Below are 71,283 nucleotides of genomic sequence, written 5' to 3'. Positions count from 1 at the left end.
ATCTCATTTGTATGTATGTGGATGTTGAAACTACACCTGTTGGATACGTGATGGAGCAGGGCTCATCCACTGATGCACGCACGTAAGAACACATCCTCCCTTTAGCATAGGTCACATTGAAGCAGGTTGATGTGACAGAATCTGGATAAAAGTACATGTGAGACTTTATTTTGGCTAATGTACAAAGTCACAGTGCTTAAACAGGTTTATGATTTAAGGCTCCAGAGCATGAACAAGAAAGGTATTTTATCATGATAAGGAGTTACTGGTTGTCACTCACCCACTGAGACTTGAGGGGCTCTGAGATCCTCGTAGCCTTTGATAGCACAGGAGTATGTGACTGCTTCCTCACTGCTGACCAGCTGTTGGTACCAGGGAGACCAGTCCTCATAGAGAAACTCTCTGTTCTTGTACCAGATGTAGGCTGCAGGGTTTTCAGTCAGAGGACAGCTGCTGCTGCACATCAGTGTTACTGTGTGTCCCTCTGTGGAGGGAATCACCTTCACCTGCAGGTCTGAGATGGTGAGGAGGAAAAGTAAGAATTCATACAGATGAAATTCTGACGTTAATAAATGACAGCGGCGTTAAAAACTGACCGTACCTGTAACCTGGAGCTGAGTTCTATGGCTCCAGCAGTGTACTGCAGTGTCGTCTGTATTTCCACAGCAGTAAAAATTTGTTTCATTCTCTTGTAGATCATTTATCGTTAGAGTGAAGTTACCCTCTCCAAATGTGTTGTATGTGGTGCGATTTCCATCTGCAGAGAAGTTATTCCGGTAATACTTGGAGTCGGCACCATCCCACCGTACAGTGTACCAGTTGATGCTTGACGTGGGGAGTTCAGGTGAGCAGGGCAGGTCCACTGATGAACCTTTCAGAGCACAGACTCTGTTTGCGTGGCCCCCGACCCCTGCGAGAGGAAACTTAGATTAGCGAACATCTGGACGGGTTCATCCCTTTTCAAATCATAATGTTCGTGATTGTAGAAAACATCAGAATCAGTTCACAGATTACAGTTAAATGGATTCTACAGAGATTTTAGCGTTGCACTGTGACATCACCTGGTCGGCCCGCCCCCTGGAAATGACGCATGTATATTACTCAGTTGTTTTCATGACTATGTTGTGCTGAACAGAGTGATTGCTGCCTGGTTTATGTCCATGGACGTGTCAGTCCAGGGTCTCTAGTTATATTCAGGCCCTTTGGTAGTGGTTTAGTTATTTGTGTTTCCTATTAGTTTAGTGTGTTGCCCATTTTGTTCACCCCTTGGTGGTTTACTTGGTTTGCCCGAGCCAGTATTTAACTTCCCTTTGTGTCTCATTTGGGGAGGTCTGTTGATTCAGTTGCACCTTATTGTTTGCCAGTTTATTTGTAGTTATATTAAGTTGACCTCTTTTAGGGGCCCACATCTTGAGTTAAGTTGTTTGATTTTGCTGTTTTTTTGGGTAAAATAAAAACCCACTTTTTAAAAAAAAAATTGCTCCTGTATTCTGTTCCTTACTGCTTGGTCACTGACAGTTAATACAAAAAAAAAAAAAAAATCCAATGTTAAGTGGCTGCTGACTTTAAGTACTTTAGTCATGTGTGAATTTTCCATCTAATTCTATTACATAATTTTAATGTAAATGTGCTAGCTGTCTGATTTATTATTTATGGAGACAGAAAGTTTAATTGCATTACTTTTATGTATAACACAAAATAAACCCAGAAATAAAAAAACACACTATGTTTATTTTAAAGGTGCTATTTGTCATGACTGTAGATTCTTGTTCGTTGTGTTCTTGTGTCTGGTTTTGTCTTGTGGTTTCTTGTATTTGATTTCCGTGTCTTTGTATCTTGTCTTGTTTTTTTCCATGCCCTCATGTGTCCTTTAAGTTCTATGTTTTCTCCTATGTTCCCTCTGGCTCCCTCTGTCTATTGCTTTGTTCCCTTCATGTTCTCATGTGCTCCTCCCCTTCGTTATCTCACCTGTTGGTCCACCTCACCTGTTCCTCGTCTTGTCATCAGTGTCTGTGTATTTAGTCTCTGTGTTCCTCTCACTCCTTGTCTGGTCATTGTTCTTGTCAGCCCCTGTCTACGTCCATGTTCTTCAAGTCCCGTTTTGGTTTTGGTTTTGGTTTTGGTTTTGAGCTTTCCATGTTTGATTTGAACTTTGCCTTTTTCTTTGTACTTTGTCTTGCTTTTTAGTTGTTACTTTGCCTCTTTCCCCCGTTTTGTCTGCTTCTGTTTTTTTGTCTTCAGCTTTAAAATAAAGCTCGCTTTTTGTTTCCCCATATCCTTGCCTCTCGTGTAACTGCATTTGGGTCCACCTTCCCCTTTCCATAGTCTTCCCTTTAACCCCCCGCCTGACACTATTTGTAAGAAAAGTAGATTTTAGAGTCTCATTCCCAGATTGTCAAATACTGACGCATCCGGATTGTAGGTCAACATCTCGAAGCATCTACTTTTCTTACAAATAGGAACTTTAATTTGTGTAGTAATATAATATAAACACAAGGTTTGCTGAAGTTATCCAATTTATTCATATTGAGAAAACATTCTTGAAAAACTTTGCATGAAATGTTCCACTTTATATTCAATTTCCGGAATAAAGACCATTCAGTATCACTGTATCGACATATTTGCATAATTAACATTTCCTCATTATATTAAATGAAAATGTGAAATAAAATTGGGCGGAGACGTCACTTCGTTCCTTTTAGTTTCAAAATGAGTGCTTTTATAATCATTGAACGTTTCATCTGAACCAGGATGTGTTCAAAACTTCTATTATTCCAGTAATTTGCTTTATGACTAAATACTAAAGACATTCATGGTAAACATTAGCATGAGTCGTACACCACGAGATGAGTGAGGCGAGCTTCATGTATGAAATCAACAGAATGGAATTCAGCGACAATATCACGCCTACAGACCACAGAGTGTCCTGTCAACAATGTGTCGGTGTATAAAAAAGAAGAAACAATCATTCGTACCTGATACGAACAAGATGAAACCCAGAAACAAACATTCTGCCTCTGCCAACAACATGGCCGGTGCAGTCTCTGAACTTAAAACCAGAAAAAAAAACAATCAATGTATCGATCTTAAAAAATAAGATATGAATTATGTCTTCACAATGACTACATTCATGCAAATCCCAAAACATTTAGATATAACTCACCAGTCAAAGCAGTGTAAAGGTCCGGAGGGAACAGATCTGTGATCAGTGTGCACACTGCTCGTTAAGGTGTGTCCTACTGAGAAACCAGATATCGCGCATATCTAATTTATTAAATTTCCTGGAAACTGTTGCTACAGTTTGAAAAAAAAAAAAAATCCGTCCGCAATCAACATGCATCTTCATCAAGTTTGCCTTATCAGCCTCTAACAGCTGACCACCAGTGTTGAAGTGTCACATAGATCAACGTGTTACGCAAGACGTATTAGCCTTCAGCGAGATCTCTGAAGCACAACATCTGATTGTGACATTATAGACTGTAAAACAAGGGACAGAAAATGCAGAGACGGAGGCCAGCAGGTCTGTTGATGAGGGGTGACGGTCAGGAACAGATTCACAGGAAGACAACAGTCAAACACTTGGGCTGGGCATCACCAGGTACCTCGCGATACGATAGTATCACGATATTTTGCCCACGATAACGATAATATCACGATACAGCGATTCTGTGATAATTGATATATTGCAAGAAATTTCATCCATGATACATCACGATATCTGTGTCACTGAAGAAATGCAGAATTTATTGACTGCACTGAATCCATTTCACAGGAATTACAAAACATTGTCAATCAGTTCCACATGAATGACAGCCAAGTAAAACAAAGTGTATCCTGCACAGTGTCTCTTCTTAACACACACACTGACCGCAACTTAAATATTATTGAATATCGATATTTGGCCCCAGTGAATCGATAACGTACCTCAAGACGAAATATCGCGATATATTGTAGTATCGATATTTTGGTACACCCCTATCAAACACAAACACGAGTTATCATCAGGGGCGGTTCTAGGGGGGGGCCAACAGGGGCCAGTGCCCCCGTAACTCTGAGTCTGGACCCCCCTGTGGCCCCCCCGACAGGGAGTCTGCATCAATAATACAATGACAGATTTCTTGCAATGATTTTGTTTTGAAGGGAAAGGCAGAAATAAAGTGTCTCAGCAGTTAGCTACCCAATCAAAATTGCTGAAATTATAAACACTGTTTTGTCTGAATGAGGGATTTATATTTTTTTCCAGGTTGTATGTGCCCCCTAACAAAAAAGCCGGCCCCAGCCTGGCCCCCCTATTAAAACTGGTCTAGAACCACCACTGGTTATCATTACAGCAGGAGTGGTGCTGGAGGCTGGATGCAGGAGCTACAAGCAACACAGCAACACTGACGATCAGGCTGGTCGCAGATGAAGACGAGCTGGTATGAATAATGTACCGCAAAACACACGAGCCTTTTCATTTCAAATATGTACAGTGTACAGGAACAGAAACACACTGAGGCGGTGTTTTCTCACGGGGTGTGGTGCTTTCTTTATGTAGTGTTGTGTAAGGTTGTGTTAAGTTGAGTAATGTTGTCGCGTTTCCTGAAATATCATTGTGTTTTGACCTTCAGGGCCACCGTAGATGGCTTCCTCTCTTCAAATCTAACAGAACTCGATGGCAGATTGTTGTCATTAAAACCACCAAAGAAAAAAACATTCAGAAACAGAGAATCTTCCAAGAAATTCTGACCCGGTCACTCCTGACATGCTGTGGACCTGTGAGGCATTAAGACTAATGTATTAACAAACTGTTGCCACACATCCGTCAGACACAGAGCAGCAGTAGGAATCATGAGGAGTTGTGTTTCTGGACACCTGACTAATTCCAACCAGGCTTATCTGCAGACTCACAGCAGACACAAGACACACCTGCCACAGGATACACTGTTGAAATGTTGGACAACTTGTCCAGGCCGGGAAAAGATCTCAGAGGGTCTCGTCGTGTAGTAACGTGACGTGTCTCAAAGTGAAGACTGGTCTGCAGGACTGAAGATGGATCCGACCTACAAACTCTCACTCCTAATCTTCCTCGTACTGAGTGGATTCCAAACTGTGAGTTCCCACGTTAGATCACCAGAGGGAGACATTATACACTCTCCCTCTATTGACATGATGATCTGCAATGGGCCTGTATTAAAAACACAGCAGAGCAAAACAGGACTGTAAAATGTTTTTTAATTAAAGGCACATTTTGTGCAATTGTGCAAATATTTGTATCCTACTTAAATGGGACGACTGTCATGTGATACATTTTTTTTCCTACATGACCACTTCCCTCTTGACCTTGCATGCGGAATTGCACAACTGTGTGAATGAGTAAGCAGATGTTACAGCCGACACACTGACGCTCAGGCAATTCTTCACTTTCATTAGAATTTAAAAAGATATAATTTAATCTTTGTGCTAATCAGGAAGTTTGCTAATGACGTCAAACATTGGAAAAAAAAAGCCCCAGTCGCGTGATGAGAGCAACTTCCTGGATGGACCTCAGACTTAATGTGAAGTTAAATAATCTTCTTTAAATGCACACTGTGTATTTGACATTAATTAATGGATTGTGTGATGATGGTTCGAGTAGTTTGAAGGGAACATCATGTCGAAATTTAAGAGATCCGTCACAAAAATTCAATGAGTTATAGGTGCTGAGAAACAAAAGTGTTAAACCTGATATTTTGTTAAAATAATAATTTTCTTCATTGGAACAGGAAGTGTTGAATGATTAGTTCACAAAAAAAGAAAGAAAATTCAGTCACGATGAGAAAAAAAGGTAATTAAAATGTTTCCACACGGCAGGAGTGGTGTAATCCGTGACTATGGAAGCCAAAAGATGCCAAATTCAATAGAAAAAGTGTATTTGTTGTTCCAGTTTCTGCTCTGCCTTCTTCTTTTAACTCACCTTAGATGACGCTTCCTTGTGTTTGACTTGATGCGTGAGCATGACGGCGCCTCGTGTGATGTGAATAACATCTTTTTAAATCAGTTTCTGTTTGGTTAGTTATTCTGGAGACTTTTTAGCCATTTGTGTTTTGTTTTTTTATTCACGTTTAAAACATCCAAGTTGTCCATAAGACGTTATTTACACCAAAAACTCAATTGAAGCTGCTTTGCTAAAAGCGTTAGCACGTCTGAAGTGGGCGCAGAAGCTCCACCGAGTGTCAAGGATGTAAATAAAGACTTTTTCGAATCAGTTTGTGCTCTCTGGGCTTCCGTAGACTTGAATAACGCCAGATAAACTGTCTGAACCCATTTTTTATTCCTTTCTCAGTTGTTTATTTAATAAAAAAAACTTTTAAAACAAGTCTCCATGTACTGCAGCTGTTGAGGAGATCGCTGCGGTGCTGTTTCGCCTCGAAGCTCCAGAAAATGTTTTGCAGACTATAAAAAAAACCTCGACTTTCCATCAGCGTGGAGGTGAAGAGATGATGATGATGACTGAATGTTTTATTCTTGGGTGAACTTATCCTTTAATTTCACACAGACACACACACACACACTTCAGACTGTCGTGAGAGTCAACAGCTGGTGGAGGAAGTTGGATCTCCACTCTGGCATTTATTTCCCTCTCTGTTACTCCCCTCCACCTCTCTCTCTCTCTCTCTCTCCCCTCTCTCCTCCTCCTCCTCCTCCCTCTCTCCTCCCTCCCAGCCTCTTCCCCTCCTCTCCGCCGCTGGAAGCTTCAGTTGACCAGCGTCGCAACTGGGCGATGCGCCTCCAGGAGAACCTCTCATAACCTTCCAGCGGCGGATTTGACGTTCACGCGTTATATTTTTAGTGATTCCCTTCAGCTCACGTCTTTCTAACTCGGAGAGAAAAACTACTCACTAAGACAAGAGACACGGTTTTCGGCTTTTTGTGCTTTTATCTGAGAACTGACCCCTCGCAGCAGGCGCTCCTTCCTCCTCCTGAACGATCCCCTGTGGGAGGATTTCGCTTTTTTCCCCCCTGAAATATCACATCCACACAGAGACAACTGATAACTTAATCGGAGATGTTACTGGAGACTGGAGATTTTTAGTCACTCGCGTCCTCAGTTTGTGTGTTGGAAGCATCTTGAGACAGACAGCAGGGAGCAGAGGAGGCTGTGTGACCATCTACAGGCTGTTTGAAAGGTAAATCCTCTTTATTCTCACATTGAAATAATAAAACCTTCACGATCCTCCTCTACATGTGTCTGTGCTGCTCAGCCACAAGTTGGGCTTTTTTTATCTGGTGTGACATCATCAGAGGAAGAAGTTTGTGATACCTGTGCGATGTATCGATATCGTATCATCATCGTGCTGTGTTATCTTTAATTTTCAGTGTCTTTAAAACATATCAGACATCTTACAGGATCATTTTCTGAACTTTACCCGGCTGCTCCACTTGCTCTGAATCTTAAAGAGGCACTGTGTGGTGTTGGAGAAGACATTAAAGGATGTATCTGTAAGGAAAAGTTGATTTTTGTGTCTCATTCCCAACAATTTAACTCAAAATCTTATGCTTTGGGACAAGTTGGACTGGTCGACTGCCAACCAGCGAAGTTAGGGATGTCTTTGTAAAATCAACTTCTCTTACGAACAGGTCCTTTAAACTCAAGACTTTAAATATTTGTTAGATTAATGAGGTAATAAAACAAACTCAGAAATATGTATTTTGTCCATAACTGAATAAATCAAGAAAATAAGGTCCCCAGAACACTGTTTGGAGCTAGAGAGGTGGCAGGGTCAGCCACATATAAACAAAGTAAATCAGTATTAAAACAAAGACAGTTTGTTTATTCAGTCATGAAAACAAAGACAGTTTGTTTATTTAGTGATAGAGTCAGTGAAGATCTTTCTCTCCTTATTAAAATGTCTTCCCCAAAACTGCGTAGTGCACCTTTAACTTCCTCCAGTTAGTAATTATATCCACATTACTGCTGACTATTTATCAGAAAGTCAGTGTCAATAAAAGATTTATAGTTATGTTTGATTTCGCCATCCAGTCGTCACATCTCTGAAGTGTTTTTGGGAGCATTTCATAATATTGAGATCAATTCTGCCACAATATCTTAATATTAGCAATAACTGTGATGCTAACAAATTAAATATTAACGTCTGTTTAATAACACAGATATGAAAAGGGTTAGGGGTTAGGGGAAAATATGGTTCTGAATAATCCAAAACATGTTGGGTGTGTTGTGTTCATGAGTTCATCTCGTTGTCTTTTCACTCTTAATAGTGTAGTTTTATTAGGACACATTACATTTTTATTTAAACACAGTTAAAGATGTCTTGTAGTGGAAATCTGATGTTGTTACAGCCTTAATTGGGATATATGTTGCATATCCTGATATATCCTGAACGTACAGCAGTGTTATTTAAAGGCTACGTATGAATTTAGTTTAAAATTTAACATTGTGCAAGTGTTGCAGTCCGCGAAGAGTTAATGAACATAAAACTTGTAGTTTTGAACATCTGGTCGTGCCAGTGACTGTTACGTGAGCTTGGCACGAGTCAACCGGAGAGATTTTTCTTTTTTCCACTCTCAGTTGTTTTGATTGGCCTCCAGTGACATTCTCCTCGTCCACAGCTCTTAACTGACCGGAGCGCCTCAGGGATCTATCCTGTTCCCACAGACGTTCTTAAAAAACTGGTAAAAGTATAAAAAGTGGATCACTAGTCAATAGTTTTACAATCACAGTTGTTGTACTGACTTATACTGGTCACAGACTGGTTGTGCTGACTGTGATTAAGCTGTTTGACCATTGTAGTGTGTGACTGTGCTCGTTCATTGATGTGGTTTGTTTTTTGGTGTCGTGCTCTGGGCTGCAAAACCAAATTGCCTTTGTGGACAAAAAAAGAATTTGAAGTTGAAAAGATTTAAAAATCTGATTGGCATGTTTGGAAGACGAAGGCTGAATTCCATAAATCTCATCTAAATCATTCATTCATTTGTCAGTCTTAAGAGAAGTAATCAGCAATAATGTCAAGAGCTTTTAGACATTTAGTTGTTCCAGCTTTTAAACGTGAAGATTTGCTGCTTTTATTTATTACTGCATTATGTCTAAAACAACCCATACGTTCAGTGTGACAGAAGTTATTTTCTTGCCTAAACTCTCAGTGGACAGCGTGTCGACGTATATGTGACCCCGTGTTGATCCACAGCGAGACGACGCTCTGACCTCAAGGCTATTAAAGGTCCATTGCGTAGGATTTAGTGGCACCTAGTGTTGAAGTTGCAGATTGCGACCGACTGAGCAGCTTTCGTTTCACCCTCCCCAGGGCCGTCGGTAGAGTCACGGTGTAGATTGTCCATTCTGGGCTCCTGTAGACACATGGCAGCATAATGTGACAGTCACAAAGCTCCTTCTGTAGATACAGAGGGCTCAACAGTCCCCCTGAATCCTACAGACTGGACCTTTAAAATGCTACAGACTGGTGTACCTATAAAAGAAACCCAGTGTATACTCCCACGTACACTGTAGCAACTCCCGAGTGAAACAGGGTGGAGACAGGACCTTTTACTTCCCCTTTTTTTCCTACCAGCAGTTTGGTTAATCAAATCCCACAAGTCCTCCACCCCCATGACACCACTGCACATCAGCGATCACGACTCCCCATCCTCCCTAAAGGATGAGTCCACCTCCCGACTGGAAAAAACCTCCTAACTCCAGCTGAGCTGATGTTAAGCCTCTACTTAAACCTAAAAGCTCTGCAGGGTCCCCAGAGGCAGGGCAAGGTTTAGGGAGTGACCCACTTGAGCCCCCTTTTTCTTGAGTTTGATGCATCAGGGTGGTCAGGGTGAAACGTTTGCTGAGGGGGTTTTCCGCGTGACGGCAGCGCTCTGCAGGTTGCAGGCCCGTTGCATCATGCTGTTCTCTAAAGGTTTGGACGGACGCTCATGGATGGATTATTTTTTTTTTTTTTTAAAGAAAGGCCCGGAGCCAAGCAAACTCTTTTCCTGTTGTTGTTGGGTGCGTCTGCCTTACAGCCCACTTCCACCCACACTGTCTGCTGCGGGGTGGGAGTGTCGCTCAAACATATGGCATACGTGAGTGTGTGAGTGCGTGTGTGTGTGTGTTCATGTATGAGTTTTAAAATAGGTGTATTTACAAACGAAGGAAGGAAACTAGAGAGAGGAGGGAAATAAGAGTTTATCAAATGGAATAAGAAGAAAGGGGAGGTAGTGAGAAAGGAACCAAAAAAAGAAGCCAAAGAAACAAAGAAAGCAAAAATAAAAATAAAGTTGAGAGAGGAAGAGAGGAAGAAAGTGACGAAGGAAGCCAAAAAAAAAAAGAAAAGAAGAAAAAAGGGGCCACATGGGTTCATAACACCAACCAAATGTAATATCCCCGGTCTGAGTCTGGCCAGAAACTGTCATATTATACCCGAAAAAGTACATTAAGAAGACGAAAGGATGCAAGGAATGGCCGGAGGAATGGAGGCATGGAGGAGAATGTGGCACGAGAAGGAATGAAATAAGTAACCTAGAAAAAAAGAAAGAAAAAAGTTGAGAAAGTGGAGTCTGTAAAGTGAAAAGCAAAGGAAGCAAACAATAGAAAGAAAGAAGGAATGGTGGAAAGTGAGGAAAGAAAGAAAGAATGCAAGAGGGAAAGAAAATTTGAGAAGGAAAGGTAGAAAAAGGAGAGGGAAGCAACGAGATGGAGCCAAGAAAAGGAAAACAGTGAATGTGGCAGGGCAAAAGTGAAAAATGAAAGTGAAGGAAGAAAGAAAATCGAGGCAAAAGGAGGGAGGGAAGTGAAGAACTGAAGGAATAATTAAATAAGAACGTAATAAGTTATGAAGGAAAAGGGAAAAAGAAGTGAGTAAGCAGAGAAAAAGTGAAAGGAAAGTCGAGGCAAACAATCCAGAAAGAAAGAAAGAAAGAAAGAAAGAAAGAAAGAAAGAAAGTACTGTCTGAATAACAGCAGACAGGAAGAAAAGAAAAAAGGAACGAAGGAAAGAAACAAAGTGAGGTCGCCAGAGAAAGAAATTGAAGAAAGGAGGGAGGGAGAAAGAAGGTGGAGCGAGTGAAGAACGGCAAACAAAATAAGTGAAGGAAAGAAAGACCAGAACCCGAGCTGATGGTGTGCAGTTGAACATATGAGGATACCTGCAGCCTCCTCCTCCTCCTCCTCCTCCTCCTCCTCCATCACTCTCCTCCTCCATCCCCCCTGTACTCCCCAAACCTGAGACCCCCCTCCTGCAGCCCCCCTCGGTGTGGCTGCTGGCCCTCTCTTGTCTCCATACTCTGCCTGCTGTTTGCACATGATGGGTTCATCGGGTTCAGCTCAGCTATAAAAGCACTTTTCTCCCCTGCGGCAGAGGCAGGAGTTAGCAGGCCTCATATGGGAGGAGGGCGAGAGGAGCAGGCCTCTCCCCCCCCCCCCCCCCCCCCCCCCTCCTGGTTCTCCTCTTTTTACTCTTTTCATATTTATTTCTCTCCTCTCCTCCTCCTCCTCTCCTCCTGCTCTCCTCCTGCTCTCCTCCTCCTCTCCCTTTGGCTCGCTGGCTCGTTGGCTGGTTGCGGTATCGTTTTCGGGCCCGGCCCTGGACCAGACATTCATTTTTCTCCTCTTAGTTTCTAACCGCTAACTAACCACTGGCTCCCTGCGTCTCCCCCCCCTCCCCCCTTTCTCCCCCTCCTCCTCCGCCTCCTCCTCCTCGTCCTCCAGCGTAGGAATGTCTTATTCACCTCCTCTCTTTCTCTCTCTTTCTCTCTGTCTTCCTCCTCTGATTCCTACATGCTAAAAGCTTACGTGCATCTGTGCCAACATCTGCAAATAAACAGACGAGTGCACACGCATGCTCGAAGCTTCGCCAACGTGCACACACACACACTTACACACACACTTACACACACACACACTCGGACTCACAAAAGGCCCCCCCATCAGTATGTGGCGACCACCTGTGAGGGTACACACACATCCATAAACCTCCCTTTCTTCTCCCTCTCTTTTCCATTATCCTCCTGAGAGCCCAGCGCCGGGGCCTTCACTTCCAAACCAAACATAGACCAAATTCCGCAAACCCCACCCCGACACCACCAACCCCCCCTCCCCTCCTCCTCCTCCATCACTCTCTCCCCCCCCCCCCCCTTCTTATTCTCCTCTCCCCTGCCTCCCTCCCTCCCACTCGCTGCCTCTCGCTTCGCTTTCTTTTTGGTCTGTGTTTGAGGACGAAATTCTGGCCTCCACGCACCAAAAAAAAAAAGAAGGCCTGACAAAGAGAGGGAGTGAGCCGTGAGCTGAGAAGGAGAGGAAAAAATGGATAAAGAAAAAAAGATGTCTTGGCAGCTTGGAGGGAGTTATGATTGTAAAGAGGGATCAAGTGCCATGGCAGATGGGCGTCGAGTCAGAAGTCGACTTTCTCCGCGTCCCAGTGGCTCAGAGAATGGAGACTACAATGGATGGACTGTTAGCTTCTTCTTCTTCTTTCATAACTCCCTTTTCTTACGGCTTCTTTGATGATGTCAACCCGTTTTGGTGTCGGCCTCCGCAAGTTTTTAGATCCATCAGAGCTGCAACACCGAATACTTAGTATTCCCGTGTCGTTTTGTGATCTGATGATTATATCTCCCAAAAAAATCAGCTATCTAAAATGTATGGAAATACTGTTAATGCGCCATATACCAGCTCCAAATGTGATATTTTTTAATATGTTTGAAGTGTCCAGAACCTTGACCATCAACTAAAACAGACATGCCATCAGTCATTCTTGTAAATCAAGTGATAGGTTACACATATGCATTTTTGGCTTTGGTAAAATATTGACACTCCCCTCACAAAATAAAGGAAATACTGGTTTTAACCATTTGATCAGTTAGTTGCAACCCGACCGCCAGACGAGAAGGTCATTATTGGATTATTCTCACAATATTTGATTGGTTCTGGAAAGGTAGTTTTTATGGTAAATAAACTACGGTTAAGGCAACAACAGTAAAACGACAAACACCAATTCCCGGTCAGTGATGTAGGGTTGGGCCAATGCAAACATTTTCAAATTTGGTGTGATATGAAGCCAAACGCTGGGCCGGACCGGTAATACTGAAATGTGACAGTCCATCAGGACGACTGTGCCACAGTGTCGACTTTTCTTCTTCAAAAATGTCACATCAGAATAATAAATAGAGACTTCGACTCAGTACAGCGTGAGAAAAGATGGCAGTAGCTACATGCAGGTCGATGAGTTTCCTACAACACCTTCATGCTACTGTTTCACAGAGCTTTTAATTTGAAATGGACACAGGAAGTGGATCAAATCTAGGCTTCTTACTAATGTATCGTAGCGTGTAACATAGACAGCATAATGTACACCAATTCCTGACTGAAAGTGCTCTCTTGTGGACGAAATGGATCAAATCAAAACACAGGGGAGTTAGCATCTTGTTGCGCTGAGCTAATTAGCCATCCTGTGGCTCCTGCTAGCTGGCTGCATGCTAATGGCTATTTGTAACTCCACCTGACATATTGATTGGTTTGCATACTCGAATACTGAACCGGAAACCTACTCAATGATGGTACGGGAACCCGACTCTCCTGCTCTAAAGTCAGAGGACATGTAGAAGATACAGATTGTTTACCTTTCTGCTTGCTACATAAAGCACATATATGTTGTATTGGAACAGCTAGAAGGTGCTCGTGTGTGAGCTACCTTAGCTGCCGCGCTAACCTGGAACATGCTAGTAGCAATATTTATGGTCTTCTACTTTCTAACCAGCAGTCGGGACGTTAGCCAGTGAGATAACTTGGCTGCCAACAGAAAATGAGTGAACACAAGTCATGTAATTGCATCGTTTGCACTTTTGTAGCGGTGGTGTGTAACATTCCTAAGATGAACTTGACCTGGCAGTTTCACATCAGCATGCCAGTTAAAAGTTTTCTGTTTTTAATACAGGACTGGCCCGTAGAGGAAAACATCTGCAGGTCAACACAAGGATTCGAGTGTAAAATGCTGCGTTCAAGACAACTTTAAACCTGCAACAGTTTACCTTTTCTCTGCTGATTCAGTTCGTATCCATCTGTGACTGTTTCTCCGTCGATCTATATTGTTCACTTCTCATCCTCTCCTCTGTTTATCAGTTAGGTTCAGCTCCTTCGGGGTTGAAATTTCTAGGTTACGTTCTCCGACGTCAGGAAGCCAACGTAGCGAGCGATTGTTTTAAGGAAACTGTGGCGTTTACTTACCTGTGTAGCAGAACAACCCCCCCCTTAAAACAACAACAACTTTCTGGCGGGATGGAAAAGTATTAAGGTTATTTGACGCTGAAGCTCCCTGTTGACACGAGTCCAACTGGATTTCTTTCAGTTGGCACGTGACTGTTGTACGTGGAGAGCGCCGACTACCAGTTGTACAGGACTCGTAATGTCTGTTAGCATTAAAACTTTATTAATTCTTCCTGCTTAACTCTCTGCTGACTTTTTTCCAGCTCATTACTCCCTTATTTGATGGAGCCTTTTTCCTCTCTGCCCCTTCTTTGTTTCTCCACGGAGAACCAGAGGAACGGCCTACAGTACAGCTGGGATTGGTTATTATTTACTGGCTTGGCACACACACACACACACACACATGCGCGCGCACACACACACACACACGCAGTGGAAACAAATTGGGTGAATCTGCTCTGCACGTAGGAATGTGAGGCGCATGTGTTTGTGTGTTTTAGGTCTGGATGACAGAGCTGAGGGAATGAGAGAGGGATGGCGAGAAGAAAGAATTTAAAGAGAAAGAAACAACATGAGAGAAAGAGCAGGAGAACGAGGGAGAGGGAGAGAAACGGAGATTGATTTGTGGGATTCAGACGGCTCTCAAAGGTTAAAAACTCTTTTCTCTCTCCGTCTTTCTCTGTCTCTCCTTTCCTTCCCTTTCGTCCTCCCGTGTCTTCATACTTTCAACACGACCCAGGATCCCTTTCGTCCTCTTCTCCATCTTTAGTCTTTCCCCTTCCCCTCGCTCCTCGGAGGGCGGCGGGCGGTGGATGATAGGATCCGGGAGGAGGAGGAGGAGGAGGAGGAGGAGGAGGAGGGATCTGCTGGTCCGCCGATGCGAAGAATTACAGGGAGGGAAAGCAGAGAGGAGAAGTGGAGAGAGTTCTGTGTTGACCTTGTCCCGCTGCCAAAACGGTCGGATGCTGGTATTGGTGGTGGTGCAAGGGATTATGGGTAAGGGGTTATGAGCGAGGAGAAAGGGAGAGAGTGAGAAATAAATGAGGGGGGCTGGAAGAAATACCACAACACTGATTCCCAAAAAGAAAACGTTGGGACACTGTGTGAAATACAAACAGAATGCAGATTATTTGAACTGTGTTTACTGAGGACGTTTTGAAGAACTGTTACAGAGCATCATGAAGTAATATCCTTCATACAGTCACGTGTTTCACAAAGTGGTGAACTGCAACTCATGCTTACTTTTGATCGACTGAGCCTTTCAAAGACGTCCCTTTCAAACCCAGTCATGATATCATCACGTGGTACCGATGAACCCGTTCACCTGTGGAATGATCCAAACAGGTGTTTTTACAAAAAAACAACAAAGTTTAGTTCCTGGGTGGACCTTGTCTTTGACGAAGTGTTCCCAAAGTGTTCCCCTTTGGGCGGCTGTGGCTCAGGGGCAGATCCAGCGTCTTGTTAGCAGAAGGTCGCTGGTTTGAGTCCCCTGGTCTGCATGTTGATGTGTCTTTGGGCAAGAAACTGAACCCCAAACTGCTCCTGATGTGCTGGTCGGGACCTTGCGTAGCAGCCACTAGTGTTTGAATTACATACGCTTTGGACAAACACGTCTGCTCGAGGCCCTGAATGTAAATATAATGTCAAAATGTCAGAAGAAATTGCACTGCAGCTTTGATGACCTTTGAATTTTGTCAGTTTGTCGTTAAAGAAAGTAAAATGGCAAATTAGTTTTGAACGAAACCGCTTAGTGAGCTACGTCGTCTCGCTCGATACGTTGGGAATCACACATATTAAAGGGACAGTGTGTAATATATCAAGTATTTAGCGCCATCTAGCTGTGAGGTTCCACATTGCAACACTCCTTTGCTCACCCCTCCCGTTCTGAAGACGTTGGATACGTTCCGGAGGCTACGGTGGCCCTGAGGGACAAGAAACTCATTTTCAAAATATGGACTCTTTCCCAACAGCGTCGAGTATTTCTACTGATTCAAGTAATGAGGTAAAGATGTAGTTAGTTATTGTTGTTGTTAGTGACGAGCGCTTTCGCTGAGCTCCCTCTCAGTTCCGCAGTCAAGCTAGCTCTGAGCGAAAACGCGTTTAGCCTTGCTACGTAGCACCACGTGGTGCTTTGTGTCCCTCTCGGCAGTCCATAGTTTTTTTAAAACCGGAAAGACATGGCGGCCTCCATAGAGCTTGCCCGTGCTATGTATATTCAGATAGGTAATTCTTCGCTCAGGAGGATAAGTCAGATTGTTAGCAGAGGTAATTGTACACCAATGAGCACTTACTTATGAACGAAGACGTTGATTTGAGTTAATAAATTACTTAACTCGTTACACACTGTCCCTTTAACATGTTGACAGCTGCAGTCAAGCGAAAGGAGAGCAGGTCAGTTCTGTAAGCTAGCTAATAGCAGACACAACGTCACCAAATACATACTTCCACGTTCTTATTCTGATGATACGTGCATTCATTCAGTCCATTGTTGATATAAACATATTGTTTAGAAAACATGATAATGAGGACGATCTACTAAACGATTTCAATCAGTCAAAGTCGTCGTCCTCGGTCCCTCAGTGACGGAGCAGCGACCACTTCAGCAGAGTTGCTCCCTGACAGTTCACATGAGCTTCCTCCAAACTGGTATCAGCTTGGAGTTTGTATATCATGACTATACATGGATAAGTTCATCTTTGAGCTACCAGGGGATAAAACGGGATGATGTGGATTTATCCTTTATTACAGCCCTCTCCACCCCTCCCCCCCCCCCGCTGATCCCCTCATCACATGACTCCAAATACTTCTCTGCTGTCTCCTTATTGTCTCAGAATGACCTTACTGGTGTTTGTCAGATATGTATTTGTTAATTACAGGAAACATAAAGACATCTGCTTAGTTTAAACACGTTACAGCTATGGTTACATCCTCATTATCTTCTGTTTCCTGCAGGAGAAACGAAATATGACGCGATAGGAGACGATTCTGTGAGAGATCTGCTTCACTTGGTTTCATTGTGCAAGTTTCACTACACAGAATTCAATTTCCCTCTTATGGGCATTATTAGATTAACTAAAATCTCTTTGCTGACATACCTGTCGCTGCAACAGAGGACAGACTCATTTATAAAGTCATTTGGAATTTGTGCCAACTTGAGATATCGTTAAATATCTTCTGGTCTTCTGGTCAGACGTAATTTTACCTTCAAACCTGCAGTTGTGCTCAACACACAGCACGCAAACCTGGTTATATTTCTTTCTTATCATATGAATCTGAAGTTTTATGCCCTCGATATTGTCTCAGGTTTTCCCTGCGGTATCCGACGTGGCAACAAATACCGATATTTTTCAAGGCATTGTGTCGAAATTAGACATTTCCAGTTTAGTGGCAAGAGAGACGAACGAGGGGAGGGGTCGTCCATTATTGTTCAGCGGCTCTATCGAAAAAACCTGAAGGGAGGAAGGAAGTCGTGCCTCCGCCTGGTCCATTTTTCAAATTAAAACGACCTGCGCAGACTCCTGATTGTTCGTCACGTCAAGAAAGAAAACAATTTATCAACAGACTTTAAAAAGTCAACCAAATCTAGGAGGGTACGAAGCCAAAAAAACCATGTCGCAGCTGGAAGGCGTCCAGTGGAGTCGAGCCGTTTCATCAAAGACGGAAAGAAAGAGAAAATAGAAAAAGTCACCTGCCACCAAATAACAACCACAGAGCTTGTTTTAGTCTGCTTGACACTTTGAAGCACCGCTAGTTGAAGATATTTCAAACAGTGTCATGTGTGCAGCTTCCCGCTACCTCGTTGTCATTAATTCTTTGGTTCAAGTAGAGAAAGAGACTCTGGCCTCCTCTCCTGTCGCTCTGGGAGAATATTCAGTCCCTGAAGCGGCTGCTGCGGACGAGCTCTGCAGTTTTGAAGTAACGAGCAGCCAGTTGTCAAATCTCTCTGCTGCGAAAAGTTTTTCAAGTGATTCAAAGGGATGTACAGACAGTCTGGAAGGAACATTTTTTAAAGTGAGGGAGTAATAATCCCTCCCCGCCTTGAGAGGACGACTCCCCCGCTCCTCCTCCCCCTGACAGCCGCCACCACCACTCCCCTGCTAAACGGTGAAGACGCCAGTGTCAGCGCGCGAGAGACGCTGCAGGCTCTACTGGTGGCGATTGCAGACTCGCTCTGCAGAGTTGCATCACTTAGCGCTGCCGAGACACAAGCGAGGGAGGGAGGGTAATACCGAGAGGAATAATGGGAAAGAGTGCGAGGAGGAGAAAAAAAAGGGTGGGAGCCCACGTCTGACTCCCACAGTCCCTCTCCTCCCTCCTTTCTTCTCCCTCCGTTTTCATATTTGTCTGTGTCACCGCCTGCTCACTCTCCGTCACCCCCGCGCGTTTCCATTATTTTTTTTTTTTTTCGGGGAAATTCGCTCCCCTGAGCGCTGGCACCGAGAGCGGGGCCGTGAATCAGAGCTGACATAATATACAACAGTGGTTCAACACATTCACAAGCTGTGAACAGTGACAGTAAATTTCCTTTCGCTGCTGCGGCGTCAGAAACCGCCGAACTGCAGCGATGGTGGTAGTCTTTTTTTTTGTTTTTTTTCCTGTGTCTTCAGTTTTGAAACGCGATACGGGTCATTACTGTTTTTTTGGATGCTCTGCGGAGGCCCGGGCCTCTTGTAAACACTCCGAAAACATATTGTTAAAACTTAGATGTCAGTGAGAAAAGAAGAGCTCTTGTTTGTCTGCCGTCTCACGGAAAAAAAAAACAAAAAACCTTTTGCCTCCAAGAAACTTCGGTATGTTTTGCTCGCTGTCTCCATCTCACCGCAGCTTGTGTTAGAAGAGAAACCCCCCCGATGCTTTCTACGTGCTTCTCAACCCTCTCCATGTCCTCAGAATCCCTATTTCCCCCTCCCTTAACGCTGAAAAACCACCCTGTCCTTTTGTTTTTCGCCCGGTTAAACAGGTGTCCAGTTTCAGCCACTTCACATGAATGCACCTCAGCGCTTCAGAGTCGGGTCTCTCTCCTCCCTGTCTCCGTGTGCCTCCGGGTCAGGAAAAACAAAGCCTCCTGTCATCCTCGCTGTTGCGGGGGCATTGCGTAATACCTTATATGGACGTGGGATGAAGGGATCAAAGGATGTAACCCCTAAAGAAACAAGCGCCGACATCGCTTTGACGTGACAGAGCGTCTTCAGCCTCCGCCTCCCACTGAAATCCATCAGTCTTCACCGAAAAAAACCTCAAATACCAGCTTTTTAAAGGCCATTTGTTTTGATGTGAGAGACTTCAGAGTCAGTCAGAGAGACACAGAAACAGAACGAGGGGGGAAATGATTCAAGATTCTGGGGTCTGAACTTATACACGAGGAGGCCCGCACGTCTTTTCATGGAGAGCGACAGAACGGCAAGAAACTGGAGAAAAATGGAAAAAAAAGGGAGTTATAAAAACAAAAAAAATGGGAGAGAAGAGAAGGAAAAAAAAAAAAGGAGTGGGAGGTGCAGAGAGGGCAGAGGAGAGGGGAGGAGAACAGGAGAGGTATGCTCTGCTGGAGGACTGGGAGAGGAAAACCACAGGAAGGACCGAGGGAGGGAGGGAGAGTGAGAGAGGAGTAGAAAAATGGGGAGGGAGAGGCCGGATCAGGGCGCCGTGGAGGCAAAGGTTTCCTGTGAGAGGGGGGAACGACTCTGGTGTGTGTGTGTGTGTGTGTGTGTGTGTGTGTGTGTGTGTGTGTGTGTGTGTTACACCCAGGGGGGGCATCCACTCTGTTTGTGTGTCTGTACAGTTTCACATACGATTGCGTGACTTTAGTTTTTCGGTATGTTTCGTTTCGAATCCGTCGTTTGTAAGTGCGATGTGCTGTGTTTGCACGTTTACGCTGTGTGCATGCAACAGCGTATGTATGTATGTATGCGAAAGGCCTACGCGTGAGAATAACAGACAAGTCGGCACTGTACTTTTCATTTAGTTTCTCCTCGTGTCATTTTTTGCTTCATGTGATAATTCAAGTCCCCTGTTATGAAGTCGTACGAGGTCCTTATCCCTCGTCAGCTCTCCGGCTGTGTGGAGAAGCAGCACGTAGCACCGACAAGAAGCAGAGCATCTCCACCTTGAAATATATTTACGTACGATATGTTTTTAACATTTTCGGCACTATGCACAGGAAGACGGTTGAGGGAATGTACTGCCAGAGAAAAAGGCTTTCTGAGGTGGTTAAAATAACTCTCACCGCTGGTTTCGGTCGATAGGGTCCAATGTTCTTCTTCCTGTCGGTGCTACTCGCTGCTTCTCCGCACAGCGGGAGAGCTGACTGTCACCTACTGCAGGTAACACACTGACTTGGGTTAAATACCTCACACAACCCCACATCAAAACACCCAAATTATACCTTTAAGTATGAATCAATGTTTGTATGGATGGCTTATTAGCGGGTAAGTCGGCCTGTGACGACATTTTGGTCGTTCCTCAGTACTTCACAGGACTGTGTGGTGGTTAAAGGAACAGTTCATCCCAACATTCAAATTCTGTCATCATCTTTCTCACCCGCTGGTGGAAAGTAGGAAGTGGAAGTTTCGTAGCTTCGCAGCGAGAAACAGTGCTGCAGCAGTCTCCTGAACAGCTGGAGCAGATGGGGACTTGATCTAAAATGCAAAATGCTGACAGAAGCAGAGTAGCAACACAAGTTCGGCTTCACTTTAAAGCACTTGTGTGGCCCTGGGTCAACAATCTGTGTGTGAAAAGCCCTAATATGTGGAAAATAGCAGTGTTAAAGAAAGTGAGAACAGCTTCCTGGATCCATGCCTTTATTTGGATCCACAACAACAGTTAACAGGTTCTATTCTGGGCCGAGAACAAACCTCCATCCAAGCTTCCCGCTAATCCTTTCAGCGATTTTTTAATGTAATCCTGCCGACAAACCAACCAACCAACTGACTGAGCATCAGATCGACATGGGTAAAAACATCCTGCTCGGAGAAGGCGAAGTCTACAGAAGCCCAGAGCACCCAAACTGATTTTAAAAAGACGTGAGCCCACTTCAGACGGTGTGCATGCTAACACTTTTAGCTTAGCGTCTTTAGCTTTTTACATTTTAAAGAACAAGCCCCCATCTACTAGGTTATTCAGGAGAATGCTGCGATGTTGTTTGGCTGTGAAACTCCAGAAATGTTTGGTCGAGTTCAAATCTCTCAAAACACGAGGGTGAGTAAGATAACGACTCGCTTCATCAGCGGTGGGCGAACTGTTCCTTTAACGCCGAGTGTTGAGACTGAGTTTAGATTTCGAGTCCGGGTGCGACGGTCGAGATCAGGGTTAGGGGGTCGGAGAACGGCTTACGTCAACGGGGGCGCTCGCGAGTACAGAGAAGACGGATGTGTGTGTGTGTGTGTGTAAGGGCGACTCCTTACATGTGTTTAGAATATACATTAAAGTACGTGTGCGTGCAAGTGTGGACAAGTACATATGTTTGTGTGCACGTGTGCGACTGGTCCAAGTATGTGTTTTTTGCGAGGCGGTAGGGGATCCATAAGAGGGTCCGGGCATGTTGCCCAAACGCAGGTCATTGAGGGAAAAGAGGGGGAGGAGGAGGAGCTGCTGGAGGTGGGAGGAGGGTGGAGGGTGGAGGGAGGGAGGAGGGCTCACGTGTGGTTGTGAGTTTTGCGCATGCCTGCTGGTGTGACTTCAGTCTGCATGCGTGCCTGGATACATATGGTCCTGTATGTGCGTGCCGTCACAATGCCTCCAAATAACAGCGTGTGTGTGTGTGTGTGTGTGTGTGTTGTGTGTGTGTGTGTGTGTGTGTGTCCGCGAGGTTGCTGAGGAATGTGAAACCAGTGTGGTGAGGTAGCTGGCAGGCCGGCAGAAGGACCTAAACACTGACTTCATTGTGGTTTAGCCTCTGCCTTATATTATGCCAGGGGGGATCCTGCCGGTGATTGTGGAGGAATCTGTGGTGACAGCAAGTTTAGGAGTTAAAGAGGTGTACGTGTAGCTGGAGGGTTGCCAGTTTGAGTCCCAGACTGTTTGGAAATCCAGCCAGTGAAAGTAAATTAAGAATGCCCTCGCTGCCAGCTGTCATTAAAGAGCCATACGGCCGGAGAGCCGGTGGAGGTTCTGCAGTTGTGTCACATCCCGACGTCTGGCGCCGTTTAGGAGGTCCACAGGAGGTAAATACTGCAGCAAGTGGCTGGAAAAACAAGTATCTGGAAGAGTTTCTTCAGCCGCTGGTGTAAAGCACCTTAACTAAGTTAAAAGAGCAGTTGGGCAATTTGGGAAAGTACGTTTATTTGGTTTATTTCATGTCCGTGTTTGTGCAACGGAGCCAGAGTCAGGAGGTGATTAGCGTAGCTTAGCTTTAAAGACTGGAAACAGAAGGAAATAGCTTGTCCAAAGTTAAAAAGCCACTAAAGCTTGCAAATAAACACAATATACCCGGTTACAAGTTGTGATTAACGGGGAGGTACAGCAATCTCTCAGTGAACAACAGCCGCGTGCAGTGACGTCCTGGAGTCTTTGCTGCTTCTCCTCCAAATTAAGTTTTTGACAGTTCTGGATCTGAGGAGATCTGTAGATATTAGTCGTCAAGCTGCACTTACAGTAATCAACAAGAAGGTCGATCCAGCAACAGTTTCCATAACGACCCAAATAACTCAATCTACTTGTTAAATGCGAGGGAAATATTTTTATCTTAGGTCTTCTTCTTCTTAGAGTCTTCAGCTGAATAAGCCTGATAGCTGGAAATGTATTTCATTTATTCAGCACGACAAACACGTTCCACGAGGGTTCAGAGAGGCTACAAGCACAAAAAAGTCTTAGAAGAGCTGTGGAATATAAAATCATCCGTCTTCGTCACTCTGTTAAATCACTCCTTAAATCTTGTTGTCTTGGGGGAAGTGCTTGGCAAAAACAAAAATAAAAGCCCATATATGTATATAATTTTGGTAATAATAATGGTTTATAATATCTATATTCTGTCACTTTCAAGCCCAGTTTGCGGCGAGGTAAAGCGAAGCGACGTTTCCACATATTGGTATTTAATGGGGTCCGAATAATTAAACAGGAAGGAAGCGAAGCCAGAATTTGGTTATTAGATGATTAAAACCACGATCAGGTTTGTCCCCTCGTTTCCAGTCCTGTCCAATCAACTCTTTTTTGACACGTGTGTTCTTTTAGTGCCATGTATCTCATCAATCAAGCGACCTTATAAGATTATGATGTGATAAGAATAACACTAAGATAAAATGGTTAATAAATGCTAACATCGGTCATTCCCGTGTGTCAGTCAGGCCTCATTTTCGGCTCTCATTTACCGAAAGATGGTGAGTGATGTCACACCAGAGCCGATTCTGGACTTGAGGTTATTCTGAGAAGAACCGCTGAGTTCGGCCCGGCAGCTCTCAGGTGTGAATGTTGTGTAACCGTCTAAAAAACAGAGCGCAGCCTGTGTCAGGTTTTCACAGCAGCTGTCGAGCATTTGTTCGCACGTTCGGTCCACTTCACTGCAGATTCTTTCCCCCCTCTGGTTTCCTCCTGTGAGTGGTTTTTTTTCTCTCCTTTGAAGGCAGATATCTGGGTCTTGAGTCATTCGCACTAACAAGAACTCCTGAGTTGAGTCACGGACCAGGGTAGCTTTTTGTCTCATGCCTCATCCAGAGTATCATTCCACTACGGGTGGAAAACTACTGCAAAATCTGGTTAAGCCCCTCGGTGAAGGCCGACCACAGAAATGTGGAGGATCGCAGTAACAAACCCACATCATAATGCATCTCAGAGTTGTTTTTTTTTTTTTTTTCTCCCTCAAGAACCGAGCAACAGCTAAAACTCGCAGCACAGGACTGAACCGCGCTGCTCTCAGATTGACTCACGACGACCGGACGAGGACAGGACGGCAGCTAAATCCAGTCATTTTAATGTGAAAGCTTAGATTTCTTTCTGGATTCAACAGACTGATTGAGTTGTGCTTGAGAACGCGGACCCTCCTCGTCGTTATTGACTCATCATTTGATCATCCGATGCATCACGGTTGGCCTTTTCACAGTGGTTGTTTAGACACGGACAGTACACGATCAAACACACATGAGCAGGACAATAAAACTACGCGCCTGTCTAAACAGTTTTTACACAGATCGAGTGAAGTGAGTAGTGAAGTCTTGCAGCTCGAGCACCTCGGCTGAGTTTGATAACCGGGCTGTCTTTGTTTCTTCCTCCTTTTCCTCGGGAACATAATTAGTTCCTACCGAGCTCTGTTGACGTTGAAGCAAAGCTACCAAGTTAGTTTTTTTTAAGTCATCTGTTTAGCATCGGCTCTTTACACATATCAATTACATTTACGCTTCAAGAAGTAATGAAAACACTTGTTTAGACTGTAACAAATAACACAGATCTTATTTTAAAGCTGCTGTTATCATATTATTTTTATATCACAGTAAAGTAAAGGTCCATTCCACAGTGATTTGTCACTCCACGCTGCAGTTCCCAACATGAGGTTAAGTCATAACTCATTGTGGCTCGATGGTACTTTACTGTCATGATTCACTCTCCCTGCTGCAGCAGGCGTTTTCTGATAAACCGACGGCGCCGCGAGCACTCCATGTCAGCATTTAGCAGCTATAGGAGCAGATATTTCCCTCGTGTGCTGGTGAAGACTCGCAACGAACCTTTAATGAATTGCTCGTGTCAGTTTGTGTCTGGTTGGACGTTGAAACAGCGGTTTGCCGACAAATTCATCATACCGACTTTATGAGGCGACGACATGTAAGCGGTGTGTTTGCAGCTCGTCGCAGATCCAAGTGGCCCCAAAAATGATCATAAAGATGATTCTAGCTGGTTTCAGCATGGATCCAAAAACACGATGTGGTGACAGAACTGCTCAAAACGAAGAAAACAAATTGCTAATTAAGTCATTTGTATTGACAGTTGTTTGTGTGGTCTCTCTCCCCTCAGGTGGGCAGAAACAACCAGCAGCCATGCTGTCAGTGGACGAGCCGCTGGACCTGAAGCTTCCCTCCGGACGGACGGATGGCCCCGTGAGATTAGGAAAGAGGGCCTGTCCTTCGTCTATCTGCGCCCCTCTCGGCGCCACGCGACCACGCCTGCTGTGCACGACCTTTCCTTCGCCGCCCTCCTCCCCAGGTGACCGGGAGCGCCGCAGCACGACGTACACATTCCCCTCTCTCCCCTAACACACCCATGACATGCCTCCGCCGCTGCTGCTGCTGCCGTGTCGCCGTGATTAAGACTAGCACCGTGATAATGCAATAGTGTAATAAGTGGATTTTATGTTCTCACTTGCCCAGTAACTCAATATTGTAAATCCAATGAACGGTAGCTCTCCCCTGTCCTCCAATAGACGGGCATTGTCTCCAGATTTGTCAGCGCCGCTCGTCACGAGGAGAGCGTGACGCTGACATTAAGCTGTCCAGAAGAAGACGACAACACGGCCTCTGTGGCGGTCTGAATGGACTCTGTAACCTCGTACTTTACAGCCCAGGGGCTCAGTTATGTGCAGAGTGTTTAATGTAGCCCGTCTGCCACCTGTGATCCTCATTTGTTCAGTGAAGCTAAATGTGCTAATGATCCTAAATGGAGGCACAAGGGGCACCATGGGTTGGCGAGAATTTAAGGGAAGATTCACAGCTGAACGATGAGCTTCACTAGGAAACTGTGCACGCAAGCAATGTTATTCAATACGTTTGTAATGTCGAATCAAATTGCTGCTGTGTGTCGTATCTGTAGTGGTTCCTCCAGGATTTGCAGCCTCGTGATCGTTTCGTCTTTCGAGAAACTCCGCAGACGTGGTTGGCAACTATTCAAACACCTTCCGGCCTGAGACGCAGGTTTTTTTTATTAGGCCGTATAAGAATAGAGCATTTTTATGGAGCGTCTCGAATCAATTTGAAAAAAGAAAAAAAAAGAGAAACATTTTTACACCCTCGACTAGAGAACGCAGTTCACACTTTTAGCTCAGCAGCTGCAGTGAAGATTTCAGCATTAAAAAGGGGGTGTAAATAGAAACTTCACATGTCTAAGAAAAGCTCTTAAGGGCCGAGTATTTATAGAATACGGTCATGAAGAAGAAGAAGAAGAAGAGAAGAAGAAGTTGTTCTCCTGGTTCAACACAAGGAGATGTTGATGGTTGTAACAGCAAAGCCACAGTGTTACACCCACAGACCAGTATAAATAGTGGTCTAAAAAGTGAAGTGCGAGCTCTTTCTAATTGCCTTGACTGGTTTCATAAAGTCTGATTGTCCAGTATATAAGCTTATGAGAAAGTGAGCCTACTTCCCGCTTGGTTTATTACCTCAGCCACGAGTTTCCTGATGAGTTTATGGTCTCGTTCTAGTTTTCATGTCCTCGTTTCTCCAAGTTTTGTAAGTTAATCCAAACTGTGACAAGGTTCTCGGAGACACATAAGGCTCGTTAAATATCCAAATGTGAACTAACTTTCGCTAACTTTCGTTTGACAAATGTAACATCATTCTTCTTTAATCTTCACTCTCCACTCCAGATTCCCGGTCTCCCTCTCATGAACGACACAGGTCCTGCTTCAGCCCTCCAGCCATGGACCTCAGCCTGTCACCCTCGTCCCGCCACGCCTCCTCCCTCTCCCCGTCTCCCTCCTCCCCCTCCTCCCTCTCCCCCTCCTCCCCCATGGAGTCCCCTCACAGCAGCAGGAGCCCTCAGCCACACCTCTTCTCGCGGGTGAGTCCAGGTGGTTCACGCACGGGGGGCGACGTCACATCCGGCAGTCACCACCACAGTTCCGTGTTTCATTTTGAAAGTGGACTTTCAGATTTGATTTCACATATTGAATTTGATGCACAGCGTGGCTTCGTGGAGGATGTGGAGCACTCAGAGAGCCTCGCAATCTCCATATCTGGTTTGGAGATGTGATTAGAAAGAAACCTTATCCGTTCCACTTCTGCGATTTGCAAGCGCTGTTACACTCTGATAGCAAACGGCGGCGAGGTCAAGCCTCATAAATGATTGGCGCTCACGGATAAAGAGTCCTGCGGGGCTCTGGCATCGCTCACGTAAGTCGAGTGTTTGTTTTGATTAGTGCAACAATTCGTGGGAGAGGAAATGATCTCATGTTGCAAATCGCAGCGCGCATGATGCAAATTTGGTGCAACAGGAGCCACGTTTTATGATTTCAGCCGGTTAACGTTTCCACTGAAAAGCACTGAAACATCAGATACGGATGTGTTGCAAAATGAGCACCGTGCAGAGAAAAGACCAAAACAAAGAAAAGACAATAATTCTCACAACACAGCCAGTGTCGATATCCAGAAATGAAAATGTGTAAAATCATAATCAAGCCCCGTATAACTAAAAGATTTTGACAGCTTTTTATTAAACAAAAGTGCAAGAATAACAGATACAAAGCAAAATATATACTTTTATTTATAAGAATAATAAGCAAAAACATGTCTATGTGTAAAAAACTGTTGAATAAATACAAAGTCAAATTAAATCAGAATTATCAAATAATATCACATTTTAGAATTAATTCATGTCCATTGTTTTTGAACGAACCACTAATTTATTTGTGTTTGATTGTTTAATTTTTCTTATTTTGGCAGTTTGAGTCCTCCATACATGACAGGCGTCGCTGCAGGTTAAAGGAATAGTTTGACATTTTCCTGAAATATGCTTCTCTGCTACAAGATCTGCACCACTTTCATTCTTGTGCTGTCAATGTGACGCTACAGCCAGCAGCCCGTTAGCGTAGCTTAGCATCAAGACTGGAAACACTGAGGAAACACATCCGTCTGAGGCTTTTTCTTTAAAATAAGGTTATAAATCAAATCAATAATCAACTTGGAATATGCCATCGTTCTGTTCTTTGTAGCTTCATGACGAGCGATACTTTTCATATCGTCAAACTGTTTACACATCGTCATTTTATGAGATTACGGGTGCTTTAAATTTGATCGGAATGAAACCTTTCTGTCACATAGAGGTAATCTTGAAGGCAGACCGCTCTGTGCGTCTTCATGTCAGCAGTTCATCTCGTCTGTAACCACAGTTCGTCTCTCCAGCCGGCCACTTGATTGTGTCTGAATGCGCTCCGCTCTCCTTCAACAGGACTGAATTGAATTGGGATCCAGGGAGTCAATCTAATTTGTCGGTGCAGTGTCTGCACACAGCACACAGCCGTCCAGTGACTCTGTCTAAATCAAATTCTAGCCGTTGCTCGAGTGGTAAAACATGAAACACACGGCCTCTTTGTTAGAGCATCAAATCCCCTCTTTTGGCCCGGGTCCATCTTTCAGCTCAGAAAGTACCAATTTTAAACTGTCAAACACATTAAAGTGGGCCGTGGGAAGCGCTCATTATATCCCCCAGACATGCCTCAAAGATGTCTTTGAAAGTGTTAGCAGCAGCTTTTTTTATACGTTATAACTCACTTAGCTGAGCAGTGTGAGTTTCCCCTCCGATTGTCAACATGCAGAAGCGCAAACCATCTGTAAAAAAAACAACTTGAATTCATCCTCCGGTTTATGTTTTTAAATATAAGGCAGTGGCATTTAGCCAAGCAGTGAATCTAAACAACAAATCTGACAATATTAAAAGGATCTTAAAGATCTAACAAGCGTGATCATCTCCTAAACAAGGCAAACAAGACTATAACCGCCTCCTATTAGATCATTTTTCTTTTCAGTAAGGTCAAAGTCGAGGCACCACAGGGTCCAACACTAGGCCCACTCCTTCTGGAGGCTTGCAGTTATGTGTTAAAAAAAATACCCGACGTCTCCGCCTCTGACTCACGAGTTTGAGGTGGTTCTCCTCGGGTGACGTGCCTCTCTTCCTCTTCAACCTTTCTCAGGAGCCAGCTCGTCATCGAGGTGTGGAAGGCAGAGCTTCACCACAGGGCTTTCCGTTTTACCTGCCGATCGGAAGTCCGCCGAGGGCGTACAGCTTCCCCTCGTCCATGTTCATCAGCCAGAACAGAGAGAAGCAGGCTTCACCGGAGCCCTCATTGGATGGTCAGCTGGCCTGCCGTTGGATGAAGGTAAATGTACACAGAGGGGCTCATGTCAGCACAGATTTCAGCTGCAGTTCAGCAAATGATGCAAACGGCTGCTGGCTCCATCGCATTCGCTTCACGGTCATCTCACACAACACACAAGAAACAGTCTGAGATGAGCATAAACAAGTCAAGATGCACTGATTTTATACTGCAGGACAATACTGCAAAATAGATCATCCTGAGATTTTAAAGACTTAAAGCGAAACTCTCGCCAAAATGCAACCAAGGCTTTTTTGTGAATGTATCTGAACCTTCGTATAAAAGCATAATCACGACGAAAGAGGCACTTTGAAGATTTACCGTATTTTTGTTTTCGGGTCAAACTCATTTTCAATGGGAGTGCTACGGGCACTTTAGCGACAGCATCAAAATCTCCATTTTTAAAACACTAAGAAGTCTCGACACAACATGAAGTTTTACTCGTAGTATCACCAGGGTCTCTACACATGAGCAAGAGCATTGAGTTTGTGTACACAGAGTTTACTAAAGTTCCCGTAGCACTCCCATTATACGAAGGTTTGACTCGGGTACATTCACAAAAAAAGCCTAAGTTGCATTTTGGTGAGAGTTTCGCTTTAACTTTGAATTGTTCCAAGGTGCTTCACAATACAAAAACTCAAGCAGCAGATGATCAGGCAGTAAGAAAAACTGCAATAAGTGGTGAACATAAAAGTAATTGTAACACCGATAAAGGCCGTCAGTTAAAGATAATGCGTAAACGTTTTTATGTCTCTGTGCATTCATTCAGGTCAAGACACTTGTGTTTTAAATTAAAGTCATTATTATTATAAGTCCAAAACAAAGCAAACACTCCATGTGAAGCCACATAAAACAACATAATGACTGCGGCAGGCATGCAGTCGGTAAAGTCCAACACAAGTTCAACCAGCTGAGCTCAGTCCTGCATCACTTCTCGGTCTTCTGTCCTCTAGTGCCACCTGCTGTTCGACTCGCTGCAGGACTTGGTGGATCACATCAACGACTTCCACGTGAAGCCCGACAAGGACTCCGGGTACTGCTGCCAGTGGGAGGGCTGCGCTCGCAACGGGAGAGGCTTCAACGCCAGGTGTGTTCGCGCTGTTTGGACCGAGCCAAGTCACTCTGAACATGCAGACTGACCCGTCTTAATACGAACATGTGGTAATCTGTCCCGCTGTGCACATGAATCTTAAACCTGGTGACTGAACACAAGCAAATTAACAACATGGAGTTAAAATCCACAACTTTCTTTTATATTTTTTTATTTTATTAAGCTTTATTTTGCAGTATTGGTAAAAAAAAAAAAAAGTCCAGTAAAACATTTATAGATCACAACAACAAAAGCAGCTCATGATAATTATCACTTAGTTATTGTTGATTTGTTGTTTGATTAACTGTTTTATGTTTTAATAAAAAAAAAAATGTCATAAACAGGAAGATGTCGACCATCAGCACCCAAAATGATGTCTGGAAATTACTCATATTAATAATAATAATAACACTAATAATACCAGTAAAATAATACAATACAGTATAATATATGATAATATATATAATATTATGTAATAGTGTTATTTACATAACGGATAAATGACATGTACACATTTAAATATCGACACAATGTGAGATAAGTTAACTCATACAAACACACGTGAAGATAAACACAATTACCTCAATAAATTACATTATTTTTTTTTTAAAAAAGGGCTTTTAGATAATTATTGATGGAGAAGATGCAGATTTTTGTTGATGTTCTGTAAACAGCTGAAGCCAGTTTTCCCAGGCAGGTCCACTAGAGTCAGGAGTTGGACCACCAGGTGTTGTTTTCAGGCAAATAGTCAAAAACACACAAAGGATGAGCAAAGCAAAGTAAATACAGCCTCATATTTGAGAGGCTCAAACCAGAATATGTTATAACTGTATACACAATACAGAGAGTTCTGAATAGTAACATTCTCATTCATTGATGTTTTGTCAGTCAACTTCTAATGATTAGTTTCAGCACCACTGACATCTGCTTTGCACCGTATATTAAGTAACATTTAGGTTTATATATTCTGTATCTGCTTTTTCTCGATGTTTGTTTCAAGTATCGTAAATATCGTCGTTATCCTCCAATAATCTGCTCATCTGCTTTTGAAACTTTTGGATCTTCGCTCAAAGCTTGTTGGTGCTGAGCAGTGATTGGCTGCACAGCACGAGCTTATACCCACCAACCCATCAGTCAGGTTTAAAGGTGCAGTGTGTAAAATATGGTAAGAATTTTAATTAAAAGATTAAACGTGTAGGAAGGCTGTATCTTTGAGTCCCAACTCTCAAAACACTGGCGCTCTGGGGATGTAGATCGCGTTGGCTGCCCGCCCACAGCATCAGAATTTGACTGTTGTTGGGAATGAGACTCAAAAATCAACTGTTCTTACAAGTAGTACCTTTAAAACATTCAGTAAATAACATTAAAAACTTCATGCTAAATGCCCTAAATGTAAATATAATGTAAGAAACAGATGTAAAAGTGTGTAGATTGCTTGAAGCTTTTGTCAGGTGAAGGACACTTGCCAAACGCAGAACAGGAAGTACTGTTGTATCAGCAAAGAGGAACATCGGCTGAAAACAAAGATGAACGATACTGCAGAGTGTACAAACAAAAAAGAGATGAAGCCGCACTTTACGCAATCAGCATTCCTGCTGTATCATGTTTGGTGCAGCTCAGATATCAGCCGCCACGTCCTCAGAAAAAAAAGACCTCAAAAGCAAAGTATTGTGTGTTTGCGTGCGTCCTGTAAACACATTTTTCTTTTCCACGTTTCACGTTTCACAGGTATAAAATGCTGATCCACATCCGCACACACACCAATGAGAAGCCGCATCATTGTCCCACCTGTAACAAGAGCTTCTCGCGTCTGGAGAACCTGAAGATACACACCCGCTCGCACACAGGTGAGTTAAAGAGAGCTCAACCGCTACAGCTCGTGACTCTGTTCTCAGGGGCGAGGGGGACATTCGAAAGATTAGCGGTAGGTTTAGAATCGGTAATGGGATTGAGCTAAAATCTGCATTTAAGTTAAAGAAGCAGAGACATCCTGACTTTTAGTCCCTGGAAGATAGATGGTGTGTCTTCACTTCGTCCCCCCCGTGTACAGAAATGTTACAGAAACAGAGACAGGAGAGTCAATCAGACATCACACAACCTTTTTAAGGCATCAAATAACTAATTAAAACCAACACTTCAGCATACATCAGACTAGAGATGCTACGACAATCAGACGAGAAATCTGGGCGGAGAGATACTCAGTCGATCCCGAAGGTCGGCCCAGATTATCTGTCACCGTGAGGGTTTTACAGGTCCAGTCTTAAACCTCCGGAACTGATCCAGACCCATCAGCCGTGATTTGCTATCACGTCAGTTCTTTCACAACAACCACTGAGAGCGGATGACATCTGTGTGTGATACAGCCCGATCTCACAGTTGGTTAGGACACTAAAAGTCCTGCAGTGTGAGCCCAGTTCTACGTGGAGAGGGCAGGATGTGTGGCCTGCACTGCATCCCGCCACCAGGGAGCGATCAACACTTTATACTGTCACTGGATTAAACCATCCATCTCTGGTGATGGGATGCTGTTTCGTACCTGTAGTGGTTCTTGTATCTGTTGCGACTGCAGACTAGTTGCTGCTTCTTTCAGCCTTGCTCGGGATGTCTGTCGTTCCGTCGATCCAGACCGAACTATCTCAACGACTGCTGGATAGATATTCAATACAGGCATTCACGGTGCCCAGATGATGAATCTCACAGACTTTAGTTAATCCACTGAAGTTTACTCTATCACCACGATAAGGTTGAGCTTTTTGTCCTCTCACTGAACTTTCTCAGTAATTGTTGGATGGAGTGTAATGAAAATCTGGACGTTCAGGGTCCCGCCAGAAGATGAATCGTTATGACCGTGACCCTCTGATATTTCAGCCAGTGTCATCATCAGGTCAGAAATGTTTTCTTGGCCAATTCCTTAACTTTGTGACAGCGAAACGACACTTAATGGTCTTTCAAATAGCATTAAATACAATTCATACCAAAATAAAAGATTGCTGCAACCAACTGACATCAACTTAAAATCTTTCAGTATTCTGTCAGAGCCCCGACATGAAGTTATAAACACGAGAGTTGCATTTTTTCTTACAGATTTGATAAGTTATACATATACATATATATATACACCATGAAAACAGACTTATTTATTCTACATTAGTTTGTTTCTGTGTGTGTCTGTCAGCAAATACAGCTGCAGTGACAAATAAATTAGTCGCCAGCTGTTTTGATAATCAATCAATCAATCTGGTCGAGTCAAATTTCTCTGACTCCAGCTTCATAAATGTGAATATATTTGGGTTGTGGACAAAACAAGACACCTGCTGACGCCTCTTTTGGGAAAACACCGATTTTCTGACATTTGTACTTTTTCTATCTCTTCTCTCACTGTCGAATAAAGGCAAACGCCCAAAAATTCCCTCCATAAAAAACTGTTTTAAATCACTTTTATCTGCGTTTCAGTTAGGGCTGTCTCATAAACAGATTGTCACCATGGTTATCGTGGACCAAACACATTCACAGTAACACTATCATCATGATGTCAGTAAACGAAACAGCTCTAAAAAAAAAAAAGCTGATTCTTCTTTAACTTTGTGTTCTGTGTTTTTTGTCTTCTCAGCCAATAAGTGAGACTCAAAATACGAGTGTGAGGAGTTGAAGGCGAGTCTGTAAACACGACTGTGAATAAGTAATAAATGAATAAATGAATAAATGAAAAAGTTCAACCAGATGAACCGATAAAGTAACAAAAATAAAAAATTAGATCCACAACATCTGTGCTGATTACTCATGTGGTACTATCACATGTGTGTGATTACCAGGATATCAACATTTCATTTTTTAATAATCAAGATTATTGTCGGTGCCGTCATAGCGTGACCGCTCTACTTTCAGTCCGTCAGCGGACACACCAGAGTTTCACACTGAAACAGAGAGGCGGTGAGTGGATCGAGGAACAGGTTTTTAAGAACAGGTTTTTGAGACGTGAGCAATATTTACGCCACACAACGCCTGAGCGGGAGTGTGTTTGAAACCTGATCCTTGACGATGCACTTCCTGATGGGTGGCTCTCCGCCCAAACCTTCCCACAGTTCAAATAGCTTATTTAAATACAAATGGTGCCTTTTCCTTTTGCATACGAGATCTCGGTTTGAGATCCTTGTTCTATTACTTGAAATGAAGGAACTGCCAGATAAGATCGTATACAAAGGGAGTGAAACTGCAGGTTGTTGTAAAAACAGAGCTTTGCCTTTCAAGGCAGTATTTTCTTCTGTTTTCCAGTAAAGTGTGAGCTCACACATCGAGCTTTTACACAACTCATCCATAAGAGAACCACTTTGCCTCTGACAGCAGTTGCGTCATGTCGCCTGTGTGTGCTTAGACAAACAAAACACACAAAGCGAGGAACAGCTTTATCTTCCTTTCACTTCATGGGAAATGCAATACCTTTGAGTACTTACAAAGCAGTGATGCAGGATACAATTTCAGGGAAACGATAATTTCCTAATTTCAGAAGTTTACCCGGAATTTGACAAGGTAGACTAGTAGAGGCCGTGTTGTGTTGGGATCACAGCCGCAGACATGCTGACCTAACAATCCACGACTACTTAGCGGTGATCGCTACATGATCACATGTCATGAGTCTCTGCTCAGAATAAACCTTCTTAACTTCTGTTGCAGATCCAGATAAAGGGACAGATCACTTTTATTTCACATCTTTTCTCAGAGAATAATGTATAGATGGCTGGTATCTGAGTACAAAAGTAGACTTGGCGGGCCTTGGCGGAGGTATGCGCTCTACTGACAGCCATTCTGGTTCAAAAGGTAAAATATTGGCCTCCAAAAAGTAGCTGAGTGGAGGCATGAGGCTGAGAGCAGGAAATGGAAAAACTCGTGTAAAATACAAGTACCTCTAACTCGTAGTAATAAGTGTAGAGCTTGTACTTAGTCACATTCCATCGCTGGCCACAATGGCAACAGATATAAATAATAAAATCAGATAGCAGGGCAGCTTTCTCTGGCTTTCTTTGTATTTATTTTCCAGTAATCGAGTATTGTATTCATTCTGCTGTCCCTCTGACTCTTTGTTTCTTTGCTCTTATCTCTCCTCCTCCACCTTCTCCAGGAGAGAAACCCTACATCTGCCCTTATGAAGGCTGCAGCAAACGTTACTCCAACTCCAGCGACCGCTTCAAGCACACGCGCACCCACTACGTCGACAAGCCTTACTACTGCAAGATGGCAGGCTGCCTGAAGCGCTACACGGACCCCAGCTCGCTGCGCAAGCACATCAAGGCGCACGGGCACTTTGTCGCCCAGGAGCAAGGCGCTCCGAGCAGGCTGGGGACGGGTCTGGGCCTCCCCGGGCACCAGAGCACCGCCGACCTGCCGTCTGTAGGCGGAACCCACATCATCATCCCCGGGGCTGCTGCGGCTCTTCTCGGAGGCCTTGGGACCTCTTTGCCGCTCTCCGCTTTTTGCCACGCCAGAGCGCTGGGCCACCACGGGGCGCCACTCTTCTCCGTGGGTGGAGGCGGCAGGATGGGGCCGCTCGGCCTCGCAGACTCTCCTCTGTTGCACTTTGGACTTTCAGCGGCGTCGATGTTAGGCCTGGGAGCTCTGAGAGGTCTGGGACAGATGGCGAGCAAGGAGATGGAGGGCGAGGAGGAGGAGGATGAGGGAGAGGAGGGGGAAGTGCTGAACCTGTCTGCAGGGGTGGGGTCCAGGCGAGGCGACCCTCTGTCCTGGGTGGTTGTTCCGCCGAGGGCCCTCCTCCTCAAACCAGCTGTTGTCAGCTAGAATGTGCACTCGGCATCGAATAGAACTAGGGAGCGTGCGTGTTTTCTCCATGTTTGCATGAATGTATGTCCGTGTGTGTGTGTGCTCACAGTCATACATGCAGGATTATGATGAGTGTGTGTGTGCGTGTGTGTGTACATGTGAGGGATCAACGGTCGCCTGCAGAGCCATGAAACAAACACTTCAGTCATTCCAGAAGCACCTGAAGACCGACTGAAAGACTAAGGCATCTTTGTGTCGACTGAACAAAGCCTAAACTACCCTTTTGGGTGTTGGGTTGCTAAATAGTGTTAAAGGGCCAACTCACACAAATTTCAAAGAAAAACTCAAGAGGTGTCTCGCCATGCAGATCAGTTTTTATCAGATGGCGTTTTGACTCATCCTGAAAGTCGCGCTAAAACGGCTCGTAATGAGGTGCTCGCTTTGGGCTCCAAGTCCTGTCGCAGTGTTATGAGACTTATAAATCAAATTCCGGAGGTGGAGGACATTTTTCAAGGTGGATATCTCAAATCCATGGACACAAACAACAAAGAAACATCCTCATACTTCATATAACAACTGAATAGGTCAATAGCCAGGCGCAGGATGTTCATAGTATTCTCGCACTTTGGTGGTTAGATCTAGACACTAAAACTACTTGGTTAGGTTTAGGGAAACATCGTGATTTGGATTACGAATCGTACCCAACCAACCATCCTCCCTGTTCCCTCTGCAGACTTTTATACGACTTCACCTGACTTACTCCACTGCTGCCTTAATAATGACCACATCCACTAGAGGTCGCCACCTAATGAGAAACATACATACGGCTCGTTTTAAGCTGTTTTTGAACTATGTGGTCGTTTTTCCCGACGAGGACAGGCCGGACTCAAAACCACATCTATCTGCATGGCCTGATGGGATTTGAGTGAGCTGACCCTTTGACATCCCTCGATTCTCCTCCTGTTTATGGTCAAGAAAACGTTTCACGGCAGACAATCACCTGTGTTAGATTTAAACTAAACCAGGTCACGAAAAGAGCAGGTACACTAACCACTTTGTAGTTCTTATGTCCGACAACCCCCATCGACTGCTTCTACAGACCCACTCATGAATGGATACGGGGAGAGGCAGGAATATGGGGAGCAATAACAGATATAATCCGTACACACAACAAAAAAAAAAAACGTAACGTAACATTTAGGAATATGCAGTGTGGTAATTAAGATCCATCTTCAGTGTTTTTCCTGAAGAGTTTGAGCAGGTGAGGGGTTCAATTTTCATTTAGACACCAACTACCAAAAAAAAAGACAGTTGGTGTTATTTTAAAACAACTTAAAACAAGATACTTGTGTGTTTGAGGAAATTCTACACAGTCGTCTGGTCAGAAAATGGATTTTAGGTGATTTGGACTCACAGTCGTACATCAGTTGCCATGTGCACCGTGCAAAAAACCCCTTACCTGCCTCACGGCACGCTTAAAGTTCCCATATTTTATGTTCAGGCTCGTCAATGAATTTTAAGGTGTCTGCTACAAAATGTTCACATGCTGCCCATCGCTGCAGCACCTCTATTCATCCTCTGTTTGAGCAGTAGCAGGCACCACCCAACACGCGTCTACATCGGCTTGTTTCTGAATTCAGGCTGTGTGCATTTCTTTGCAGATCGAGCGTTTTGACGTACTTATAAAACATCTGGACCTGCTCGACAATATGGGATCTTTAATAAGCAGCCCCCTTCAAGGAAAACTGAACCCCAGGAGGTTAAATGCCGCACATCATCATCATCATCATGCTGTAGTAAAGTGATCTCAGTGTTGCTCTCAGCTGATCTCGTTAACACGGAGCGACCTCGAACGTAGTCCGGGACATTAACGACACTACGATGTGTGACAAGAGATTACGATTCACACAGAGCTATCCCCCCCCGGTTCGACCATGTGATTTCTTTCAAGTCGCAAGGAGAAAAAGAAAAGAAACTCTGTTGACGCAACTGAATGTAGGTTTAACGCAACTCCCTCGCTCGCATTTTATCCCAGCCTGTTTGCTCTCCCATTCAATCATTCCCCCGACAATGATCTGGACAGGATCGGCGCTGCCTCTCGACGTGGCATTGGATTGATAAGGACAACGTTCGTCCCGGAACAAGGTCGACAAAGGTGTGTATTAGGCAACAATGAGTACACATTGGCTTCAGGTGAATGTTAGAACACGAAAAGGTACATAAGAAGAAGCCAAACAAACAAAGGTTGCAAGTATTTTGTTAAGGGTGAATGTTTGACAATGGCCACCTGCGGCCAGTATCTGTGTTGATTTATCTCGTATTCTCGTTTGCACATCGATTTATCCTCGTCAGTATTTCAAACGTGTCCAAGTGCCTTGTGTTTTCCGCTGAAATATATCACACAATATATGAGCAAATATCTACACAAATGTAAAGTGTATAAATGTAGCCGACTTTTCATTGCATTTTAAGGAAAACTGAAATTGAATAACTTGACAACAGATGTGATTTGTACATCGGGGCCACCGCAACACTTTCCAAGGTCGTCACCGGTGTCGACGACCATGACAATGACTCCGTGTCAATAAACACAAACAACTGAAAAAAAAAAGCTCAGAATGTCTTTCTCCTGTTGTGTTCCAGAGTCTCATTTATACAATTTCAAAGTAAGTCTGAAGGTCCCTTTTCAGACGGTGTGCTTTTGTTTCATAAAAAAGAAGGTGAGCATGAAAAGCCTTTTGTAATCTCAGGTTCAGATAAAACCCTCACATCTCAAATCAGCCTAAGCCGATTGTCGCCCGCCTCCTGACTTCTCCTCGTGGTGTTTGTGCAGGAGAGGTCATGGTCTTTGAGGAGGATGCGACCGCAGCCAGGATGTAGGAGATCGGAAGGTTTGTCGCCTACGTGTCGACAGGAAAGTGATCGAGGCGGAGCAGAGAGACAGAACTGCGGCTGATATAAAAAAAAAAATCACAAAACCACTCTTTTGGTTATTACGTCTGTTTGCACTGAACTTATTAATTGATGCAAAGTGTATAGAAAATAATCCCTCAAACCTTAAATCAATAAATCCTTTCACAGAGTTTATAAAGCTAATGCGAGGCGCACCACAGGACCGGACATGTGAGAAACCTAAAATCACTTCTGTTAAGTCCAGTCTTCATTTCTACATCGGAGTAAAGTTTCATGATTAACTACTTACATGTGGTCATAATTAAGATCAAAATGAATCGTACTGTAACTTTTTATTTAATCGAAAATGGAAATGTAAAAAGAAATTCTTCTGAAAACATGACTGATTAAAACAAAGATGGTTTCCAGATGGGTTTACGACTCGGTACAGACAAAGTCACCATTGTTTTCCTTCGTTTGATGGCTCGTCACAGGAGATAATTGTGCCACATCTGTCTTGACACTTGATGAGTATAATGAGACGGACTGAACAAATCGTCAGTAAGTGAGGAACACTCCCACAGGAGAAGAACTGAACCACACTGTGCACATATAAAAGGCAGAGCACAGTCTGTTTATGACCGCTGATGTAAAGATTGTTTGACATCCTCTGGATGAAGGAAACACGAGTGTTAACAAGTTACGATGCTGTACAGGAGAAGAATACGAAGTGACAAGTGCGTACCTTTTATTTTCTTCTATCACTTTTTATGAAGCTTCGTGTCTGCTGACTCTCAGGTGTGAATCACCGAGTCTGGATCAGATTTCTTTCGGTTTCAGGTAGTTTTTTAAAAGTGTTTATTAGCTTGATATTTTTTGGGAAATATACTCATCGTGGGGGGTCAAAGGCCACAGATGACGTCGGCTGAAATATCGGTCCTGACTCACTAGATGGCGAGAGGTTTTATTTGTCGCCTGCAATGAAAGGGCAGTTTGTCACACAAACTTTGGAATTGTTCAATGGCTGATCTGTCAGGTTTAATGTTTTGTTATTATGTAATATTCATTTGTGGTAAGATGAAGCAAAAGAGAGCTAATCACTTGAAGGATTTTTTTGCTGACCTTTACTTGGTGGACATAAATGAAGGAGCAAAGGTATGAAATGAGGTAACTCAGCTTAACTAACTACAAAAGTGTGTTTTAAATTCTTAAAGGTCAAAGAATAAGGTACATGTAATATTGGGACGAGTTAAAAAGGCACACTGTTGACTTCTCAGTGTATAAAACGTTTTTTTTCCCTAAATTCCCAAATGAAATGGGGACCGTCTCTTTAAAAAGTCTCCATGTGGTACCTATAAAAACTCCCATCACCAGATTGAACTCAATTAACTGGATGCATATTTGCTCCTTTGTCATTAGCCGACCTTTGTTCTCTTCATGTCAAGTTCAAGCAGATGAAACACTGACATGGGACATCGTGAAGCTCTTCAACGTATGACTATATGATAAGTAAAGTCAAGGCCGACCTGACCTACAATACCAAGAGCTTCTGTATTATCAAAGCTGGAAATGAGACTCATAAGTCTACTTTTTTACAGAGTGGACCTTTAAATAACTATATAATAGGAGGAAAGATCAACACCAGGAGACTGGGATTAATAAACGGATGCAACTATTTCGTGCGCAAAAATAAAGGTGTTAGCACGCGTGGCTAACAGAGAACACTTTTACTCTCCATACTTGAAAGGAGGGGGTAGATAGTGAAGGTTTATCTGAGCTACTGTGCTGAAACAAATGGGGCAGATGAAAGTGATGACGCTGACAGTAAATGTGCACTAAAGCCAAAATCCCAGAGGAGAAACTTGAAACATTACACAATGTACAGCAGGGCATGTGAGCGGAGCACGGAGCACGGAGCGAGCGGGGAGCGGAGTGCGGAGCGCGGAGCGAGCGGGGAGCGGAGCGCGGAGCGTGGAGCGAGCGGGGAGCGGAGCGCGGAGTGAGCGCGGAGCGGAGCACGGAGCACGGAGCGAGCGGGAAGCGGAGCACGGAGCGTGGAGCGAGCGGGGAGCGGAGCGTGCGAAATATAGTCGGAGCGCAGAGCGGGTTTTAATCCAAAGGCCAGAGCGATGGTTTCGTTCCGATACCGCTCTCCACGAGTCTAGGGCAAGCTCAAGTCCACACAGACTCACGTCCACACAGACTCACGTGTACATCAGAGGTCATTCGTTGAGAGATGGAGTTTGTAAAATCTATCTATAGGTCATATAGGTGCAACGTCAGGAATTGCTCCCTCTTTTAAATTTGAGCGAGCGTGGAGCGATTTCACCGGAGCTGAATGTAATTTTAGGTGAGCGGAGAGCGGTCTTTGAGCGGAGCTGTCTGGTATAACTTTGAGCAATGGAGCGAAGGAGCAAAGGAGCGAACACCCACGTAAGCGGGGAGCGGAAATACTCGGCGCTCAGCTCCGCTCACATGCTCTGATGTACAGTAGCTTTAAAGGTTTTCAGTTCTCAGTCATGATCCTGCAACCCGGCGCCTCCCACAGTTTCTGAGTGCGACTCCGCTGGTGTGAATGCAAATCAGACGTAACTTCAAACAAAACCCATCATGTCATGACAATGTTATGTGTTGAAAATCCGTGACCCGACCCTCTCACTGAAGTTACATCAACGTGACTTTCAAACTGTGATTTCAAGGTCATAAAGTGACATAATGTCGCTACAAAGCTCAGTTCTGTAGCCTCCGATGTCCAGAAACTGACAACATGATCGTAGTTCTTGTCGAAACAAAGTGATTTTCTAAATTTCCATTTGTCAGCGAATCAGGTCCGAACCCCTCATCAGTCGTTTGGTCAAACACGACCCCTCGCAGTAAGTGAATAAGTGCACCGGCCGCAGAGATTTCGCAGACGTCACAGTTTGACAGTCTGGATCGGCGGTTGTCAGACTTCTCCGAGTCGAGAACCCCCTCATTACAAGCCTCTGTAATAAGCCGAGGCGGTTCAAGGACACCTGGAGACATTTCCAGACATTTTACCGCCGACAGAACTGGTAATTTTTGTTTAACAGACACCTCTAAAAGTTTTTGTGCATTCAAAGGAGCGCTGCGGATATCTCCAGCCAAAAGCCGCCATATTTCACAGGCAGTCGGAACCATCTCCATCCATACCGTGGCGACCAAAACAGGCACTTTTTTAAAAACCAAACCGTGTCTTCCTGACTCTCACCAAGCGGTTCTGTGCTGCAACTCAGAGGATAATTAGAGAAGTCAACCTAAACAACAGGAGAGTTGCGACATAAAGCAACAGTTTTAACATGACTGTGGTTTTTTTGCAGAAATGCACTTGGCTGACATTGGTTCTGGTGACTGGGTTGAAAATAATTAATCAACATTTTTGCTGGGAGCCCGCTGGAGACTCCTCGAGGACCACACTTTGAGAGCCGCTGGTCTCAACCACAGCCCTCCAAGTCAGGAGACGTCACGCAGCCCCCTTTTCCTTAATAAACAACTCGTCAGCCAAGTGTTTTCATTACACTGATCCTGGAAGACAAACATGAGCATCAATCTGCAGCACAACAATCGGGGCCTGTTGTGTGACTCTCACGCTGCAGAGAGGGCGGCCACGCGCTTTTGAAACAGCGGTTTAGCACTAATCATCCTCCTCAAGGGACACAAGTAAATAACAGTGTGGTGTTTCCAGCCTGAACATCAACAGGAATGTGTCTCCTCCCTTGTGCTCTGTCACTGCGGTGAAGCCCCTTCCTCCTCCTCCTCCTCCTCCTCATCCTCCTCCTCACACACACACACACACACTTGGTGAAAAGCGACCACATGAGGACTCCATGCAGTAAATTTTCAGATTACAGCTAAGTGGTGGTAGAAGGGATGAGCTGCTTTTAATTTGGGGGGAAAACTCCGAACCAGGACCAAGACTGTGTGTGTGTGTGTGTGTGTGTGCGTGTGTGGCATGTAAAACCAGGTGAAAACACTCCCACACAAGACAAACCTGCAAAGTTGACCCAAGATGTGAAAACTTTGAAACACTCCCCCCTCCTCTATCTGTCTCTCTCTCCTCTCTCTCTCCCCCCTTTATCTGTCTCTCTCCTCCCCCTCTCTCTTCTCTCTCTCTCCTCTCCCCCCCCCCCCCTCTCTCTCCTCTCTCTCCCCTCTCCCTCTCTCTCCTCCCCCCTCTCTCCCCCTCTCTCTCTCCTCTCTCTCTCTCTCCTCTCCCTCTCTCTCTCTCTCTCCTCCCCTCTCTCTCCTCTCTCTCTCCCCCCTCTCCCTCTCTCTCTCCGTCCTCCTCCCCTCTCTCTCTCTGTCTCCGTCTGTCTCTCTCTCTCTCTCTCCTCCCTCTCCCTCTCTCTCTCATTAGTGACTCACATCTTATTAGTGAAGTCAGTGTGTGAAAGTTTGTCAGAACCAGCTCGTCCTCACAGCTGAACCCGGTCAGCACCGGTGTTGGGGCGGAACTGGTAAAGAAGCAGGAAGGGAAGGCTTGTCATGGAGGAGAGCGACTCAGGTGGGACTGCGCCGACAGGGTAAGCGCTCAAAAATGTTTTTCTTTCAAAGTCAAACTTGTGGTCTGAGAGCAGCACACCGGACAGATAACTCGCTCTGTAGTTTAACCATCGAGGCGGACTGAGAGGAGATCTGCTCATCAGGTGCGGATCGGTGCGCACAGAGGCGCGCGTCGGAGAACAGAAACTCAATGAATGAACCAAAAACTTAATTTATCTGTCGCTATGAACCCCCCGCGTCTCTGTCTGCCCGGGAGAAGTTGTCCGGCTGTCAGGCTCCGCTTCCCCTCCAGCTCCGGGTCGTTCCAGCCGCTGGCTGAATTCTGTTTTTTGACAAACCTTCTCACACTTCCTCCTTTTTCCTGCCTTAATTTTATTACAGTATAGTCACTCAAAGATACTTATTATTATTAGTAGTAGTAGGACAACAGGATAAGATGAGCCACTTGTTGACAACTGTTGATTTTACTATAATAAGGTGTATTTGTTTAAATAACAGTTATATATAGCCTACACTTTAGGTTGTTGTGTGCCCATGGAAACTAAAAAAAAATTTGTCATATGGCACAACGTGCCCAAAGGTCAGGGTACACTGAGCTCTCCAGCTATTGTTTTTACTTCCTTACACGCAAATCAAACAGTTTTGAGATCAATGTGAACATCCTGTCAGCTGTGTTGGGGAGACTTACACTACTAATAATAAACTTTATTTCTATAGCACTTTTAAAAACACGGTTTACAAAGTGCTCTGACAGACAAAGCAAGGATACAATTTACTATTACAAAGGACGAAATGGTTGAAATAACAGAGGTAATGATACAAAACTGGTAAAGTGGGTGAGATAAAAGAGGTGAAATAGATAAAGTAGGCGAAATAAAGGAAATGTAATAAATAAAATAACAAAAAAAAATAATAAGTAGACCAGAACTCAAAGACAGTTGGAGTAGAAATAAACATACAAGGACCACATCACATAAAGGCAAGTCTATAAAAGTGGGTTTTAAGAAGTGATTTAAAAGAATTTACCAATAGTTGAACTACACAGCTTAACTACAATTTGCTGTAACTTGCTGGTAGTTAAACTACATTCATATTTTGTGCTGTTTCAAGTATTTAAACTACTTTTTGAGTCATTTTTTTTATAGTTTAACTGCTCAATTTACCAACTTTACAATTTTGGCCAATAACATGAAATATTAATACAAATCTTATTTTATTTTTCTTTGAAAAAAGGCATGAAACATGTCATGACATGCTAAGCCATCGCTGCCTCTGATTGGCTCACCCTGGCAGCACTCAAATGCTTCACAGAGTGGGCGGGTCTTTGTGCCAAGGAAGGCAGTGCTCATATGGCACAAGCACGTCATGGACAACCCTCCCGCCGCCCCCGATGTGCCCCCGAACACGCCAGCTCAACCACGGCCATATTTGATTATGCACATGTTGGATATAGATGCATCTACAGACACGACCTACGTGTTCACATGTGAGCTCTACAAGCCGAAAACAACAAACGTTTCTACTTCAAAGAAGTCACCAGATGAGTCCCCACAAAATGCTTTCAAATCTCGACCCAAATCTCTAAGTGTTTGTGGAGTTCAACACTGGTGTCCCAGCCAGTGCAGCATGTGGGCGGCTTTTTAGTGTTGGTAGAGATGTTTTTAGTGCCAAACGGAACCGGCTGTCTGATAAAAACTTTGAGAGACTGCTCATGTGTCGTGTCAACAAGCGATTCTGCCCTGGCATCTAGTTCTAGTGCCTAAGTGTTAGTGCCTCTGAAGCTCCTGTGATGTTGACCAAACATGTCAGCTTTTGTTCTTTAAGAAATGAAACTTGAGTTGAGAGGTTTATTTATGCTGGCATGTGAATTTTTTGTAGGCTATTATATTTTGTTTCACATACACCATATGTTGATTTATTTAACGCCAAGTTAAATGAGTATAATGAGTATAAGTAGTTGCTAAAGCTACTTTTTTTAGCAGTAGTTTTACAAACTACATTTCTCCAGGGGTAGAAATGCAGTTTGTTCAAACTACTGCCAGGCTGAACTACATGTAGGTTTACAAGCTACGTGTGTGTGTGTGGCGTGTGTAACCCCATTTTGACAAATTTGTTTCGCTCGGTGGCTCAAACCCACACTTATAAAACTTTATGACCTTGTTTTGTGGCTTAAACTGACTTAAATTAACATGTAATGAAGTCCAAAACACGTCTATTGTATTTAAGATGCAAGATTAAAAACTTAAGAGACATTGTGAATTTACTCGGCATGACTTTTCCTTTTTTCGCTCTGGTGTGGTTACCACTCACACTCATGTGCCTCAGTCCAACATGGATTGAGTACTGTGAGTATATACGTCCGGTTACTTCATAGTTACCTAGATACAGGGAATGGCTCATTTAACCCACCATGTCGATTTTCACCGTTGTCCCCCACCATGTGTTGGTTTGCTTTCCTTTTGTTTTTCCCTCTGAACTTTGCTCAGTTTGGTCATGGATGTGTTGAGTTGTTGGCACCACTTAAGCACCATGTCAGCCGGTGGTTCAAACATTATCAGCTAAAAGTTAAGACTAAGACATGTAAAAGAGAGACGGGCCATCCAAAGGTGAATCTGGTGAATCATGTGAAAGAAATAGATTAAAAAAACTACCTAAACTGAAGACACAGACACTTCTGAAAGCTGCAGGCGGCTGTGTGTCTCTATGGTCCTCTTGGCTCCTCCGTGACTACACATTGCTAATTATTACTCAATCCCACTGGAACGTGCGTCTTTTCGCCCAATCAAAAGCTAAGACGAAAATGTGTCAATGTGTCCAGCCGATAGGAGAATATCACACAACACAGCACTGTTATTTACAACTTTGGATTGTGTGGGCTCTTATTTTGAAAACACAAAGCCATGTCCCAGATGACTCTTGAGATACAGTTACTGTGTTGGGCTTTTATTTTGGAAAGCAAGGATAATCCCTAGCCTCCTACACTCTATGGTGCTTTTACTTTGAAAGGAAAGGTTCTAAGGACACATCTGGGGCTTTTATCTTGACAAGCCTGGCTCATGTTGACTTTTCTATTATGATAAGGTTTTTATTCTGAAAATAGGAATAGGCAGTGTGTCAGTGTGTTGTTTCAGTTAACACTTCAGTATGATTTGAATGTATGTAAATCATGTCCCGTACGTACAGTCTGTATTCATCTGGATACAGCGTCAGTGGCAGAGCCCTGTTAATTAAAATGGAGGCTGATTAGTGGCACGTGAAGCCCAGAAAAGTTTGACTTCCTGGTTGTTAAGTTACAGGTATAACTTCCTGGGTAGCCCACCCCTAACCTAAAGTTCTTCTTCTATACTTTCAGAATGTTATCGGAACAAACTGATCAAAATCACGATGATAACGTGAGACATGTCACAGCTGCGCCTCTCGTCACGATGTAAACTTAAAGGCGAGTGTGCGACACACCGCGCTGTAATTACACGCTTCGGCCACTATGTCAAATCGACCTCAAAGCTTGGCGCTATTCCCGGGGTCTTGGTATGTACAGTATTTACAGCGTTTATGCATGCGTGTGTGTGACTGAGTGTGTGTCGTTTGCCTCCATTTACTTACAGTGTAGAAATGAGCAATAGTTATAACACAGTTAGACTTTATTGATCCCCGTGGGGATTGAATCATCTGCATTTAACCCCATTCAAACACATAATTACACAGACACACAGAATTTAACTTGAGCAGCCTGAGGGAGAAACCGCGGCATCTGTCGTCTGAGCTTGATTGTAATATCGCTCCCCACCAGCTGTCATTGGTCAACTAGCCCGGGAGGCGGAACCTGCCTACCTTTTGTGTTTGGCCCATTTTATAGCAAACTAAAACCGGCCCTGTCAGAATCGGCCTCTACGCCCATCAGCATGTCATGCTCCCACCTACGAGCACCAAGTCATTTGACTATTGTTTCACCGATGGGTCGGATCAGACTCATCTTAAAACATTTTGATCTCACCGACACAAATGTAACGTCTTGTTGCATCTGAGCGAACGCGGGACTCGTTGCTTGGACCTCGCTATCTTTGGCCTCGGCCTTCATTTTCAGCAGCTTCGAGATTTCTTGACTGATTCTCGCATAGCTGTGACGCGATCGTGCTGGTAAAACCTGTCCATGGACAGACAGACAGACGGACAAAATCCTTAAAACTAAGCTTTGGTGTCGCTGAAGATGTCTCAGGGAACACATTTTTCTTCTTCAAATTTTTCCAAATGCACGAAGCGCCCTTTTTAATGGAGGAAGTTGTTGCACCTCTGTTTTGCCTATGAATGGGTGATGACAAGATGGCCGTGCGGTGTTTAATCAAAGGGTGAGTGTTGATAATGTTTGTGTGAATTGTGCTACTGACAAACGGTCGAGGGGAGAGAGGGATAGCTGCCAGGTGGTCTAAATACTCGGCGAACGGAACCAAGAAATGTGTAGTCAGTCGGTGATGGAGTCGGTGTCACAACGACACACAATGCCGTAGTCGGTTCTTACAGCAAATTGCATTTAGTCTGTCGAAACTACTTGTAATGAAGCAACAATTGAGAAATGTGAGTAAAGCAATAGTGTTTTAAGCTTTTTAGAGACCGTACACGATGATTTAAACTGAGAACTCCTCATGATTCTGACCTAAATTGGCTGAGAGAAATGTTCCATGTCTTCTGAAACCAAAAACAATTGCAGCCCTCGCTCAGCAGACACCACACTGTATTCACCACAACCACCAGCCTTCCTCTGTTTGAAATAAAAACACCATGCATCAGGAGCTTCTCATGAGCTGTTTGGTGGCATTTCAGCTGTTGATTCACACGCCGGGGTACGAAATGATCAGAGCAAAGATTTCTCCCTCATGTCTGAAGCTTTGTTGAACATGTTTTACATCCCTACTTGAGTGATCACACATTGGTTTCTGTGAGACCAGTTCTTGTTGACTGCACTTACTGAGGTGGCAACAACATTTCTCAGGGCCACTTGTTCACATGGCAGACAGGTTAGGTGAGACGCCAGGAACCCAAACTGGCAGAGCAAACCAAAAATTGCAAAGGGGGGGTGGAGCCTTGTTTTGGTAATGCTACTGATTTGTTGATACTGGTGAACATTTCCCTCTTTATATTCAGTGACAAATACCATTCATCGTCCTTTAACATCAATTACAGTTTTTCCTCAATTGTTTACACACAAAAACTGGTACTTGAGACACAATGACCACAACATGTAACTCATGCACCAACCCCCCTGAACCAATTCTGCTAAACTACAAGCACAATTCCTGCTTTACACTCAAATTGCAGTTCTAAAACACACTTTTTTCAAAACACTACACACACTTCTCTGCATTTGGCACAATTTTCATAAAGAAAATCTCTTGTTTTCACAAGATACACTTTTCTAAAGTGAATTGCCCTACTATGCGTGCTGACTCATCACACGGGCAAACACCTGGACACCCTACACAACACGCTCATTCCACCAGAGCAGCTCAGGTGCGTTGTCATTCGGATCAACGTAAGTTTCCACCGGGCTGCTCTGGCTCGTAACTGGTTCACTGCCCACCCACGCTTTATAGTTATTTATTTCCCTCCATATTCTCCATTTCTCAATCCTATTGAGAATTTTTTTTCCGCCTGGAGATGGAAAGTGTATGACCAAAATCCACAAATGCGTCTACCCCTTCTCCACGCTATGGAAGACGCATGTGGATATGTAGCAGTTGGTGCTTTTCATGGCTGGATTCGCCATGCTAGGTGATGTTTCTCTTGCTTCTTGGTCGGGGGAAAACATTGCTTGTGATGTGGATGAGGTGCTGTGGCCAGACCGAAACAGAGGAGAGCATGCTGCACAGTTCTTTTGTTTGTTTGTTTGTTTGTTTTTTTACTGTAACTGTGTACAGTAATTTCTTCTGTTGTTTTCTATGTAGACCGTATATTGTTGTATATGCACTTTGTGTTGGTTTGGATGTACACTGTGTACATTGTTTTTGTGGGAAAAATAAAATATATCTGTTACCGTGTGTTTGTGTGTTGAGTATAAAAACAATATTCTCAAATATTTTACAGCACACTTGTGTATGCACTGACTGTGGTAAGTGTAACTGAACAAAAAAGGCCTAAGTCATTATGGTGGAGGAAGAAGAAGTGTTTTCCATTCATCATAGTGTTTTACATTGAGCACATCAGTGTTCAGCTGGTTCTTAGAAATGTCTATTCATATGAGGGTTTGTGTGTGTCATTTGAAAACAAAATACCATTTTGAGAAGAAATAACATTGTTTTGAATGTAAAGTTTCATTTTGCAGGAGAATTGAGGGGTTTTGCCCATTGTTTTTTGATTTGTGTGTAGAGTTCAGAGAGCATGAGTCATGCTTTCAGAAAATGTGTGTGAACAATCGAGAAAAACTGTAACATCAGCCAAGAAGCCTGCTCTATCTGTGCATGTCGGTGTTTGTAAGTCGATTGATCGCAACTTTGTTTGAGAATATGCACGCAGGAAGCACAGTAGTAGCCAGGATGGTTAACCAAACTCCACTTCTGTTAAGTAAATTCAGTTAATTGAGTTCACTGCAGAAGTTACGCAAAATCCCCAACTGCGATGCCTTACATCACAGTATGAAAATCAATTGACATGCGTTGAATTTGTGAATTTGACGGAATTCGGGTTCCCATTAGCCATCGCTGCAGCTCATTAATCCAGAGCTGGATGCTTTCATGAGGGTTTAGGGGAGCAGCAGTGTGCACTGTCTGTCTGTATGAGTAAATATTAAATCTATATATTGTTTTAAGCTCAATATCAAAGGAACAAAAGCAAAACATAAGATTGGGTTATTGCTGAGCTCTCACAGAAATACTTCTAACAGAGGCTCTGGCTTTGGGACCCTGGACTTGTGCCCACTGGTTCCTATTTAATAATTTGCCTATGTTTGTGTAAAGGGTTTGGGTATTAGATATTTGCTTTGAGTTTGCTTACACGTCATAAGCTATTGTAACTACGAGCTACATCAACTGTCGACTCATCCTGTTGGGTGAGATTGTTTCTTCTAACAGCAGTTGTAATGAAAACTGTCCTGGGTGTGTCCTGTGAATCATCCAATTTTTAATTAAGTCCTTATGATTAAAAAAAAAAACCAAAGAAACATTTGAGACAAAAATCTCCAAACCTCAGCCGATAAAACCAGTAAAAACCTGAATAAAACCCCAAAACTATCGACATAGGCAGTGTTTTTTGAGTTTTTTGCTCGGTTTTTGAGGGTGAATACTGATAATAAAGATAAAGATAAAAATGCTCCTTTATTGATCCCCCTTGGGAGAAATTTGCAGGTAACACAGTAGTACAGAGGGAAATAAGTAGCAGCACAAGACTCAGTCTACAAAAATAGAGACAATAATAAAGAGATATTGGAAAAAATAAGATAACAGTTTGAATAAAAAAAATCCCCAAAAAACCTATTAGAATAAAGAAACACATGCTATATACAGTATCTGTCCTTGTGTGTACATCCTATCAATATATCAGTCAATATTAATTCTTACACAGTTACATAAACACACTTTTTTTGCAATGATTCCTCAAATGTGGTTTTTGCACAACACTTCATCAAAGATGCGTCAAACAGAGGCGGGAAATTTTACACTTATAACAATAAAGTTATTGTCCAAAATGACACAATGGGACTCAAACACATGTTTTTGCATTATAATCTCAATTTTGCTTATCGTGCTTACCTGACAAATGTTATGACTATATATAAATATGGGCTGTCGAGATTTAGATTTGTTTTCATGCAACAATAACTTCCTGTTTACATCCCCCAATATGTTTTCATCCGTTCTAACTTTACTTTCTTGTCCCTGCAGACAAGTCGTCTCCAGCCTGTTGTGTTGTCAGAAGAAGACTTCCTTTCAGTCCTGGTTCAAGGTCCTGCTCCTGCTCGGCCTAGTGTTTGTCGCGTGTTACACTCTGTCCGACAGCTCTCCATCATGGACTCAATTGTATGAGCACTACCAGAGCTTTATGAAAAGGACCAATGAGGTTAATTCACATCCTGGTTATCCTGTCCATCCAAAACACAGAGAAAGCCTAAGGCATATCCTTAATCGCAAAACAGGCCCTACTCTACCGCCTGCAGGGACTCAGTACCACCAAGCCTATGCACCCAACTACCACTTTATTATGGATAACAAAGACGTGTGCAAGATCTGGACCCCTTTCCTGGCCCTGTTGGTTCCAGTGGCACCTCATAACGTGGCGGCTCGAGACGCCATCCGGCAGACATGGGCCAACAGAAGCGTGGTTCAGGGCGAGGTGGTGAGGACTCTGTTCATGCTGGGCCTCCCTGGAGGTGATGATGCTGAGCAGGTGCAGGAGACGCTCAAACAGGAGAATCTGAAGCACCAAGACCTGATCCAGAGCAACTTCATGGACACTTACCTCAATCTGACCATCAAAACCATGGTGATCATGGACTGGCTGGCCACGCGCTGCCCTTCAGCAGCATACGCCATGAAGATTGACTCGGACATGTTCCTGAACATCGACAACCTGGTGATCATGCTGCAGAAGCCGGGCATCCCCACGGAGAAATACCTGACGGGGATGTTAATGTGGGACAGGCCGGTCGTGCGTTCGAAGGACTCCAAGTGGTACGTCCCTGAGGAGATGTACCCAGACCCCACCTACCCCACCTACTGTCTGGGCATGGGATATCTCTTCTCCAACGACCTTCCGGCGCAGTTTGTGGAGATCTCAAAAAAAATCAAACCCTTCAACATTGAGGACGCTTACATTGGGATGTGCATGAAAAAGCTAGGACTTCAACCCACATCACCACCAGATGCCTCCCAGTTCAAGGCCTACAACTGGAAATACGATCGCTGTGAATACTCCAAGATCATCACCTACATTCTTGCGTCTTCAGAACAGTTGGTGGAGTACTGGACAGACTTGAAGAAGCCAGGAGCTCCTTGTAAGGGAAGCGAGTGAAGACAGAAGTTTAATCAGTGTGCACGTAAACGTGCTCAGTGATGACTGCAGATGTTTTGAGAAAGGACTTGAGTGGCACAGAATTGAGGAGGGTAACTTATTTATAGATTTCATCTGTTCGGGTATATAATTCCCATATCCTCATTTAAGAAATGAGAATGGGCACTTTGGTAAGGTTTATTTGTGGGTTTTTAAAACTCCTTGTGGCTGTCTGAACTATTGTGAATATTGCTTTTTTTTATCTCGACATGTGAAGTGGAAATGTTAACGCCTGGAATGAAAAGGTACCCTGGGGGAGCTTTTGACCACTATTGGAGCTGTAGAGAAATGCTTTTGACAAGCAGGTTATTTATTGTTTGCAACTTGGTCGTACATGTACGTTTACAAAGGCAGACATTAATGCCTCGAGCACTGGGATGCATGGACTCGCATTTCTGCCAAAGTAACTGCAGGACGCTTGCGTGATGGTAACAATGAGTCATATTCTGTGCAGGAAGAGCACTTGAATCTAATGACAACAAATCCAGGGTTGAAAAGGAAATAAGCCATATGTGTTACTTTCTGTTTTTAAAGTTAAATGTACATATCAAAAACTGTGCTATTAAAGGGAGCCAAACTATTGACACTGTTTTGAGCAACACAAGTGTTTCTTGTCAAAGTAAGTATTAAATAGCTCTGTATTCCTGCAGTAATCACCAAGAGTGTTTGGTCATTTATTGATGTTTTCTGGTATCCGGGCCTTGAAGTTCATAAAGAGGCGGTCCTGTCCTTGAAAGGGACAGTGTGTTACGATTTAAGTAATTTATTAACTCGGATCAACGTCTTCGTTAATAAGTAAGTCCTCATTGGTGTACAGTTACCTCTGCCAACAGTCTGACCTATCCTCCTGAGCGAAGAATTACCTTGGCTCTAAGGTCAAGCCTTCACGGTTTGGTCATACTTTGGGTTAAAATGACTACATAAGTTACGTAAGGTACATGACATGAGTGACATCCTTTACGTACATGCACGTACTTGCGTTGTGTATTTTAAAAAACAATTTACTCGGGATCACAGATGGGATGTGAACCCTGGTCCTGCCATAGAGTTTTCCATCCATGTCAGGGAGTCAAATAATTCAGATGGAGACAGATTCAGATAGCTGTGATATATCCCCAACTAGGATGCCTTTAAATCACAGTATGAGAATCAACTGACGTGCGTTGGATTTGTGAATCGTTGAGCACTCAGAGAGCCGTTTCCTCCTGTTTGCTGCTGTGTCGGACAGGAAGTTTAAACTTAACCCTCGTATTGTCCTCCCATTTGCTACGCACCTTTTATACTCTCGGGTCAAATTAAATTGACCCGGTCTATTTTGACTGCTAATAATGCATGAGGTATAAAATGACGACCACATTTTTTTGTTTTCCCTTTTTGGTGAACATATATCTTACATATCTAACATATATTTTACACTTATTTTTGTAACTTATGGTATGATAGACCTCATTTACATAAAGTTACACCTAATTTTGGGGTAAAGATAAGCAGAAATTCAGATGGAGACAGATTCAGACAGCTGTGATATATCAGTCAATATTCACATGAACACACATTTTTGCAATGATCACTCAACTACGGTTATCAAAGATACGTACTCCAACTTTGGAATCCGTTCTCTCACCACTACAGCGAGTGACACACTCACACACAACTATCCTTGTTATGACCAGGTTTTTCCAGTACCCCTGCTCAGAAAACCAGAGGCCTGTGCCAGGAAGCAGGTTTTGCTCACGAAAAGAGCTCAACACTTTTAAAAAAAAAAGTCCAGTCGTCTCTCTGGGAAGCGGCCTTATCATTCATTGGAGTTCCCGTGAAAGTCAGCGCTCGAGGTCAGATGAGGTGTTGAGCTGTGCGCCCACACCCGTCTGTGTCGCTTCACTTTCCCCTGTTGCCTGTGTCGAATGCAATATCAAAGCCGTTTCGTTCATACTGATCGTGTATCATTTTACAACAGAGGCAGATTGAAACACTCAAGCGTTGTGCTTGTTTGGAGATATGACACTGCCGGGGTCAGTCGCACGCCATGAAAACACATCTGACACGTTCATTTAATGGAAGGGACAAATATAACTGGTCAGATATAAACTTGTGCCTGAATGAGGAGGAGACAGTGGTACAATATCATGTATCTGTGTTTTTAGGGTGTCTTTTGCATTTTAACTTCTTCTTTTTACTTCAGTTTGCCCTTGTCCACGTTTGCGATCGGTCACATGCTCCTCTAACGCCTCCTCTTTAATGTGAACACAATCGCGGCTGGTTATGGAAAACCTCGGTTGACTTATCGAGTTGATGACCATCTTCGCGTGACCACTTGAAACATATCCTGAGAGTGCTGAACTCGCTCGAAAGGGATATTTGGCACCTTTTCCAGCTTTCTGAGCATTTTCTGCTGGTAGAGAAACGACTGTTGTTACGAATTGAGACACAAATGCAGACCGGCTGTGTACAGGGCTGCAGGGATGTGAATAACAAGCTTTCACATGTTCAACGTACAAAACACCAATACGACAATAACTGGAAAAACTGGAATTTTTTTGCATGCAAACGACCCGGAGGAACCTGTCGTCTCAGCTTGCTTTCATGTTGATAGTGTGTTATCTGTACTGTCTTGTACAAATGGGCTTATCAGTGGAGTATTGACATAAACTGCAATAGAAATCTGAACCTTAGCGTAGCAGCAGTAAAAATCAAATTAAAGGCGGTCCTGATTTCAGCCCACATGCTGACTGACCGGGTCAAATCTACAGCTCAGTATGTTTTGAAAACTAAGGCTTCAAGGCTGCGTGAATAAGAGGAAGTGCTGTATAACTTCCTCTCAGATAAACTCATCTGAAGGAAGAAGAAGCGCTTGGATGTGATTCGTATGAGCCTCTTCCAAAAGGAAATGAAAATACCAACATCTAACAACACGGGAAGCTCGGGAACCTCCACGGAGCTCTGCTCTGTTCTGGTGTCTGTGATAACCCTTAATCACTGGAGTCTCCGATCATCCTTTAAATTTACACCCTCACACTGGAGAAGTTCAGCCTGATAGTTATCGTCTTAGTACCGTTTATTTGTGGTATTGAGTCAGAGTGGGAGGTTGGGTGATTTTTAAGGAATTCAAAGGAAGAACTGCATCTTGCGGTGACTCATTCAGACTCAGAGCACACACAGCACAGAGGTATGAGGAAGTTTACTTTCACCTTCATTTGTCACCGTCAAAATACTGGAACTTGACCCGCATTTACACTCCTAAAAGCCCGGTGGGTTCATTTGAGCTGTTAGAGAACTTTTCGGGAGCATCACTGCTGATCTGATGAGGGCTGAGGACGAAGGCAGCCGTCGTGTCTGAACAGAGATAGTCTGTGACACACTGTTTTATCTACAGCAACATTATGTGCAGATCACAGTGTCGGGAACATGTGATAAAACGTGTTCTGCTTGCTCGACTGATAGTAACGATGATAATAATAATTATAATAGCAGATTGTGACAGTGAAGTGTTATTTCCCTCTAATTGTAGATGTCAACCAAACAAAGACATCTCTTTCTATAACTGTTTAACCTGCATTTATGAAGTGATAATTATGTTATTTTAGTAATTACAAAGCTTCAGTAGTTTTGTTTTTTGTGGATGATAGAATGTAACTTAAGTACATTCACTTAAGTAAAGTATGAGCTGAGCAGAAAAAGGAAAATAAGCAAGGAAGGAAAAGTTTGTTTACTTGTTTATTTGCCTTTTCTGCTACTTTACTCGCAGTTACTTTACTGGTTTTTATACTCACAACATTTACTTGAGAACTTAAGTGGCTAAAGAGCCAAAGCAGTAAATTTTTAGATTATTTTAGTGGCAATTAAATGTTTAAAAGAACAAAACAAACTGAGTCTGATAGCTGGTCAGGTGGCCAATCGGCTGAATTGTACTTTAACATCATAAACTCTGAGACGAGACGGGTTTTTCCAATGTAATATTTTAACAGGTTTCTTATTTACTCTAGTGAGACGTTTGGGTAATTTTTAACACTGATCTTTTCAAAATGGTTAATGTGAGATTCGATTCAGGATGCAGGTCACGTTTCCTTAAAAATAAAACACACTCGTTCTACTTGTTCGCTCTCTGTTGGGTGAATAAAGGGGGAAGTCACAACATCTGAATACAAAAGCACACTTTAGGACTTTAACAAACCTGGTAAGGAACTTTTAAAATGTTTTTTCAGTTGCTGAATATGCAACAAGTTTACGAGCTTGGAAATATGGAATCCGACTTCAAGCGGATGATTTTGTTTTTACAGTTTTGTCATGCCTGTACGGTAGATCTATGACGTGGACAAACTTAGGCGGTAATTCTGGCCAGTCTTCACTGTAATCAAATAAAGGAGAACCAGTCGAGCCTCCGTTGTGTACAGAGTCTTGTTTAATCAGGTCTCCAGCGAGGAGAGGAAACCGCCTTTCATTCACTATTATCACGGGAGTCTGGAACATCCTCAAGGCCTCCATTTTTATCCGAAACCTCTGCACACTCAAAGCCTCCCGACGTCGACAGTGTTAACTCGAAGACTCACAAATTAAGTACGACGTCAGTGCATAAAGCAAACGTTCACTTCACCAGAATCTGCGTGTGTGTCAGATGAGTTTTAGCATTTAAAAAGGACCACTGGCAAGAGTTCCCAGATCTGATTGGCACATATAACACTGTAGGTTTTACTGCTGCTTTGTCATCAGGTGTGTTTCTTCATCAGGCACCTCTGACCTCGGATCCTGTCACCGTGATGTTTGCAGACGGCTGAGTCAGACACGGACACAAAGACACCGTGTTTGTCTTAAGCAACGCGGGTTTCATGTAATATACCGCATTCATTTAGTCAAGAATCTCTGGTCTCATCCGCAAATGTGTCTGGAACTAAGATCTGAATTGCAACACTTCTGGAGCTGATAAGATATCTGCTCGGTTTTTATGAGCAGTCAACACATAATGTGAGGCTAACGGTGTCTGAACGGATCATAAATCTAATCTGAGTCATTTAGGAGTTATGTCTTTATGACTCCAACAAAGTTATCAACTTCATTTGACTTGGATGACTGAGCCAGTGATTGGTCGGCATTGAGCGCAGTGGGACATCTAGTGGCGGACGAGGCCCATTACATCGTCCCAGAGTGAGTTACTGTTCTATTTAATCTGTTGGGGATTATTTGAAATGTTTGGAGAGGAAATGTAGACACAAGTGGAGTGTGTTTACAGTAAATTACTATGAATATGTGATTGTATGTATATTGTTATATTCTTTATAATACAAAGGTAGTCGCTTCACACACAACCACAGAAAAACAACCCCTCAGACCTTTTAGAAGCAGAGATGAACCCTTAACTGTTGAATATTATGTCTGCGTCTAATATAACGTTTTAAGACTAAAACCCTGTAAACAACAACAGTTACTGCACAATCCTTTAACCTCCACGACCACTGAAGTGCTTTTATATCCGTCCCACAATACACCCGATGTGTTTCCTACTGTAAGGCGGTATAGAATATATATATTTACATCTTATTATGATATTTTCAGAAGAACAAAACATATCATAAATACATCCTGGATTGTTTAACTTTTGCAATGTATGAATTGGGTGTGTTTAAAAACTGTCACAGGTCTTTGGGTGGTCTTCACGTGGGGGGTGCTTACAGTTCTGATCTCTGATTGGACATTAGAGAAGTTCAAACTCAGCTTCATCATACAGATGATCAATATGTGGTTCCCTTAGACCCACAGTGTGAAAGGAAAAGACAAACATATATATATAGATGAATATATAAAGTGTAAAGCAAAACAAGGCACAGGGAAGAACTGAAACATGTGTTAACCTCTAGTTTTATTGATTTAGAATTGATTGTTTGACGATCTACGACCGTTAGATCTTATTGCAGGCTGTCCCACATTAGAATAATTCACCTTAAGACAGAAAAGAAAGAAAAATCGACTGTTTTCTTACTGTAAGAGTGCTGGAACGTGAATGTTTGGAATTTTTTTTTTTGCTTGGAAATAAATGATTGAGCCCATGAGAGACATAGACTCTTACTTTTCTGTGTATGGACTTCATATCGTAAGTATCTGTCAGGATGTGGATGTTTCATGTCTCCTGCTGCGCTGCCCAGGAAGTGTCAGGTTACACTGGCACTCAACAGGGAAGTGAGGAGCTCGTGTTGGGCGGTGCTCAGTCTCTCAGCAGGTATAGGTGGGCACTGCAATGGCCGCCAGCTCTCTCCACAGGACCAGTTAACCGGCGATAATACGGCCACGGACCTCCAGGAGCGGGTCTGACTTCAGGAGAGGAGACAACAGCTCGTAAAGAGGTAAGAGAACACGTGAAAGGTAAGGAGCGGCGAGGAGACGGAGGCAGCGTTACGCGCGTCTGTGTGCGCAAAGTTGCCACGTTTCTTACGCAAAGCTGCGCAGATACAAACTTTGTGTTAATCCAGCAGAGAGAACCAGTTCTCCTCACTCACTCGTCTTCAGGCCGACAGCTTTGGGCTACAGATTCCTCCTGGAGTCGGCCGGGGACTCTCGGTTTGACACATACCTGCGCACCGAAACTTTAAAGGTGGAGCTGCTGAAATACTTCCCACTGAGAGGAGCTGAACCACAGCAGCGTTTCTGGTTAAAGGTGCACTATGTAAATTTGGGGAATAAATGTAAACAAGAGGAGAAACTGGGAGGGTGTTGAGCCGTTTGTTTCCCCACCGGCACTTTTGGCCGCGACGAGTCAAACCGAGCCGCCGCTGGTTTGCTTTTCCGTTAACTGAGTTGAGTCGAGCGGGCGATGGACCCGTTCCAGACGACTCGCAGCTGTGGCCGACCCGTGACGAGCACCCGTCTCTCCCTGAAGTCGATGCTCAACTCACGTCTGTACTGAATTAGCAGAGCCACTTTGTTAGCAGTGATTCTTAGACAGAACTACGGGGATCAAGACCAGAGCGTCATTGATTCAAGACACACCTTTAAGCAGGCAGCCCAGTTGTGGCAGAAGAGCAGATCCCTGCCGCGCCGAGTCAGACCGAGTAGACCCGGGCTGGCAGATGTAATGGAAAAACATGGAAAAGGTGTTTGCAGGAGCTTTGGACTGGTTGGGCCAACCCCACAAAAAGAAGCTAACATTGTGAAGGAAGTGTGGAACGGTGGATACACAATCCCCATGAAATGGATCTGTCTGTGTAGCCTCTCTCTATTTTTCCATGATAAAACTTTTGGCACTTAATTATGCCTCACCTTTGAGACCATCCAGACAAATTATACGTTAAAGGAGAACTTCGGTCGATTTAAACATGCAGCTTCATTGCTCAAGCTACCCTTGACTTGCCAGTACCAAAGACGCGAACAAATTTGGTCCAACCATTACAGAGCTCTGTGAACGGAGACTTAGCATTGAACGCTAACAGCATGGGGTCAGAACTTTGCACTGTGTTTTAAGCGTCTTAACATGCTCCACATGTCACACCAAAAGTTATGCAACATCAGCAGACACCTTACAACACAGCACTGTAGCGTGTATGACTCAAAATGAATAAAAAAGTAGTTAAAACAGTGTGTTTGTGCAAGGAGCTACCTACCTGTTTGTTGACATCTGTGTGTTCCAGTAGCTAGACCAAACTAGCATATCCATCGAGTGTGCACTTAACAGGCTTAACAGGCTATTGTAAGGCTCATGGCTCATGACAGGCTGTAACATGGACATGTACATTATGAACAGAAACACGAAAATACTGGAATACGTTTCCGTCCCCGCCAGTGAGGGAGTAAGTGCACGCTCGACGGATTGACTAGCTTGAGCAATGAAGCTACATGTTTAAATCGACCAAAGTTCTCCATTAAGACGTGCGCCTCGGTCACACGCTGGATGCTGTAAATGCCTGACTGTCACCATACCTAAGTTAGAGGCCATGGCTTTTCCTGTAATTTCGACAGGAGAGAACACATGAGATGAAGCTAGAACCGTCTCCCTGTCCCCGAGCCTCTACTTTAATTCTAGGCTCTTTGCCGCAGATACGCGTTTTGCAAGTGACCAGAGTTTTCTTTTCTTTGCGCAGTTTGTTAAGAGACTCACCTCGCCACAAATAGTATGTCTATACAAATGCGCAAAGGAAAGTCGAAAACCAAAGACGGACGTAGCATCAACAAAGTCATGATTGCCACAAATTTCACTCCAAAACAGTGATATTTTCCAAAGTTGTAGCCACACTTGTCTTCTTTCTCTCAATGTGTCTACTTTATCGGTAGGATTTATGTTTTTTGAATTATCTGCCTCTAACCGACGAGAGTACCTCTCAACTGCTCCATTCACTCCATTGTAAATAGGGAAGAGGATATGCGAAACTGTAGCCTTTTTTAACTCGCTCCTATTACCACGTTTCTGAAACTAGGACCACAAAACTCACTGAGAGTGTTCTTTAAGGCCTTTCCTGCTTGATTGTGAGTAAACTTTGCTGATGCCCGGTTTGCTTTATCGTCACGGGGCAAAGCGCACAGCCCACTCTCGCGATTTCCTGGCGGGGAATTGACTAATTTGAGTCATTTCGTGGGGGTTGTGTATCCATTTCGGGGAATTGACTCATCGACTCATTTCACTGTCATTACATTTGGAAGGTCCACAAGAGCCGCACGATTCAATTATTTGATCCCCATTCAAGTTACGGTGCTAAACCAGAAGTTAGCCGGCTCGGTCAGCGCAAATCTGTAGTGTGCGTGTTCTATCGGCCGCACAACATGGACGATCTGTTGCCGAAAGTGCTGGTTGGGGGGAAAAAACACACAGCCCTCTCCCAGTTTCTCTTCTTGTTTACATTTATTTCCCAAACCAGACACACTGCTGTGGTTCAGCTTCTTCCAGTGAGAAGTATTTGTTGAGCTCCAGCAGCAGATGTAGTTTCATCCACAGGAAGTCGAGCCTTTTTGGCTTCAAAACACCACCGAGCAGCTTTCAGGTTTGATTGTGGCTCCGCCTCCAACACTGTGTCCAGGTGTAATGCAGTGGCTGCGTCTCAATTCAGGGTCTGCATCCTTCGAAGGACTCGGCCTTTGCGGTCTTCGAAGGCGAGTCCTTTGGAGAGTCCTTGTTAACCATGTCAGCCGTTGTTAAATGTGACGGTCTAGTCTTTGGAGCACTTCAGACCCACGAAAGTGACAATCTACGCCACGTGATGTCGCCATTTTCTCTCTTTCTTTCTTCTTTTTCGGGTGCACAAAAAATCTTGGGATATGTGAGGCCATGAAGGATCATAGCAGTGCATCCTCCAAAAACAGGGAAAAGAAGGAGCATCTGGAGGAGCCTTCGGATTGGAGCAGCCTTCACGCGGCGTTGTGACATAATTGGCCTTTAAATGCTCCTCTGAAGGATGCAGACCCTGAATTGAGACACAGCAAATATCATTGGGCTGGCCAGTTAGCATGCAGATGTCATTACATCCGAACTGGTATTTCTTCACATTCTGTTGATCATTTTAGCCCATTTTAAAACTCCCCACACTAAAATCTTACATACCGCCTCTTTAATAATGGAAATATTACCTTTCTGTGTTTGCAGTGTACTGTTAATTCAAGCGGCCCAATTCTAACTGCTTTGTGAACAATTATCAAAATGAACAATGTACATGTGATATAAAATCATCAAAGACAGTAAAATACTAAAAAGGGGTGTGACGGTTTATTGCAAAAAGTTTCCACTAGTTCCAAAATCATATGAAAACAAGCAGACGGTTGATTCAGTTCAGTGAGACTTTGTTCATCAGACCGGTCTGACAGGACGAGCTGCTGCCGGCCTCTCACACACACTCACACACACACACACACACACACACACACACACACACACACTCTGATATTATTACATTTTCAGCCTTTAAGTTCACCTCAGGATGAAATACTGTTCGTTGACTGTATAAAAATAACAGCAAAATGATTCTGTTTTAATTGTTGATTTGCCAGCAGACAATAAAAACAAAGAAGAAGAGCAACAACTTATTAAGTGAGCTTTCATATTTATTATGCAAAATAAGGAAACGAGCGTCAAGCATTGTCACACGTGAGGAGATATTTCAGGTTTTACGTGGGCTGAGCCTGAAGACGCGCGTATTTATTAGTGTTTGCCAAGAAGTCATCTACAATCACAAAGAAGTGTTCATGATGTCTGTTTGTGTTTCAGCCCCCAGTGAGTGATCATTCAGTAGATTAGAGGAACTAGAGGCAGGATGTGGGCACCTCATTTCCTCTTCTCAGCTGTGGCGGAGCACTTGGCGACACTCAGTTTGTGCTCATGTCTCTTATTAAACTTTTACTGGATGTATTGATCTCAGGGGTCACTCCTCGTGTGCCAGGTGGAAGATACGCCGTGAGTATGAAATTAGAAAGTGAAAGTTAAATCGACGACTGTTACAACAGAGCAGAGCGAGCACTTCCTGAAAGTAAGCAGAGCGGTCACTAATTTGTCTGAAACGAGCTGAGAAGTGTTTCCGCGTTCAAGCTTAACATTTCGAGCTCAGAGCTCTCGTACAGCTGATTTGTGTGTAGACAACAGAACATGTGGGCTGATGTGAAAACAGGATGTTGTTGGCACTGATAACTAAACTGAGATACCGCAGCAGCACTCGTACAAAAACATGATATCACTGACGTCACATGAAGCGATATGTTGTCTTTTTTCAGACGTTATGTCGAAGGTGTCGTCGTTCCCCCGTTCTGATATACTTGCATTTACCCACTTTGTCATTAAATCCACGTTACTGATCATAATTTATCAGAAATCTTCCCCACAATCTTCCCTCATCCCTACAGTTTCATCTGAATATCGAGATATGTGTTCGAAAATGTCGTGATATTTGATTTCTAGCCTGGTCCGAGTATTTACAAAGTGCTTTTGAGGAGAATTAAAAACACTGAGATCCATGTTCTGTATCGCAAAATCGCCGACAAATACCTTATCGCCCAACCACACTGATAATCTTCCACTAATATTGAGGAACACCATTTTCTTTTCTGCTTGCAGTCATGATTCTTGTCTCTGCCATCACGTTATAACGCCAGGCTCTTTTCTCTGCAGTGTTCATGGATAACTGGAGGAGACACTTCAAGCGCATCTTCATCTGCATCCTGGGAGCAGTGACATGTTTCCTCTTGTATTTCTACCTTGATGGGAAGTCGGGCGCGTGGGAGGCTCCAGGTCAGAGGACGGTATCAGCACAACCATCATCATCAGGAGCGGGAGGTGGAGGAGCAGAACCACGATGGGAGGACCCCGGGCCGTACCACGTGGCCTATCCACGAAACTACAAATTCATCATGGATGACACGCCGACCTGTAAGGACGCGGCTCCTTTCCTGGTCCTGATTGTACCGGTCGCGCCCAATAATGTGGCGGCTCGGGACGCCATCCGGAAGACGTGGGGTGGTGAGAAAGTGGTTCTGGATCGGCGGGTGGAGACTCTCTTCGTGCTGGGCCTGCCTGGAGGAGCCGACGCAGAGCAGCAGCAGGAGAAGCTCAAACAGGAGAACCTGCAGCACCGCGACCTGATCCAGAGCGACTTCCAGGACAGCTACCGCAACCTGACCATCAAGACCATGATGATGCTGGAGTGGGTAAATGCGCGCTGTGCCAACGCGTCCTATGCCATGAAGATCGACTCGGACATCATACTCCACGTCCAGAATTTGGTTAAACTGCTGCTTGATCCCAGCACAGCCAAACAAAACTACATGACCGGTCTGGTGTGGTGGCACAGCCCGGTTTTACGAAACCCATTCAACAAGTTCTACATGCCGAGCGATGTGATTGCCGAGCCGGAGTACCCTCCGTATCCTCTGGGCATGTGTTACATCATGTCCTTGGACCTGCCCGGGAAGATCCTGGGAGTCTCTCCGCAGATTAAGCCTCTGTACATCGAAGACGTCTACCTGGGTTTGTGCCTGAAGCGCCTGGGCCTCTCCCCCACCGACCCTCCCGAGGACACCATGTTCATCGTCGACCCTCAGCATCCTCTGAGCGGCTGCAGCCTCTCAAAGCTGATCGCCGCGACGACGACGAGCATCGAGCAGATGACGAGTTACTGGCAGCGGAGCAAAGAGCCCGAAGCTAAATGCTGAATTTATGGTGATGGAGGAAGTTACACTACAGGACTACTAATATTTAAGATAAATTCAAATGGATCACAAACAGTATGTACGCTTTACAGGTGTTACAGATGTGGGGATTTAAACCCCAAACCATCTTTTCTATGAAATACGCCTTTCAGCCAGCCGAGCTTTAAGGCCTTCCTGAGCTGTATCAGCTCTCATAGAGAGTTTCATATCTGATGGAGTATAAATGACAGCAGACTGATTCTCTACATCATCTCATAATAAACATTTGGAAACGCAGAACTTTACCTCTCAGGTGATTCCACTATATCGTTGCAGAGACATCCAGATCGTTTTCTGTGTTTCTCAGATGAGCAGCTGCCAACACGGAACAAAGCACGAGTGTATTCATTCATTTACTGTATTATGTGGGCATGAAAACGGAAAGAAATGGTACCAGCTTCCATGGAGATTTGTTGACAGGTGGCAGACAACACATCAAGGTGTAACTGAGGTTTATAGGAACCAATCTGAACGCACTTCCTAAGCACATTCTTACTTAACGCAAACATGTGGCAGCTTTTTCTTTATAGCTTCTCTTTGATCAGCGATGGCTTTGACTTTAGACAATCCAATGAATTTAACTCTATTTTAATCTTGTCTGCAGGTGATGATTGTTATCTGTGTCTCACTGAGATGTTGTGTGTGTGTGTGTGTGCGTGCGTGTGTGTGCGTGTTTGTGTGTGTGTGTGTGTGTGTGTGTGTGTGTGTGTGTGTGTGTGTGTGTGTGTGTGTATTTTGCTCTCACGTCTCTGTTCAAGGAGATCTTTTTGATTTAAATGAAGCTCAACTACACGTGAATGTGAAAACATTTGTTGGCGGTCTAACTTTGTCCATATTCATCAATTTTATATATTTTTTCGACTGCTATAAAATACACTTTTGGACCATGCAACACACTAAGTTACATCTATATCATATAACATACCAAGTGTCCTGTTACCACTCATGACACTTTATGAGATAATATGCAAACTTCAAAAGTCTCTGATTGTTATATGATGTAACACGACTGTGAAATGTGTTTTTGGCTCGTTAAATCAAATTATTTCGTACATTAGATGACAGACTGGAGTTCAGTTTGACGAACCCGACTCTGTGTGGTCGTAGTTTCCCCTCCGTCCAGCAGAGGGCAGGCTAACATCTGGTACGATTAAGTCTTCTGGATTTCTCATGGAAAGCTGCTTTCGATGACACATTAATCTCTATGAAGGAGTTTTAATACTTGTGATCTACTGTCTGTATGAATAATGTGTAAATTCATATTGGTGAAGATATAAAACCCTTACAGTATGTACAGTATTCTGCTCTGTGAATGGGAATTTTGTAAGCTTATCATAATTTTTTTACATTTTTCATCTGAGGATCTTCCTAAAATGATTAGTATTGCTCCGAAAAAATCACTTCTCATAACTGCTTTGTCGTTACAGCAGTCAAGGTAAAGGTTTTCATGTACATTTCACTTTTAATTTCCAATCTTGGTCTGATTTTGGATTACTGAGCTGCCACACAGCGCTGTGGAGATCAAAAAGATACGAAAAATAAAACCATGCAAGTTGCAGCAGCAAAACACAAATGCATTTTAAATGATTAAAGTTGTTTGTTGTCGTTCTTATCTTGTGTCTTATCTGTGCACACTGCATGACATGTCAAAAAGGAAAACAAAGGTTTCTGTTGTAGTTTTAAATTATCAGTGTTTCTTGTGTTTTTCTATTTAAATATTTCAGTCGGGTCTACACAGGCAAGTACTTGACAAGGGTATAATTATATAAAACTGATAAGCTTAAACTTAAAACTTAAAAAAGAAAGGTAGATTAGCAAACACTAGATTTTGTCACTACAGAATAGAAATAAAAAAAGGTTTTAAAACGGGAAAAGAGCGAGCTTTACTGCAGCATCATCGTCTCCTCACCTCTAAGTCGGTGACCTCACCTTGGCTCCTTGTCTCTTCTTCTCTGGCATGAGCAGCTTTCTCTCTCTCTCTCTTTCTCTCTTTCTCTCTTTCTCTCCATGTGTTCTCATTCATCTCCAGCTGTCTATGATCTGTTCTCCCTCTGTCAGATCAGGGAGGATCCCGACCGGTCAAAGGCCCCGCTCTCCTTCTTCCCTGCAGACTGTGGCTCTGTATAAATCACCCGGCTGCTGAAAGCCCCAAACACTGGATCCACACATTATTTACTGTCGCTCCTCCATCTCACATCAGAGCTCCTCCTCGGCGGTTGGCATGGCGGCGTAAATCACCGTGGGCGCTGTCCCACTATGCAAGAAGTGTAATTTCACACTTCCTGTAAATGATGTCATAGAGTAGTGATATTAAACTGATGGGTGCCGGGCGGCCTGACGACCACTGTGTGTTTACACCGGTGAGTGCATGATCATTAATCAGAGACGTGCACTCGGGTCACTGTTTTGATGACTTGTAAACTGGCTTGACAGAGAATAAATGACTCGAGACTCGACTCATTACTTATTTGACTTCAGACATGATGACTTGTATGTTTGTTTGTGTTCACTTGATGTTTTCTACTGAACTTTTTCTCTTGTTGGGTTTTAGTCCAGCTGTCATTATTTCAGTGTTTTATGGAGGCGCAGACTGACCCGAGGTACGATTTCTTTTTAAATGACATTATCTTGAGAAAACAAAGATTACTTTCCTGTGATAAAGGGTTCATTTATCTTTTTATAACAACACAAAACTAACCTAAACACTCCACGCCACTCGTAGCAAGTGTACAATACTGTTGTTACACCTCCCTTACAGTAGCCATAATCTAAATACCCTCATATTAAATTGGCAAACATTTATTATAGGTTCATGAAGTTTGCTTTGAAACTCAGACCAGAGTGTGTCAGGATGTTACGGCTTATTCTAATCAATCTTATTGAGTAGTTTTGTAATAACAAATGATCAGGAAGTGGCCACATGTTCTCCTGACATGACAAAATCAATGAACCCTTTTTCATGAGGAAACTGGCTCTGTGATGTTCAAACAGCAGATTTAAAAACATAAATGCACCTACGGTCAGTTCAAAAGTGATGAGTAATTCATCGATTGAGAAAAAATAAAGAAATTAATGAGCTTTTATACGGTCATTTGTCTTTTGTCTGACTGCATTTATTCATTTAATGTCAATTATTATACCATGAATTGAAAGATAGAAAAATTGGCCAATAATATAATTATAAGAAAGGTGTGAATTTGTTGTGTTCTCTCCTTATAAAGACTGGATACTGCAGGTAACTTGTTTGTGATTGTGGGAACTTGACTTGACTTTACCAAGAAAATATGACTTTGTACCTTGAGTGTCATTTCTTTCAATAATGTCCCTTCGCTAACAGTTAAGCCAGTGTTGCATGATGGGATGAATTAAGCCATTCGTATCAGAGAACGTCTGATCTGTGCGTGCAAAGTGAAGCAGGATCAGATGGTGAGTTATGCAGGTAAAGACAACTATTAGCTGAGGCGCCAACGAACCCATAAATATGTGTTTCACACTCAAAGAGCTCAAATCGGATTCTTGCAGTCAATAGATTCAGTAAAAGATCTGACGTATCTATCACAGGAGATGAATTATAGACTTTTAATTCATTTAATCTGTTAAATATTATAAATGTTTTCTTATTATTAGACCCTACCTTCATGTCATTTTGCAAACATGTCCCCCAGACAAATTAGCTCAGTAAGAATCTCTGTCGCACACTGTGAACTTAAAGGGATATTCCGGTGTTAATTTAATCCATGGTCTAAATCACTGTGAAACTGTGTTAGACTCCCTCTCGAGAGATCAAGTTAGCAGACCGCAAATTTTAAAACGACCGCACGACAACAATACACTGCAGTAAATGGATCCAAATATAAACCGCCACCAAAAAGCCACAAATAATGCTCAGAACAGCACCAAACTTCAGCAACAGTACAAATAGGGTCTCAGCACATAGTCCGGGGCATCTAACCTCCGCTAGCTTAGCTGGATTTCTACTGAAAAGCTGACTAAATTTACCACTCTTCTGCAGCAGCTTCCTGTTGACGGGAAGTCCCGACGAGTCGATTACAGAGTGCAGTAGAGTTCCGCGGCTCATGGATGAAAATGTATGATTATGACTCCATGGAAAAGCAATCAAAGTTCATATGTGTCTTACCTGCCAGTTTATAACAGTTATTATCAAAGCGGACAGGGAAAAGAACGGAATTGAGCATTTCTATCCGCACTCGGTAATCGTCGCGTCGGGACTTCCCCGACCCAGAAGCTGATGGAGGAGAGTTGAAATCTGTTTTTAGCTTCACAATAGAAATCCAGCTAAGCTAGCGGAGGTTAGATGCCCCGGACTATGTGCTGAGAGCCTATTTGTACTGTTGCTGAAGTTTGGTGCTGTTCTGAGCATTATTTGTGGCTTTTTGGTGGCGGTTTATATTTGGATCCATTTACTGCAGTGTATTGTTGTCGTGCGGTCGTTTCTGAGGTTGATAAAACTACGTAAATTAGCGGTCTGCTAGCTTGATCTCTTGAGAGGGAGTCTAACGCAGTTTCACGGTGATTTAGAACATGGATTAAACTTACACCGGAATATCCCTTTAACACACAGCTCTGATTCTCGAGTGTTTTATTGTGTTTTCACAGTCGTCTTGTTAGGTGTCTATGATTGTCCATCACACAACTCTACAAGGCTACAATATTTCCACTGCCGAGGTGCCAAGTGACCGCAGGATTACACTCCTGTTTTTCTTCCTCTTTGCAGACACACACACATTTATGTATATGTATATATATATATATATATATATATATATATAGATTTCCCTCTCTACTTCCTGTCTGTGCCCACCAGACAGTTTGTTTGACTGTGCGTCAGCTGCGTCTGCATTACTGGACCAAATTTATTGTCTCGCTGTTTCAGGTATAAACACAAAACCCTGGCAGAGATTACACAGACGCTCCAATTTGTAGACGCGCAGTTACGACTGCAGAGGAAATTGCTCATCGTCGTCTCCTCTTTTGAAGTTCTCAGACAGGATTGAGGTGATGGATTCCTGTATTATTTAGTGTGTGTGTGTGTGTGTGTGTGTGTGTGTGGAAGGTCAGACGGGGGATATTATTTATGTTCCCTTCCTTATCTTAAAACAAAGGCTTTTCTCAGTGGTCTGGTGCAGGAGGATGGATCGTCTGAATTACAGCTCTGACACAAGTTAATAAGAAGCAGCTCAACATCCAAACACAGACAGATTTCTGAAGACGGACGGAAAACAACAACTGGTTTTATGATAGAAGGTAACTGACGGTGGCACAGTGAGGCAGGAACGTGTTCTTGCGTCGTGAACTAATATAGATTAATGTACACTTAAAGCAGAAGTTCACCCAAAAATAAAAAATTCTGCATCTGAAAATCTGAGGCTTAATATAAAAGAACAACAGAAGAAAAAATAAAATCAGACAATACTTCTTCCACCCTGTCAGAAGGAGGTGCAGGCTAATGCTTTTAGCATAGCAGCTGCAGTGATGGATCTGGCTTTTTAAAAGGGCAGAAATAATGTCTTTACAAAGGAATGTGGGACTTCCGGAGACCTGGATCGTTCCAGACGAGCAGTGGGGTTTTGAAACAAGTCCCATCTACTTGTTGTTGAGGAGAATGCTGCAAAACCTTTTTGCTGTGAAGCTCCAGAAATGTTTGCACGACTACGAAACTTTATCTGACTTTCCATCGGATTGAGGGTGAGGAGATAACGACTGCACTTTCATTTTTGGCTGCACTTATCTTTTAGTTTTGTTCGAAACCTCCTGAACCATCCATCCCCAGCCATCGTTAAACAACCACGACACATATAGAGAAATGATACCATACGACCCCTCCAACCTTCTCCGGTGCTGCCCTGAGACCAGGTGCTGCTGTATGTTACCCCTCCTCCTCCTCCTCCTCCTCCTCCTCCTCCTCCTCCTCCTCTTTTTCTGCCCCCTGCAGACCGGCTGTCCTCTCTGTTACCCTGAGAAAACAGAGAACCCTGCAGGGCCATAAACTTCAGCTGGTCCTGTTTTGGCCACAGACACACACACACACAGACGCACACACAGACACACACACAGACACACACACACACACACACACACACACACACACAGTCTCTATAGACTGCAGGTGTCTCGAGCAGCTCATTTGACTGAAGATGACGATTTCTTTTCATATTCAGTCGTTTCCGTCGACCTTCTCTGATGTGATAATGCAGATGGTGCACACCTGAAGTCAAGACTTTAAATAACACACACAGCTTCAACTAGCTTTGTTCTCTCTCTCCCTCTCTCTCTCTCTCACACACACACACACAGACAGACACACACACACACACTTGAACAAGCCATTAATGTGAAAGTAAGCCAGACTCGGTGGTGATTTAAGGGTAGCAGACAGTGGAAGGGTTAGAGGCCGAGCTCCGGGTCTCATACTATCTCCCTCCATTCACCAGCCCATAAATAATCCCCACAGGCCTCACGGTGACACGAGGGAAGCTGCAGTTTGAGTTTGAGATGAAGGACGGAGGGAGAGAGAGAGAGAGAGAGAGACGGAGAGGAGACGCTGTCATCTGATGAGCTGAGAGAAGGAGAGCAGAGCGATGAGAGACAGAAGACAGGTGTGGACAGAGAGAGAGAGACATGCAGTCGTCCTGCTGG

At 43.6% G+C, this 71,283-nt stretch overlaps 3 protein-coding genes across 5 annotated transcripts; all 3 read left to right on the top strand.

Annotated features, from left to right (window-relative positions):
• Positions 1–6,676: 6,676 nt before the first annotated feature.
• On the top strand, positions 6,677–38,631 carry LOC115589924 (zinc finger protein GLIS2-like). Its single transcript, XM_030431105.1, has 7 exons — positions 6,677–7,148; positions 25,103–25,291; positions 26,667–26,860; positions 28,989–29,174; positions 30,125–30,258; positions 31,990–32,108; positions 35,378–38,631. Exons 2-7 carry the CDS (start codon positions 25,126–25,128, stop codon positions 36,049–36,051), a joined length of 1,473 nt encoding a protein of 490 aa, XP_030286965.1. The 5' UTR covers positions 6,677–7,148; positions 25,103–25,125; the 3' UTR covers positions 36,052–38,631.
• Positions 38,632–43,279: 4,648 nt separating this feature from the next.
• LOC115566602 (beta-1,3-galactosyltransferase 2-like) lies at positions 43,280–53,138 on the top strand. Its single transcript, XM_030392501.1, has 2 exons — positions 43,280–43,466; positions 51,318–53,138. Exons 1-2 carry the CDS (start codon positions 43,429–43,431, stop codon positions 52,441–52,443), a joined length of 1,164 nt encoding a protein of 387 aa, XP_030248361.1. The 5' UTR covers positions 43,280–43,428; the 3' UTR covers positions 52,444–53,138.
• Positions 53,139–58,603: 5,465 nt separating this feature from the next.
• Positions 58,604–66,238, top strand: LOC115589749 (beta-1,3-galactosyltransferase 5-like). 3 transcript variants are annotated; one of them, XM_030430982.1, is made up of 2 exons: positions 58,604–58,814; positions 63,551–66,238. In XM_030430982.1, the coding sequence occupies exon 2, from the start codon at positions 63,556–63,558 to the stop codon at positions 64,588–64,590; it is 1,035 nt and encodes a 344-aa protein (XP_030286842.1). In that variant the 5' UTR covers positions 58,604–58,814; positions 63,551–63,555; the 3' UTR covers positions 64,591–66,238. The 3 variants fall into 3 exon arrangements, with proteins under 3 accessions (XP_030286842.1, XP_030286763.1, XP_030286912.1); XM_030430903.1 differs by having other exon boundaries at positions 58,604–58,833; XM_030431052.1 differs by lacking the exon at positions 58,604–58,814 and adding an exon at positions 62,602–62,842.
• Positions 66,239–71,283: the final 5,045 nt, after the last annotated feature.

The sequence above is a fragment of the Sparus aurata genome, chromosome 1 (genome assembly GCF_900880675.1).
Source record: "Sparus aurata chromosome 1, fSpaAur1.1, whole genome shotgun sequence".
Taxonomy (NCBI): domain Eukaryota; kingdom Metazoa; phylum Chordata; class Actinopteri; order Spariformes; family Sparidae; genus Sparus; species Sparus aurata.
This window is presented reverse-complemented; position numbering and strand designations above follow the sequence as displayed.

What these genes read in the sequence shown, in the direction of transcription:
- LOC115566602 (XM_030392501.1), top strand. Translation starts at nt 43,429, where the DNA reads ATGGAGGAGAGCGACTCAGGTGGGACTGCGCCGACAGG. An exon ending in GGTGGGACTGCGCCGACAGG is followed by an intron (nt 43,467 to 51,317) that starts GTAAGCGCTCAA and finishes TTGTCCCTGCAG; the next exon opens with ACAAGTCGTCTCCAGCCTGT.
- LOC115589924 (XM_030431105.1), top strand. Translation starts at nt 25,126, where the DNA reads ATGCTGTCAGTGGACGAGCCGCTGGACCTGAAGCTTCCCTCCGGACGG. An exon ending in TGGCCTGCCGTTGGATGAAG is followed by an intron (nt 29,175 to 30,124) that starts GTAAATGTACAC and finishes TCTGTCCTCTAG; the next exon opens with TGCCACCTGCTGTTCGACTC. An exon ending in ACACACCCGCTCGCACACAG is followed by an intron (nt 32,109 to 35,377) that starts GTGAGTTAAAGA and finishes CACCTTCTCCAG; the next exon opens with GAGAGAAACCCTACATCTGC.
- LOC115589749 (XM_030430982.1), top strand. Translation starts at nt 63,556, where the DNA reads ATGGATAACTGGAGGAGACACTTCAAGCGCATCTTCATCTGCATCCTG.